Source organism: Dermacentor albipictus, chromosome 1 (genome assembly GCF_038994185.2).
Source record: "Dermacentor albipictus isolate Rhodes 1998 colony chromosome 1, USDA_Dalb.pri_finalv2, whole genome shotgun sequence".
In the NCBI taxonomy this organism is placed as follows: Eukaryota; Metazoa; Arthropoda; class Arachnida; order Ixodida; family Ixodidae; genus Dermacentor; species Dermacentor albipictus.
In genome coordinates this window covers 350,224,944-350,297,032 of record NC_091821.1, presented here as the reverse complement: position 1 = coordinate 350,297,032, position 72,089 = coordinate 350,224,944, and the positions used below count along the sequence as shown (strand labels likewise).

General features: G+C 46.1%; 1 protein-coding gene across 1 annotated transcript; it reads left to right on the top strand.

The window, feature by feature from the left end:
* Window positions 1-13,285: 13,285 nt before the first annotated feature.
* Window positions 13,286-36,256, top strand: LOC135909648 (perilipin-3-like). The gene is made up of 4 exons (XM_065441677.2): window positions 13,286-13,797; window positions 32,485-32,799; window positions 34,525-34,770; window positions 35,916-36,256. The coding sequence occupies exons 1-4, from the start codon at window positions 13,294-13,296 to the stop codon at window positions 36,003-36,005; spliced, it is 1,155 nt and encodes a 384-aa protein (XP_065297749.2). The 5' UTR covers window positions 13,286-13,293; the 3' UTR covers window positions 36,006-36,256.
* Window positions 36,257-72,089: the final 35,833 nt, after the last annotated feature.

Below are 72,089 nucleotides of genomic sequence, written 5' to 3'. Positions count from 1 at the left end.
TATGGGCTGCTCTTCAAGAAGCCTTCACAGTTAAAGAAAATTTTGGCATTTTGCCGCTGGTGGATGGGAGAGCTTTCGTTTTCATAGTTCTTTTCGCGGGGCGAGACCATTGTTTTGGTGGCCGGTTTTCAGACGAGCACACTCACGTTCCGTGTCGCACAGAGACAAATTTTATAAAGGTATTGCAGAATCGACTTGGAAAATTCGTTATCTATAATAAATGGCTCATAGCTGTACATATAGAGGAGTGCGGAGTACGCGCGGGTGGAGGGGAAGGGAGGAGAGGAATAGGAAGCGCGCTCAAAGCATATGCTACACACCCATTGCAGTGCATGCAGCAGAACACTTCGGACGTCGCACATGGTGTCAGATAACGGACCTTAGGTAAAACAGGACAAGAGACAATGGACGGCGGATGGTTGGGGCGTTGCCGCGCGATTTCGAAGTCATCTCTGCGCGCGCCTCTTCTTTCTTTTGCACTTCTTTCTGCAGAAAGGAATTTACGTTGGAGGCGTGATTTGAACCTCGTGAATCATTGAGCACGCGAAAATAAATATGATACCGGCAAACGGAGGCTTCAGGAGAGCGTCTTAGATAGCCTCCTCTGCCAGGTTGCGAGGGAAGTGAGAAATTGCGCAAGTACTATGCGTAAACAACGCGTCTATATTTAGTATACTTTAGCGGCGACTGCAGGACACCAAAGGGGCAACAAGACAGCAAATTGGAACTCGGATCAACCTGCGAGTTGGAGGCTCGCCGAGGCCTCCGCCTGCCAGAGGTGTATAAGATCGCCTGTTGTTCTATGCGACCCCACCCCATAAATGTCGTAGCTGTCGTAGCTGTCGTAGCTGTATGTACAGTCGACCAAAAAAGTTTACGGACCATGGGGTCTCAGAAAATGCTAAATATACGAGCTGCCTTTAAAAGTAGCCAGTAAAACCGCACATCACAATGTTGTTCGTATATACCAGTAAAGGCTGGAAATGGGAATATCAGGCTGCATTGGGAGGCTGCGGAGATATTCCGCTTTTTGTCAGGTCTCTTGGTCCGTAAACTTTTTTGGTCGACTGTACATACGTAAGTTGTCATAGCGGTATATTACTGCTACGGGTACGCTGTTACACGGTATAGCTCCGTTGTGTAGCAACGGTCAGGAATACTGTAACGGTGCGAATAGCGTGAAATAGAACTGCGACCAGTGTTTTCTATATAAGCCAGATGCGGCGTTTCCAATTTACCGCAGTCTCTTCAGTATCACCACCGAAGCGAATGCATCACGACGACGCGACAACTAATGTGTCAGTGTCAGCCGCGGTGCAAGACAGCGAGCACCGAGGCCACGTCAGCGGCATCGTGAATTGTGCACGTAGTCTGGGATGCACGAGACCATCGCGCACGTTCGCCGTCGCCTCCTTTTCTTTATCTTTGCGCCAAGGACGACGTGGAGGCAGAGGACGACACGAAGCCTCAAAACATTCCAAAAGTTATTCCTAGACCGAGATAAGAGCGATGGCCGGACGGCTTTATCGCCTCGTTCGCCTCCGAGGCAACTTATCGCTATCTCTCTCGCACTCCATGCCAGACGAAAAAGCTAAAAACGAAGAGAGCGAAGAGAAACATAAATATAAAAAGAAAGATGCCGTTTTGTTTCTTTAATACTGTGCAGCACTGCTGAAGCATCGCGGTGGGTAGAGTATACGTTGCTTGTACTATTGCTTGCGCGATGCAGAAGTTAGTGGAGTGTTTAGATGGCAGCACTGCGCTTTACATAATGCGTGAACGAAGCAAGTAGCATTACGCGTTTCCACATGTGGAGAAGCGACTTTTTTAAAATTTCTTTTTTATAACCTCAAATAAGCGGATTGTGCATAACGTGGCCTCCCGACGCTTGTTTTCGCGAGCAGAGGACGCGGACGCAAATACTTACAATCCATCCCTAATCACACAGGATTTTGCGCAATGGACTTCAAAAGTTGTTTCGTAAACGCTGCTGTGTATTAGTGGGGCACCGCGTACACACAAGACGCAGCAAACCGAGGGCAGACTTTCGCTGATTCGAGCCGCCGCTACGGGACTCTCGGTGGAGAGGCGACGCCGGAGTTCTCCGATAGCAGACCCAGTGCAAACCCAGTGCCGCCCCCTTTCCCTGTGTTCATCATCCCGGCACTCGCAGAGAGGGCATCTCGTGCCTCCCGGCGTGGGCGGCGCTTAGAGCTTGGATTTATACAAGTCTCGCGCCGGTCCGATAAGGGCGCACTAGTTGTTCCCGCGTCTCCGCGTCTGGGAGCTGCTTCTGTTTGTTGGATCAAGCTACGATTTCTGCAGTAAGTGCATTGCTTTAGACATTTGCATAGCGATGAACCATCGCGAACCATCCCCTTCTCACTGGAGTGTGTCCTGGATAAAAAGACGGAGGGAAAATTGAGCAATATGCACTAGTATCTCAGCTATGGTTTTGCCGGCCGACCCTAAATACAGCGCTCAAGAGTAATTGTCAAAATTTATTAATATTATTAATATTTTAATTATTATTACTAATTTATAATTTTGTTTGATCTAAACTGCCGTGATAAACTTGGCGTATCTTTCCTTAAAATGTTTTGAACATCTAAAAGAGGCCCGTATGAGCCTGGTTTCTGCCGTGATATCACCTCTTGGCGGAATAACGCTAAAATGTTCTCTTGAGTTCGGTACGTTTTTTGTGCGTACAGTTAGTTCCGAGAATAGTTGATAGCAGAAATAATTAAGCTCTATTGTCACCTGAAACAAAGAGGCCGCGAATTCATCTTTCAGTGGTTGCCTGGCCGACCAGAGTTGTTGAGTGGGAACTCCGGAGTTGGAATGATTCCGTAATGATTCCACGTTATCAGTCACTTGGAACAGAATGGGAATAAAATGATAGCACTAGTATGGTAGATGGAATGAGAATAGAAGTGGCACATAATCTCGGAGCGCTAAATGTTGATTTTAAGGGAGACTAGCAAGAAAGTCGGAAATTGCGGATTAGATGAAATTATATTTAGCCAATTCATGACATTTCTTGATTTATTGATGAATTCAGTATCTAGCGTTTAGGTTGAAATGCATATAAAGGCGGCTACTTTAAGTTAGGGATAACTCCTTCACTTTTAGTAAAGAAGTTCAGTAGGGTAACTCATTATCTTTACTTAGCTAATTCATTATCATTATTGCAAGGCATTCAGTTGTCAAGAATTACTTATTTAGCAAAAGCATGCTCGACCTACGACAAAGGGAGCGTGCCAAAGATGGCCACAGCTCAAAAGGTTGCACCCTGCGATAGTCTATACGGTGATTTGGAACGCGCGCCATATTTTTTTCACACGCTGCCGACTATCCAGAAGGCGAGGTAACAGGCTGTCAGAAGGATGTGCTGGAATGTGATGCCCGTTAATAATAATGTAAAACAAAACACAACAAATTTACCACGAGAGGAAGACGACGAAGTGCCTCTTCTGTGGAACACAACCTGCCCGTCTCTCTGCTTTTCTGGATTTTTCACTGTTGACTGTTGATGTGGGGCGTGATGGACATGCAACGTCCCGAGGCCCCGTCCGGCTCCGTTTCACCAGCGGGAATCGCCTCGAGGAAGCGAGGAAATACATCTAGCGACAGCGAGGACACCGAACTTTACTCCGAACCAGCTGATGAGTCGTAGCAAGAGGGTTTTGAAGCTGTCTTGCACCGCAAAGACAAGCGAAGGATTGTTAATGCATCCTCGGTGTCAAGTTCGTTCATCGTAAAAAATCGGCCGTCTTGCTAAGACACGTTGTGCAAAATTAACATTCAAGGGTGACTGCCTTCCCTCCTACGTGAAAGTTGGCCACTTCCGCCAGCTGGTTTGACTGTTTGTTCCAAAACCGATGCCATGTTATGACTGCCAGAGGATCTGCCACGTGAAGGGTGTGTGCACAAATTATGCCATGTGTCCCAGATGCGCCGAGCCCCACCCAGAACAATACTGTAGTGCGACTGTTTTGAAGTGATCTACCTGTCAAGGTGCTCACAGTGTTTCTTCCAAAGACTGCCAGAAGATTAGGAAGAAAGTTTCTGTGCTAAAACAAATGGTTAGAGACAATTCAACTCACAAGAAGGCCGCTAAAACACTGCGACATAGACGACGTCGCCGTAGACGGTCCTCACGTAAGAGTGCGACTGCTTCGAAAAATGCCTTACCTATTCAAGCGACGACGTCACCTGCAGTTCCCAGCGCTGCAAACGCTGACGCTGGACGGCGAAAAATTCCGAGACGTCTCTCTTTCAATGAACAGCCATCGCTTCTAAGTAGACAGCCTATAGAAGAGCAACAGCAGGTGCCGCATCCAGTACAGCAAGTTGCGATATCGGATGAGGTAAGACATGCAAATCAGCAAGTGGTATCGCTATCAATGAATGCCATTCGCATGTTGCTGAACAACATGCACACAACGTCAGCCAGAAGTCCACTGCAAGTACTTGACACTCTAAGTCCGGTGCTGGCAGCCCTTGAATAAACCATGCCTCAGCAACTATCTTTTCGGGAGGAGGTCCGAAAAGCACCAATTTTTCAGTGGAATGCCCGGGTACTCCAATCGCGCATCGCCGATTTCTGACGATTCGTGTACGCCAAGTTTCCCATCATCATCTGCAAGCCGAACTTATCGAACTCAATCAGGCTATCCGGTCACGAATAATTTATGTCGCCAACTATTGGTGAAAACAGCAAGGTTATGTTGTTTATTCGCCGTGATCTCACTTACATGCTTCACCATGTACCACCTCATGACGATAACCAATACGTATGCTTGACAGTGAAGAAGAAAAGACTTACCGTGATTGTTGTGGGTCCCTACGTATCGCCATCAAGTAGACTTTATTACAAAAGATTACGAGACATCCTGTCAACATCTCCTGCTCCATGGATTATCATCGGGGACTTCAACGCTCATCATACACACTGGAGAAGTACGAAAATCAACACAAAAGGCAGAGACTTGTCATCTTTCACCTGCGACAGCGAACTCTGGTTTTTAAATGACAGCAGTCGTACATTTCTATGCGGCTCCACATACAGCAGCTGTCTTGACTTGGCCTTCGTCTTACGAAGTCTTGTGAGGCGTGCTGGATGGTTCACGGACCATGCAATGCATGGGAGTGACTATATTCCCACGTATGTCAAGATGAGAGGACTTTCCTCTTCCAAGTCAAATGATACAATCCAAAGAGTGGACTGGTCCAAATTAAAGTCTGTCATGGAAGATCTCTGTCAGGGTAATTTACTACATAATTTGGAAGACACAATCAATAGCACAGTCAAAGACAATACGTGTAATCTAATGGACTTTTCGAAATTCACTGAACTTTATATAGGATTAGAGCGACTTCGAGCAATCAGGCGACGTGCCGAACCTAGATACCGACGCACGAAGTCAGTGGACGATCTACGGGCTGCTAGACGCCTACAAAAGAAGATCCAGCGCCGGTTATCCAACTCTACTTTATCTATAGATAAACTGGAGTCACAACCTGGACTGCTTTCTGTGAATCACTAGACTCTCCTAAGCCACTACTGCATTTATGGAGGACGGTGCGAGGGCTCAGAACACCACCCGTACAGTGGTCTCCATTCAAGGCATTGGCCCTCTTCCAAGAGCGACCAGATATTGATGCCACAGAAGATTTCTGTGCCAGATTATCCGGGCAACCCACAGCTTCAAACAACTTACCACATTCCATCAGCTTCACGTCACCACGTCACCCCCGAATGGATTTACCACTTTACATCCATGAACTCAAGGCGGCGCTAGCTTTGTGCAGACGTACGCCTTCACCAAGACCTGGCGGAATTTCCCACAGAGCTCTTTGTCATCTGGGAAAGCGGGCGAGGAATGTTCTGCTTGAAATAAATAATGAACCCTGGCTAAGTGGCACACTTTCCCCAAGCTGGAAGGCAAGTCGCGTAGTTCCGCTACTGAAGCCTGGCAAGTCTCCGATGGAGCTTTCATCGTATCGCCCTATTGCATTGGCGAGCTGTGTGGGCAAACTGATAGAGAGGATGATCCTCGGACACCTGGAGTGGTACTTAGAATACCACAACGTCTCTCCAGATGCCATGGCAGGCTTCCGACGTGGTCGCTCATTGAATGATAACGTCATTGACCTAGTTACCTACGTTCAGCACCAAAAAGGATGTAAACATTTCTGCGCTTCTTTGTTCCTCGACATCCAAGAGGCGTACGACAACGTTACACATGAAGCCATCCTGGCCGCTATCGAAGAGGTAGGCCTCGGTGGTCGGATGTTTAGATGGATATCTAGCTATCTCTTTATGCGATCTTTCTTTGCGAGCACCGAGGACGATATATACTGTGGCGTTCACCAGGGCGGCGTGCTGAGCCCCACGTTGTTTAACCGCACTCTGACTGGTCTGCTTGATCACCTTCCAAACGCAGTTAAATTATCAATGTACGCGGACGACATATGCGTTTGGGATTCCGGAGTGGCACGTTTACAGCTGCGCGCAAGGCTCCAAGAAGCTGCCACTCAGACTACACTCCGCCTCCGCAGTCAAGGCCTGGGGATTTCATCGGATAGATATGCACCTGTGGCATTTACGCGTAAGCCGGTGACGCACTACAGTGTATAAATCAATGGGCAGGTGATACAATTTGTATGGTCTTACAAATTCTTGGGTGTCATAATTGACGGAGATATCTCATGGAGCCCCCATGTATTGTACATGAAGAAACGGTTGACAGGCATCTGCCACCTTCTCAGTTTCTGTGCTAGAAAGACCTGGGGAATGTCCACAAGCGTTATGTTGCAACTGCATAGGGTACTTTTTCTCGGCTATTTGCGGTATACAGCTTGCCAGCATTAACTAACGCAAGTAAAACAAGCCTACGTGCTATTCAAAGCGTTCAGACTGAGGCGCTTAGGATTTGTCTAGGTCTTCCTCGAAGTGCCTCAATGGAAGCAACTATTGCAATTGCCAGAGACCCCCTCATCAAGACCCAAATCACAGTTGAAGCACTAAGAGTGCACCTAAGGCACCTTGCCCGCACTCCTTGCCACCATCTAGCCTCTCTACCTGCGGACAGACCACGTGCCTCGTTCTGCCGAACAGTATCCGCACATCGTGAGCTTATACCAGCTTGCTCCACACCTGGCGCGAGACCTTCGACTCCTCCTTGGTGTTTCGTTCAACAAAATATCAACCTGACAATACCTGGCGTCCGGAAAAAAGCAGATACGTCATCGCCTGCTCTCAAACAGCTAACCTTTCTCCAATTAAATGAGAAGTACCGGTATTACACCCACATACACACTGACGACTCCATCCTGCGGAAGAGCTCTACCGCCGCTGTCGCCATTCCAGCAAAAACCACCCCTATCAAGTTGAAAACATCTGACTTGACAACGTCAACGGCTGTAGAACTCGCAGCGCTTTGAGTCACACTACACTTAATAATGACGAACCAACACAAAAATGGTCAACTTTCTGCGACTAGAAGATGACACTACAGTGTTTATTTTCACCCTTACGCTGCGGTCCGCATGAACAGTTGGTACTTGAAATCACAGAAGACATGCACCTCTTGACTGAAAAAGGGCATGAAATAATTTTTCAGTGGCTACGAAGTCACTGTGGAATCATCGGGAATGAACGTGCCGATCAGGCTGCTCGTTCAGCTCATGCAGAAGATAACCGCCTACCGATCCCGCGGTCTAGGACAGATGCTGCAAGGATGCCCCGCCTACTTGCACGCCAATGCACTACATCAGAGTGGAACGAACCACATTTTATGCATGACCGTTTATACACCCCGGATCCAACCTTAAGCTTCCGAATTCCACCAAGACATCCCCGAAGGGACGCGACCCTTTTGTGTATGCTATGGTTGGGCGTCGCGTTTACCAATGCCTACGCGTTCCGCATAGGGATGGCCAACACCGCAGCGTCTGCCGATTGCGGCGACGCGGAGACGTTCGTCATGTTCTATTGCAGTGTCCTCAGCACACTGTGCAGAGACAACAGCTTTCCCTCGTGCTTAACCAGTTGCACGACCAGCTTCTGTCGGAAGAAAGTGTTTTACTTCGACGCGACTTAACACAGCATCAGAAGACCATGCAAGCGCTATACTGCGCTTCTTGAGATCGACCGGCCTGTGTTGGAACACATTTTATGTTACCTGTTCTCTTTTTTTCTCCTTGTTTTTACTGTTTTATTTTTTCTTGTTTTTTCTTTTTCTCTTCTCGCTTTTTGTCGTTTTAGAACCCCTACATCCCTGACCTTGGTGCAGGGTAGCTAACCGGAAACTGACCTCTGGTTAACCTCCCTGCCTTCTCTCTCTCTCTCTCTCTCCAGTGATAGTAGCATTCTCCTACAGTGAAGACCAGCATCTTAATTTTGCTTGTTTGCTTTTTCTTCGAATAATGGCGGACGGGGTGTAAGATTACTTCGTACTTTGATTTGCTCAAATGGTATTAGAGAGATACTGGCAGCCGCACCATCATGAGATAAGACGTGAAAAAGTAGTGCGTAAAATTTATAGTAATACCGGAAGTATATTACGTAACATGCTTTATTACGTTGTTAAGACTTCAAAAATATATTTTTTTTACATAAGCAGTTTTTGTTACATAGGCATTGTTTAATTTACTGGAATCGGCGATATGGATGCAACAGCTCAGCCACTCTCCGGAATAACGCGGCAATGGAATCTCAAACTCAAAATCTCAAAATCTCAAACTCCGCAAATCTGATACCCACTGGGGTGTACGTGGCAATGATCGAACGGATCAGGCCACACGGACATCCTACGAAGAGAGTCGCTCTACCTACATCAAAATTTCAAAGAGGGACGCTGATAAGCTAGTGCGTTGGCTTGCTCATTTGTTAATATTGGAAGAGTATAAGTACAACAAGCACCAGACAGGGCACGCTCTGAACCCTTCGCTACACCGCCGACCTATAAATAACCGGACTCTCTCGAGGCGAGGCACACCTCCTATGTTGCTCTGGCAGGCTGCGTTTACGAATGGCTGTACTCCGCCCTTACTTGAATGTCTGACAGCTGCTGAGTGTGCTGCCTGCGGTTACGCCGAGGCCATCGATCACTTATTGTGTGACTGTCCTCAGCTTCACACACAGAGCCAATCGCTCTAAATCACTTTAGCACTTTTCAACGACCGGCATTTTTCTGAGCACAAGATACTAGAAATTCACCGTTCGTCGTTCATCGGCACGCAAGGCTGGGAAGGCGCTGTTGCGATATTGGGGATCGACCGGGCCATATGATCGTTTTCAACTATACGACTTTTCCTTGTGTGCGCAGGTGTACAGGCAGCGATATATTTATTGTTTGTATCTTTCACATTTATATTCCATACTCCTTTTTCCTCTCAGTAGTGTTGCCAACCGGAGACGTCTCTGATTAATCTTCTTATCTTACTACCGTCATATCGTATCTGTGTCGTTTCATAAAGAAAGCGCTATAGATGAAGTCGGAACAGATACAGAAAAAACACTAGTGTGTGCCGCTACCAAATATTAGCAGGGAAGTTGCAGAAAACCACATGCACCCACTATCTATTACATTGTTAAAGTAAGGGCACCAAGGTAATTGCAACGTAAACACGTTCGAGACGCATACATAAAACGAGATTAAAAGCAAAGTTATTCTATCTTACCCACCGCCTCGGAGCTCAAAAAAACAGAAGAATAATACAGTGAACGCTGTTTTTTCTAGAGACCGCGTGAAAGTAGCCCATTTCGAACTCATTATCCGTAAGCAGCACCCGTTTTACAAGCAAAAAATACGCCAGGTGCGTTTTCAGTTGCCCTAATTTAGCGTGAATTAGTCCTGCTTCTTACACTATTGCATTGTTTTCTCATTATTGCATAGTGTCTGGGATAACCGACATAACAGAGGCTACAGCTTCGTATGAACTCTCCGATGGGCACAAAGAAGGACAAGTTTTTAATGTTTTAAGGCGTAAGTTTTTAGTGGCTCATTAGTGTCCGTGCGCAGTCAGTGGTGGACGCAGGAAAGCGGTGATCAATCACAGCCGGTGACAGCTGTCACAGCGCTTGATGGATGACCCTACAAGCAACAGAGGCAGTCATAGATAGGCTTTCGCCCTTAGGAAAGTGCCCAGATTTTTGGAAATTAAAAATAAAGAAATTTAAGTTCTGGTATTTTACGTGTCAAAACAATGATCTCATTATGAGGCACGCTAGAGTAGGAGAGACTGGATTAATTTTGACCACCTGTGCATCTGTAACGTGCACCTAGGCTGACTGACTGTGATTCTGTGTAATACCAGGGTCCTTCAATACTGTTGTTAAGAAGAATACCTGTAATACCGAAAGGCTGAACTATAGAAATAACGGAAAAGGCCATCTTATAAGCGCCTTAAGTCAATCGGGAAAAAAAAACGCGCTTCTAAACATTTCACCAGTCTCTTTTCAGAGGTCCTCACCTCCAGGCGACCTCCTGCTGTGAAGCGATACAAAACTGTTACTTTGTCGGGAACAGGGCTCAAGGGAGTTCCTTTATCAGTGATTCTCGTCCAGGCGTCATCGTCGAGAACGAAATTACGTTTGGAGCTTCCAGAAATCTCATTCGTCTTCCGCTCGTTTACCAAACTGCAGTGTGCTGCTACATCGGATTTGGAGAAATCTAAACGTTGTTCCGTAGTGGAGACGCCTCGATGTATACGTTAAACAAACGTGACAGCGCTTCTACAAACTCGTCCCGAGATCCTTTAAGAAGGACACGCCATCGCTGTACACGATAGTGAAAACTGTACTTGTGTGAGCGGCCTTGTCCTCAGTGATTAAAAGAAAAAAAGTGCAAGGTAAACAACCTCGTCAGTGGTTTCCGAGCAAACGTAAACTTTTTTTTGTTCGTTTCTTCCCATATTGGAGGTGCCAGCCTTCCAACGTACCTCTCCGCATCCTCCTCTCAATCTAGCCATTTTTTCACTTTTGTTCGAAATAAGTCCTCGACCAACCTGCACGTTAGGTTGTCGGGACTCGCAGCTTCATTCTTTAATGCATCGCAGCGGCACTTTCGGGCCGTTAGAGTGTTAGAGCGCCAACTCCATTGACTCCACAAGAAGTAGACAACGGATGAGGGGTTGCCCCAGGTATGAGAGAGCACGTTGTATCTAAAGCAAGATAAAAAAAAAGGTTCCTGTGAGCTTGTCAGGAGATCCTAAAGAACAGAGGCATCATTACCGCTCACGAAGCTATAAATGACCCTTTTCGGCAAGAAGCTAACGAAGCTGCAGTGATGGACACCGTCGAAACTTGAGCGTACACCATAGGAATGAACATTTTGTTTTTGTTATTTTTGTCCTATGTAGGAGATACTGAGCTCTGTAGTTTTTTTTATTTTCAATTCTATATGAAACGCTTAAATATCTTCTTGCGTTGTGCATTAGGTGTCCAGCTGTAGGTCAGCGCAGTGGAAAACGCAAAGGAAATTTCCAGTTTTTGGAGCAAGAGCGTGGTGATACTGCGAGAACTGGAGGACAATCGCAGGACTTGTTCTTCAGTGAAAAACAGGGGGAAGAAAGTAAGAAATATACGAGTAAAAAAAAAAGAAAGCACTGTAAACGTTGTCTCGGCGTTCCGGTATCGTCAAGTGGGCCTTGCTGAGGTGCCTCTTGAAAGGCTATTCCAGCTTTACGGGAAATGTTGCTGTGGCCCAGCGGCGATACGCGTTATCGATGGGAGCGCCGATGGGAGTAACGCCTTTTAGCTTGAGCAGTGTGCCTCCGAGCCACACTGCTCCGGCTTTTATATTTGAGCGAGCAGTTCTTTTTACAGTGCGTCTTTATTGAGTCAATAGAGTCAGCACGACAGTGTCCGCCCTGATATCGTACCACATGCACTCACGTTTTCGCCCAAGGACACCGCGTTTTATGTCGCGCCCCATGTTCCAATGAGCTTTGCGCACGCTTACATAGCTAGTCGCCTTTCACAGCAGAGAGAGGTGAAAACGCAACGATTTGTTCAAGTCGAGGAAGCATCTATACGAGTCAAAGAACAGTTCGTTATCGGCTGCCATAGACTGCTAACGAACCGTTTATAGCTTGCTACAGCTGCTTTGTGAATACGGACTGTGGTTCATACAAAGGGGTTTTGACAAATCATGCTAGCGGACATTATTAGCGAAGGCGGTAATCTTGCGGATAAAACTTTTAGTTTTTTTAATTCTAATCCACTTTGTTATTCGGGACACGGTTTTACGGAATTTTTAAAAATCTCTTGTGGCAGATAGCGTAATTCTCGCTCTTGAGCTGAATTATTCGAGCAGGCGGACATTACTAGCACGATAAATCGAAACACATATTGAACTAATTAACAAAAAATAACTAATTAACTTCTTTACTGATCACTTTACGGCACATATTAAATTTTACGCATCGTAGCCAGTGAGCTTGCAAGACGAATCTACTTGAAATAAAATTTCAGGATGACACCAGTTTCGAGATATTACTTCCCAAAATGTGAAGCGAAATACATGGGCGTTCCAGTTGCCTTTGTGCCTCAACGGAAAAGAAGAGTGTATTACTTAAAAAAAAAAAAATGAGCGGCACAACAGTGCACTGTTGGGTCAAGTTTGATGGCGCATATCTCCAGACTGGCGTCATTCTGGAAATTCATTTTAAATGGATGTGCCTTGCGCAATCAGCGGCTACAATTCTTGAATTGCAAAATGTACCGTAATCAATTTAGAATATAATAAGTGATTTTTGTTAATTAGTTGAATATGTGTTTATATTTCTCTTGCGAGTAGTGTCCGCCTCTCTGAACAATCCTGCTCAAGGACTAGAATTGTGTTATCTGCAACAGGTTATAAAAAAAAATCCATAAGACCTAAAAATGATCATCTGGTATACTCCTTCAGTACGCCGTTTTGGCACTGTACGCGCATTGTACACAAAAGCAATGCATCCGCACAGAATGTTCTCGGACAAACACATTTTTAACTTCTGGCTTCCGTGTGTCTTAGCGCAGTAACCCCCACATTACAAGATGACATTTTGAACATTCCCCTTCACGGCCGTACATGTTCTAAAAAACATGCGTCTAAGCGACCGTCTCACATAGAAAACCGCAAAGTTATCTTACGCAACGTTGGTCACGGTCAACCTGTCTTCATGCGCCCAACATCACCTGTATAGCGCGGCGAGAGTCCAGACGGCGCCACATGTATTGTTCCATACTAATAATACCCCCCCCCCCCCCCCATTCTCCCTCGCTCTTCCGTGACTGCAGCCATGCCCGAGACAACGAGCCAGCCGATGATCCGCAGCCACTTCGTGAGCCGAGTGACCAGCCTGCCGGTCGTGTCGACCGCTCTGGACACGGCCAAGCAGTCCTACAACCACGTCAAAGACAGCAGCGGCCTGCTGGGCTACACGCTCAGCACCGCCGAGAAGTCGGCCGCGTACGCCGTGGGCCACTCGCTGCCCCTGCTGGAGAAGTTCGCCCGCCCCATCAACTACGTGGACAGCCTGGCCTGCAAGGGCCTCGACCGCATCGAGCAGAGCTACCCGGCCGTGAAGCAGAACTCGCCGCAGGCCATCATCAAGGACGCGGCCACGTTCGGCCTCCAGAAGTACGCGGACGCCCGCGACTACGGCGTCAGCCTCGCCTCGCACGCCATGCGCGCCGTGGTCCACCCGCGCGAGGCGGTGGCCAGCGCGTACCAGGCCTGGAGCGAGCAGGCCCGCAGGCAGACCGTCGTCGCGCTGGCGGCGGCCGAGGATTCGTTGGACAAGGTATGCGCGGCACGTGAGGGTCACCACGTATCTTTACCAAAGCCGACGCTTCTCTTCAAAGTGCCTGTAACGTCACGCTGTTACGTCATGCTCCTATAGTGCGCACTTTAAAACCGGTGTGGGCAGGCTAACAGAGATACGGAGATAGGATTTGACATAAAATGGAAAATACTGGAGACAAGGTTTGACGAAATATATGTTAGTGAGGTAATCAGTGTAGTCATAATTATGGACGCCGAAAAGAAAAAAGATAATGTGGAGGACGCTTGAGCTTCGCCTGTAAGAGTGGAACACGATAGCATTCAAAGAGCCCTGAATGGTTTTCATGCTTCCCGGCAACTGCAGCTTATGATACCGTAAAGTTTAACGGGAAGCGCTGGCGGTGAACGCTGTGGACGAAGGCAAGCTTTCTGGTGGAAACGCGGCCTCTGACGTGGGTCGATCTCCTGGTTATTGTTTAGCACTTTTAATATTACACTCTGAGAAGAGCTAACATAAAAGACATGCGCCGTCGGTGTAATTTTTTCCATTGCGTTTGTTTATGGGTTGCCGGTCTCGGAATTTTGACGAGGAACAACTTTGTAAGGAATGAAATACAAGGTATCAGCAACTTTGGTGGTAGAAGAGTGGCTGCGTATGGGTGGTTCGGAATTGCGCTTGAAATTCTTTCTGTCAGAGCGGCGTCCAACGCCGGACGTGGGACGCCGACGTAAAATTTTTGCGACACGGGGCCTGTAACGCCATCACGTAAAAAAAAAGCAAGATAAAGAAAGTGGTGCTGACCATGGTGGGGCGGAAGCTCTAAGAAAAAAGGCCGCATGACTTTTTGAGCAGAATGTACTATTGGCCAAAAAAGTAAACGGACCACGGCTCAAGTGGCCGGAGCGGCTGCGGGGCCACACCGGGGCGTTGCTATCGCGCTCCGCGCGCTGACGGCGAGAGTGCCCCGAGTGACGCCAGACTTCGCTCTCACTCTCACGCGGGGTCTCGTCACGCTTGATGAATTTCTAGTGCACCATTCGGTTGCTCTGCTGCTGGCGGTCGCGACGAAGGGGACCGTGCGTCGCCGGTAGTCCAGCACATGGCGCTGTAGCGCAGTAGCGGGCGGCCACAGCGCATCGAAGCGCGTCACTCAGAAGGAATGAAGACCCGGTCTGATTATTGTTTTGCTTATGTTCACCGTGTGTTTCATATTAGTGTATGTCGCCGGCGTCCACCACTGCTCCATTTTAGGCTGCATAACACAAGTAGCAGCAACGGTGGTGATAGTGATGCGCGTTTTTTCACACCAGCCCGATAAGTTACCGGCGCAAAGCTTTACTGAGGGCACGGCTTTTCTGTCAAAGGTACTTTTCGGGAGTGTCTCCAGCAGTGGGTTTACTATTTACATGAGTGACGCTTCTGAAAACTGCTTTAGTTAGCTACTACAATGCGTAGGCCGTTATGAAACATTACAAAAGTACGGCCAGGAAAAGATAATTGGGAAGGCGAATCAGTGAAACTAGTTAGCCGTGAAAGTTTATTCACAGAACCATTGCATGGCTTGAAGGGGCCCTCAGTGCGATGAAAAGTTGCCGTCGACCGCGATGACTTGGCTTACTCGCCTTGGCATCGAGTCGTAGAGCGCCGCCACTATAGCTTCGGACGTCTGCGCAGCGCTTCCCGCTATCTAACTTATTGCGCGGACGTAAAAGAGCGCGCGTCACCGTAGCCGCCGTTGCGGCTACGTGCGTTATGCTGCCCAAAATCGAGAAGCGGTGGAGGCCGGCGACATGCACTAATATGAAACGCAAGGTGAATATAAGCAAAACAACCACCACAACGGGTCTTCGTTCCTTCTAAGCGCCGCGCTTTGATGCGCTGCGGCCGCCCGCCACTGCACGACAGCGCCATGTGCTGGACTACCGGCGATGCACTGTCCCCTTCGTTGCGACCGTCAGCAGCAGAGCAACCGAACGGTGCACTAGAAATTCATCAAGCGTGACGAGACCCCGCGTGAGAGTGAGAGCGAAGTCTGGCGTCACTCGGGGCACTCTCGCTTTCAGCGCGCGGAGCGCGATAGCAACGCCCCGGTGTGGCCCCGCAGCCGCTCCGGCCACTTGAGCCGTGGTCCGTTTACTTTTTTGGCCGATAGTACGTGGTGCTTGCCATGAATGCGCCTTTTACTTTAGTAGAAGTAACTCTCATAGTAACTTTTCCAGTAACCCTAATAGGCTAGGATTTAGTTCAATATATAATAGTAGCTCCCTGAAAGAGTTGATGGAAGAGCAGGCGTCTTTTTCCCTGCACAACTTTTGCTGCCTTCTGCGCTCAACTCCCTTGGCACCCATTCAGTCCTTTGCGATAGCTGCAGATTGGCTTGTTCTGGAACGCATTTATGTTGATTTGTCGCTACTATAGCGACAAATTAAATACTAAGCGCTTCACGTAGTTTCTGTAAGCGATATTGAAAGAGAAAAATGAAATAAAGGAAGGGGAAAAATATAGTGGCCCGCCTTGCCGGCGCGAGCTTCGTCGCACCCACTTGCCTGTCACACAAACCTTCAATTGGGAACCGCCCCTTGAAAGCGCGTGCTTCGCTGTGTCGCTGCATGCCATTCTCAGTCGTAATGAAACTGAACACCTGTTTGGATTACGCTTTGAGCATAGCAAAAAATGATGTAACCTAGAGCGAATTCCCTTCATGAGGGCTTGGAATCAACCGCTCGCGGCGTGTGATACTTATCTTTACGTGATAACGTCCACTATCTTTGTCCTTGCACCGAACGCCATAAATATTCGCCTACATATCGGCGCGTCGCAAAAAGCATTTTCGAGTGTTGCTATATCGGTTGCGATAACGAGATGTCGAATTGCCAGTTATGATATCTGCGCTTTGTCGTTCGACATGCATACCTATAACGCCCCGCGTTGTGGCGCCGTTCTGCAAAATCACGTCTCCAAACATACGTCAGACATCACCTTCTTCGTTCACCCTTTCTCTCGCCCCTCTCTCTCTCTTGTTAGATGAAGTGCTGACAGTGCAATGGACTGTAACTTTCAAGTCAAAGAATTTCGGATTCGCAGAAAGGTCACCTTTAATATATCTTTCTAGCTGGGCAGCATGGACAGCAGTCAATTCACGTACGATTGAGCTACAGCTATAGTTTGACATAACAGTTCTGCGAAAACCCGCAAGCTGGAAAAAAGTGATGAATAAAGGCAGTCAGGGGTTCGAGCCTCGGACCAGGACGAATTTTGTTTCAACTGCGAGGGTTTTCCTTGTATACTGCAGGGCAAAGGCCTCTCCCATACTTCTCCAACTACTCCGGTCTTGTGCTAATTGTGGCCGTGTTGTCCCTGCAAACTTCTTAATCTCATCCGCCCACCTAACTTTCTGCCACTCCCTGCTACGCTTCCCTTCTCTTACAATCCAGTCCGTAACCCTTAATGACCATCGATTATCTTCCGTCCTCATTACATGCCCTTCCCATGCCCATTCCTTTTTCTTGATTTCAAATAAGTTGTCATTAACTCGCGTTTGTTCCCTCACCCAATCTGCTCTTTTCTTATCCCTTAACGTTACGCCCATCATTCTTCTTTCCATAGCTCATTGCGTCGTCCTCAATTTAAGTAGAACCCTTTTCGTAAGCCTCCAGGTTTCTGCCCCGTACGTGAGTACTGGTAAGACAGCTGTTATACATTTTTCTCTGGAGGGCTAATGGCAACCTACTGTTCATGATTTGAGAATGCCTGCCAAACGCACCCCAGCCCATTCTTATTCTTCGGATTATATCAGTCAGTCTCATGATACGGATACGCGGTCACTACCTGCCTTAAGTAGATGTATTCCCTTGCCACTTCCTCGCTACCTATCGTAAACTGCTGTTCTCTTCCGAGTGTGTTAAACATTACTTTAGTTTTCTACAGATTAATTTTTAGACCCACTCTTCTGCTTTGCCTCTCCAGGTCAGTGAGCATGTGTGAATATGGTCTATTGTTGAGTACCCTTTACGGAATCCTGCCTGCTCCTTTGGTTGACAGAAGTCTAAGGTGTTGCTGATTCTATTTGCGATTACTTTAGTAAATACTTTGTAGGCAACGGACAGTAAGCTGATCGGTCTATATTTTTCAAGTCTTTGGGGTCTCTTTTCTTATGGATTAAGATTACGTTGGGGTTCTTCGAAGATTGCGGTCCGCTCGAGATCATGAGGCATTGTGTATATAGGGTGGCCAGTTTTTCTAGAACAATGTGCCCACCATCCTTCAACAAATCTGCTGTTACCTGATCCTCCCCAGCTGCCTTCCCCCTTTGCATAGCTCCTAAGGCTTTCTATACTTCTTCTGGCGTTACCTGTGGGATTTCGAATTCCTCTAGGCTATTCTCTCTTCCACTATCGTCGTGGGTGCCACTGGTACTGTATAAATCTCTATAGAACTCTTCAGCCACTTGAACTATCTTATCCATATTAGTAATGACACTGCGGGCTTTGTCTCTTAATGCATACATCATATTCTTGCCTATTCCTAGTTTCTTCTTCAATGCTTTTAGGCTTCCTGCGTTTATGAGAGCATGTTCAATTCCATCCATATTATATTTCCTTATGTCAGCTATCTTACGCTTGTTGATTTACTTGGAAAGTTGTGCCAGTTGTATTCTAGCTGTAGGGTTAGAGGCTTGCATACATTGGCGTTCCTTAATCATATCTTTCGTCTCCGGCGATAGCTTACCGGTATCCTGTCCAACGAAGTTACCACCGACTTCTATTGCACTCTCCTTAATGATACCCATAAGATTGTTGTTCATTGCTTCAACACTGAGGTCCTCTTCCTGAGTTAAAGGCGAATACCTGTTTTGTAGCTTGATCCAGAATTCCTCTATTTTCGCTCTTACCGCTAACTCATTGATCGGCTTATTATGTACCAGTTTCTTCCCTTCCCCCCACAAGTCTAAGCTAATTCGACATCGTACCATCCTATGGTAACTGCAGCGCACCTTGCCGAGCACGTCTACATCTTGTATAATGCCAGGGTTCGCGCAGAATATGAAGTCTATTTCATGTCTAGTCTCGCCATTCCGGCGCCTCCACGTCCACTTTCGATCCCGCTTGCGGAAGAAAGTATTCATTATCCGCAAATTATTCCGTTCTGCAAACTCTACTAATAACTCTCCCCTGCTACTTCTAGAAGCTGCGCCATATTCCCCCACTGACTTTGCCTCCAGCCTGCTTCTTGCCTACCCTGGCATTGAAGTCGCCCGTCAGAATATAGTGTATTTTGTTTTGACTTTACCCACCGCCGATTCCACGCCTTCATATAAGCTTTCGACCTCCTGGTCACCATGACTGGATGTAGGGGCGTAGACCTGTACGACCTTCAATGTGTACCTCTGATCAACTTTCACAACAAGACCTGCCACTCTCTCGTTAGTGCTATAGAACTCCTGTATGTTACCAGCTATATCCTTATTAATCAGGAATCCGTATCCTAGTTCTCGTCTCTCCCCTACCGCACGCACGCACGCACGCACGCGCACACACGCGCACACACGCGCACACACGCGCACGCGCGCGCACACACGCGCACGCGCGCGCACACGCACACACACGCGCGCGCACACGCACACACACGCGCGCGCACACGCACACGCACACGCACACGCACACGCACACGCGCACACGCACACGCGCACACACACGCGCACACGCACACGCGCACACACACGCGCGCACACGCACACACGCACACTCTCTCTCTCTCTCTCACACACACACACAATATATATATATATATATATATATATATATATATATATATATATATATATATATATATATATATATATATATATATATATATATATATATATAGCGCCCGGAAAAAAACCGGGCGCTCCTCATTTATCGCAAAATTCAACGCGCGCAGCAGCGGTGGCGGCGGTGGCACTCTCGAGAGTTAATCGCTCTGCGCGAAGGGAAAGTGGACGCAGGGTTTTACGATGTCTTAAGCGCCTCGCCTTTCGCCGAGGAACCATCAATTACGCTGCTCCCACGGGATCAAGGAGTCAGTTAAGGCTGAGCCACCACTTCTCCTTATAGTGCGTAGCACAGCTTTGTCCCGCTGAGTCCCGTCCGTCTCAGCCGCCGCCAGCTCTGTTCCTTCGGTAATACTGCCGTGGGTAATACCATGCAGCAATCTGGAAGCTCTCGCGAAAATGAAGCTTAGACAGACTGTGTGTTGTCTACAGATTTCGAACAGTTTGATTTGTTGTCTAGTAAGGCTTAATTCTAACACCGTAACATGTATATATATATATATGCTGCGTAAAGTCTGAATCCGAGCTAGTTGTGAAGCCAGCATCTTTGAAGGGAACTGTGCTAAGGGCGGCTCGAATACATGGCAAATGCGCTCGCAGAACACCACGCGTGTGTGTGTGTGTGTGTGTGTGTGTGTGTGTGTGTGTGTGTGTGTGTGTGTGTGTGTGTGTGTGTGTGTGTGTGTGTGTGTGTGTGTGTGTGTGTGTGTGTGTGTGTGTGTGTGTGTGTGTGTGTGTGTGTGTGTGTGTGTGTGTGTGTGTGTGTGTGTGTGTGTGTGTGTGTGTGTGTGTGTGTGTGTGTGTGTGTGTGTGTGTGTGTGTGCCACTTGCTTGTCCCTTCTTTATCACTGTCCCCTTAAATAAGAGAATGAGAGAGATAGAGAGAGAAGGGAGAAAAAAAGGGCAAGGAAATCAACCAGACATGCTCCCGGTTTGCTACACTACACAGGGTTAAGGGGGTTAAGGGACGAAAAGAAAGAAAGCACATAGAGGGTTGTTCATCCGGAGGTGCGCATACTATACCCAGCACCTCCACCAGATATCACGTAGTAGCGAGAGTAAAGAACACAGCAGCAATACTGTGAATTACGAAACTAACTTTTATCGAGGGAACCTGTGCCCACAGCAACAGGCGACGCTTTAAGCAAAACGATAGCGATGAACACAGCCGGCGATTGTCGAAATCTGATCAGCAGGTCAAGCGCGTCGGCTTTTATACATTTGTCATCCAAGGTTCCAGAGGAATAGCTGGTGCCCGCGTGTCTTTCAGAAAGTTGCTTATGGAATCCTCAACTCGGCTCCCGATTAGCTGATGCTAAATCGCTAGCTTTCGCAGCGCTGCGCGTAACAAGTAAGACATGGTGTGGAGCCCGGTTGCTGGAGGGCAGCGGCGAGGCCGATCTGCTTATACAGACTGGCATTTTCCTTCGAGTTTTATTAACGAAAAAAAAATAATTTTGCGTTAACTGAGTTGGCTTTAGACTCATGTCCTCACCACTTAGCATCCACACACTATCTCGAGCGAGCTCCCTCTTCACGAAGCCGGAAGTTCCTGCCAGTCGAAGCTTGATTAATGCGTCGCTTTTGACGTAATGGAAAGTAGTATTCACACGCAAATTATGCGAGTAAGGAAGGTCATACTGGCTATACTAAGTGATATTTTTAGTCGTGCGCTTTCTGCATCGTATAGGCCACACTCATTAATGACCCCGTGCACACGAGCTGTGGGTGATTCACTGGGCCTGCAACGCGCAGTGCTTTGCAACACGTTCTACCATTCCAGCTGCCCAGGCGGCGAGTATTTGTGGAGGCAGAGTGCATGGAATGATCGCGTGTGTCACGGGAGTCCATTACGCGCTTTTCAACGACGTGTGGTAGTCATTAATGGGGAAACTTTCGTTGTAGACGATGTATGTTTCATTGCGCGCCGGGTTTCCGAGGGAGCATGGAAATTAACGTTACTTCCTTTTTTTTTTCTTTTCATTTTCCTTGCTTTGCAATGCGCATACCAATATTTTGCAACAACAGTCACGCTTGCGAAAGGTGCATAGCCAATTCGGGAACCGAGAATTCGAGAACCACAGAGTGGAACATGGAGTTGTAGAAATTTCGCGACGCGCTCGTGTGTACGCGGTTTATAATGTCCTGGGTGCTCTTGCAAAAAGCCGGTAACGCTGCCAGAAGGCGCGATTTGCGAGAGTGGGGGTGGCGAGGCAAGCTGACTTGACGGGCAACTCGCAGTGATTTATATTGCGCTTGCCCTCGGGCATAATGCCACGTGTTATAACGCATCTGCGACGTATATCATTCCATACGCAGCCGCGCTGTTTTGGCCGCGTCTGAACGCGTATCGCTTAACCCTTCCCCTAAACAAGTGGAAGCATGCAAACACAGCCAGTGGCGGAATAAGATTGGAGAGCTGCACAATTGGTAACGTTACCACCATGCGCTCTGTGTGGCGGCGTGCATATATATATACTGGGACCGTGCGTGCAAGCCAATTAAGCTAGCGCGGCCGCTCCTCCATTAACCTTACCCACCGAGACAGCGAAGAACGCTGCTTTCGTCATAACGAAAACAAATCGAGGCGATAACTTTAACGAAGACTTGTATACCGGCGAACCTAACGGCAGCTCGCAGTGTAATGAATATTTCATATGGAACCTTTATTAGACTTGTAAAGCTGTGCTTTGCGATTCCCCGGAGAAATACAAGAATGCGACCGAGCTTGAAGCAGTTACAGCGCTAGAATTTTCTGATAATCGAGAGAATTTCTCAGTTTCTTGAACGTGGCGAGCCCATAGGTGTTTCGCGATTGACTTGAAAAGAAAAAAAAAGAATAAAGAAAGAAGGAAAAGAAGACTAATAAGGCACACGGGAGGAACAACCTCGTAATCAGCTGCCGCGAAAAGACAAAGAAATTGTATCGGTCGCTTTGCGCGGAACGAGTCTGCCCTATGATTAGCGTCCTCGTCTCTTCAGGAACGGATGTAGCGCGGGAGTGGCGGCGACACAAAGGACGTCTCAGAGGTACTGGCTCTCTGTGAGATAGGCGCTGTTGCGAGACAAAAGAGAACCGTAATTGGACGGCGTTGTTCATTGTCGGGGTTGAAATTAGCTGGCAGCTGCGTGATATCCTGTGAGCCTCCGTCCTTGTGCAGTGGGAATTCGTTGACCAGATTAATCGAGACCGCAGCTATGCTTAGTCGATTGTAGCGCGATACAGTACAGCACCATGCAATCCCGGTGCATCGCGATACGGTAGACAATGCGACTGTAATAATTCATGATGTAGTACATCGAGGACGGTATTATAGGGAGCGTGTAATTTACATTTGAGGATATAATGGTCGCCATTCGCTTGGGAAAAACGCTGGTCCGCTGCGCACGCTCCGCTGGTGAGAGGATATGAGAGAGCGAGAGACGCGCCCCGTAAGAACGCTGGCCGCTCCAGCATACCGCACATCCGCAGTGGCGTCTACGCTGGCCCGGGGCCATGGAGGAAAAAAAAAAGACATAGGAGAGAGCTTTACGTCACGCGGTCAGCCTTGGCAAGCGAATGCTCCGTGAAGCCACAGTGGTGGCCCGACATGTGACCTCTCGCGTCGAGATCACAGAGCAAGAATCGAGATTTGCTGAGACGTTTGATTCCTAGTAGCTACGCCAGTAGCTTTCGTTCGGTGCACACTTGTTCAGCTGCCCTGCCATGGCTCTGCCTGCAGAGCGGGAGCACTAAAACCAACCGCGCACTTAGGCGTGGGATCGCGTGTTGGACCACCAAGTTTGACTTCAATCGCGTTGCTGTATGCTCGCTCCTATCTTCTTCCTTCCTGCATGCCCGGGGTTCTATCATGAAAAAAAGACGAGGAGGCTAACGAAGTGTTCGCTTGCCAAGGCTGCCTGTGTGGCGTAATCCTCCCTCCTATATTAGCGCGATAGCGTTAGAGGGCCCCATGTCGCAGAAAATCCGGTGTCAGCGTCGGCGTCCGTCGTACAGCATCGGGCGTCGTTCCAGCAAAAATAGTTTCGAACCACGCGTACCCAACCACGCAAGCCCTCCATGTGGCGCAAGGAAGTTATTTGAATTAATTGAATTTCTCAAGGTAATATACATAGAAAAGCAAAGCACGATTTACACACAACGTACAGTCATGATAGCGTTGGATTGTAATTTCTGTACACGAGAAAACATAATTATGTTACAGGAAAACTAAAAAGAAAGCCACAAACCCCTTTTCCAGCGTTCCTACCATTCATAGAGCGGCCATGGCTTCCCAGATTTGCGCGCGCGAATCTCAAAGGCCATAAGGCGCGCCCGGTTCCTTGCAACAGCTCTAGATGGCGCTCGCCTCCACCGCATCGTGGCCCACGCAAGAGGCCGCGTTTCTAGCAGAAAGCTCGCCTTCGTGCATAGCATTCGCCGCCAGTGTTTCCCGGTAAACATTACGGTTACATAAGCTGCAGTTGCTGGGAAGTATGGGAAGCAGTCAGGGATCTTTGAATGCTATCGCGTCCCACTCTCACAGGTAAAGCTTAAGCGTCCTCCAAAACTTTTTTTCGTCCATGGACTTTATTGCAGACATTCCACCATATTCTTGGAGGCGTGACGCAGGCGTGACGCGTACAGAATGGCGCTTATGGCCCCCCGTTTTGCTTTCGTAACGTGACGAAAGCTTGACGTTTTGATTAAGTAAATGAAATGAAGGCACTGGCAGCGGTGGTCTAGCCAGTTTAGGATATGGAGCAGTTTTTGGAGCAGAAAAAATTTCATTCTGGAGCAGGTTAGGAAGAGCCGCACCAGCATTTTGGAGCAGTTTCGGAGAAGAAAATTGGTAGTAGTACAGCAGTAATATGTCGCCATTTCACGAAGCCTGTTATTACTGTGCAGTCAGTAAGTGCTGCTCAACAGTGAGGGAAGACACAAAGACAATAGCAACCAATCAAATTTGTCTTCCCACGGGCGGTATAACATGCGCACTATATGTTGCAAACCTTATAAGTGTAGACAAGGAACTTGATTTTGTAAACAATAAAATAAAATTTTATAGGCTAACGAGAACAAAGATAGGTACATAAATCTCTAAATAGTTCTAAAGGCCCGCCGGTACACTTATTAAGCGCATATGCTCGTACTGTGATAGGAGATGGCGGGTGCACGCGTGTATAATTAAGGGGAACATACCCTGTCTCGTCACAATTTCCCGTTCCGACACCGCAATACTTTTTGTATGCTTCATTGCGTGAAAGTAGTGTATTGAAACAAAGCTGACTTCTGAGGACCGGTATTTTGCAACACGCCGTACTTGGTACATTGAAGCAATTGGCGAGGATTGCAAAGGCGGCGTCGGTGCCATTGCCAATAGCGGCCAATTGTTTCAATGAAAAAAAAAAAATTACCGACGATTACGTTACTTCCTAATGCGAAATTTGAGCGCAGCAAATAAGCTGTTTCACCTTTTCGATAGATTGAGGCGAAGAAATCGAGCAACACATGTATGCGCTATCACAGAATTTTTTTTTTATTTTTCACACGTATTCCTTTAACAAAGACTGCACTAACAGTTCTTGACAGTCATGAAGGAAGCTTTGTGGTCGGAGAAATAGACTGATATATGTTCGACTTGGTACACCAATGCTTGATTCTCAAAGACGAGATCTATACAAGTGCCTCGCGAGGTTGTCACAGCCGTGGGACGCGTTACGAGCGAGAGGAACGGGATGTTCTCCCGCATAAGTGTTAGGAAATTGCTGTTTGTCTTTATGTCAACATTAAAGTCCCCCACTACTAACATCGGTGTGGATCGATGGACGGCTAATGCGAGTTGCAGGAAGTGCACGACGTCTTTCGTGAGTGCGGTAGCGGACTCACGAAAGCGGTATCAGTCGGTCGCTGCTAGCGCTGGGGGGATGAAAGGGGGGCGGAGCTGGTTACGAGGCCGACGACAACGCCGACGACGACGCGAAACCCAGGAACGGACGCCAAAGAGCCATTTGTGTAGCCAGCCCTCCTCCACAGTCTCTCCTCCTCCCTTCCATCATCCTCCCTCGCCCGGAGAGCCGACAGCGCGCATGCGCGGCGGCGGAGCAGATTCGTCGGCGAGCTGGTTACGAGGCCGACGACGACGCGAAACCCAGGAACGGACGCCAAAGAGCCATTTGTGTAGCCAGCCCTCCTCCACAGTCTCTCCTCCTCCCTTCCATCATCCTCCCTCGCCCGGAGAGCCGACAGCGCGCATGCGCGGCGGCGGCGGAGCAGATTCGTCGGCGAGCTGGTTACGAGGCCGACGACGACGACGACAACGCCGACGACGACGACAACGCCGACGACGACGCGAAACCCAGGAACGGACGCCAAAGAGCTGCGCTCTAAAATACGGCACCGAACAGCAAGCTTGGTAGCGAACGTCGAAGTAGCTAGGCCTAGCGTTGCCGCGGTGATGGCTACGGCTGCCAGCGATCTGCCGGCGAGATAATATGGCCGTGGTGGCGGCTTCGATTAATGCAGCTTCGGACCTGCGCTCATGGCAACAATTCCGAAAAATCAGACGGCGAAGGTTTTCTGCGTCCGAAATTTCCGACGTTCTTATACATTGACTCTATATGGGGTACGTGGCGGTGCCGCGAATGCGTTCGAATTTTCTGACTTCTCTGAAAAATCGGGCGTCCAGAAAATCAGTCGTTGGCTGCATTTGAATGGTCACAAATGGATTCGTACAGTGGAGTAGCTGAATAACCGTACTGCAAACACAGTATTGCCGTGAAAACGCGAAAATACCGCACTTCTGCGCAGCAGGCAAGTCGAATTGTAGCAAAATGGCGCAAATGGCGCAGTTGGACCACCACTGCACTGAACCTAACGTTCTTGATAAATCAAAACAGTTTTTCTCCTCACTAAAAATAAGGCAGCTAGCTCCAAGCGTACCATTATTCCGTCGAAAACGCTTCTCGCTTCCGTCTTCTGCTGCGTACAAGCCGTCGTCAGCTTCATTAGCTATGCGTGTCTCCGGGGAACGGAAGGACTCATCATATATTGGCGCCAACGCACTTGTTTTCCACCTTGAGACAACATATACGCGACCAGACAGCAGTGATAAGCGCACGTTCTGGGCCGCGTCATCGCTATCTCGTGAAATGCAAGTGACTCAGCCCGGCTCGGGTGGCTGAGAAACGGCCTAATATCGTCGATAGCGTTGCGCGCGCCAGAGGTATCCGCTTGCGCGAGGCAAGCGCCGGCGCTGGCATCTCTTGTTCAGTTCGCTGCTTACCCGCACCGCGTGAGGGAACTTCAAGGCGCCGCCTTGCGTACATTTCTTTTTTTTATATATTAAAGAAACCACCGTTGTCATAACCTCTGATGATGTGAAAAGTCATTAATCTTGATTACGATACAAACACAGCAGTGAAAAGTTCAAAAAGTCGCCGAAGGTTTGTGATGTTCAACCAGTATCATTACAAATAAACGTATGTTCTAAAAAAAAAAAGATGTCCCAAAACACGAGTGCCAACACCACCCGAGAGCGATGCAAATACTATGAGCACGTGTTAGGAACAAAATATTTTCACGGCCCCAAACGACGGGGAAAATGCGGCGATATGCATGCGTCTCGAGCGCCATTGCATATGGCCGCTCATTAGCATAATTCGCGCGTCTCGCAGCACCACCAGTTATGGCGGAAGATACCTGCAATGGCGACCCAGTGCGACGTCACGCAGCGTCAAATTGCCGTTTACCAAACGGCACTTTCTGTTGCACTGTTCACGGGATATAGTCCATCAACCAATCAGCAAGCTGACAGACCACCACCACAAATTCGCGAAAGTGCAGATGCATTGCACGGGTTTCTGCACGCTACCGCTCACTGTCTTTTTAAAGCGCTAAACTCGCAATATAGCTGCCAAGAACCGAAAACCCGCCGCGGTTGCTCAGTGGCTATGATGTTAGGCTGCTGAGCACGAGGTCGCGGGATCGAATCCCGGCCACGGCGGCCGCATTTCAATGGGGGCGAAATGCGAAAACACCCATGTGCTTAGATTTAGGTGCACGTTAAAGAACCCCAGGTGGTCGAAATTTCCGGAGACCTCCACTACGGCGTGCCTCATAATCAGAAAGTGGTTTTGGCACGTAAACCGAAAAAGTAGTCGATAAAATTTGCAGCTCCACGTCACATTTCGTCATCTCGATGAAAACGCATAATTGCATTTTGCAAAACTTCCGCTTCCCGGCACAAATTTCAATACACGTGAGCTCTCGACAGCCAATCAGAAAGTCAACATGGCGGATAATGGCGGCCGTGCAGCCGCCATGCGTGTCCAGAATGGAGCTCCCGCTGGATTCGCTGGCCCGCTGCGCTATAACTCTCTATTATCGCGCACGCATTGTTGAGCGTCCTCGTGGAACAAGCATGGGTCGGAATTACATCGCGGCAACTTTGCTAGGTGGAAATTTAGTAGCACGCCGATGCCGGGCGGCGCCATGGGTTCTTAAAGTACGCTTAAAGTATGCCTGAAATAAGTGCCACGCGGTTGTCGCTATAGGTCGACACCACTGTGCTTAATACGCGGTATATGTAGTACGGTGATTCTTCGGGCTAGAGCGTTCCAGCGAGGCTTACGTCATGCGTCTCTACCCACGTCACGCTTACGTCAACGGGAAAAAGAAACAACGAAACGTAACTTCGTCTAAAAAAAATGAGCTTCAACAATAAATAAATAGTGTGCGGACTGTCGCAGCACACAAAAGATACAGTGAGCGTGCGGTAGAATGATCTTTCCAACTCGTGGCTCCGGCGTATGCCGTTCCATGACGTTCAAAGCCTCGCAATCTCCGTTCGGCATTTCTAACTTTTTTTTTCTTGCAGAGGCATGCCGTGGGAGTCTTCGTGAGCTATCCTTTTATTGCGCTTCTCTGATCGTCCTGCTTTCATTCCTCCTATCGGGTTCGTGATCGGTTCCTTTGAAGCGCTCGCTCGTATATAGGTCCAATCAGCTGCTTTCTTTCGATGGCAGTGGTTGGGAGTAATTTCCTTTCTTTTCCAAGGGAATCAGACGGTCTTGGCCTCTAATACGAAAGGTTCTGCTTTTGCGAACGCCTCGTCGTCCCCGAAATGGAGACGTTCTAAAGTTAATCGAATCTTATTACGAAGCCAATTAAAACCTCCTGCGCCTCTATTTGTGCATGTCGCGTGAAAGAAAATAAAACGTGAGAGAAGAAAGAAAGAAACCTGGCACGTGTTTGCACATTTGGTACAACGAAGGAAAATATATAGAATTTCAATCTTGTTCGAGCTTAAGAAATAATGATTTGACTTGCTTCTGACTCGGTTCATCACAGGGGTTCCGATAATTTTGCTCCGATAGCGTATAATGCTATCCGATTACAATTTACTTCAGTTATTTAGTTCGGTTTATTAGAAGCTGATCACCAACACAACTAGCCATTCTACTGTTATTATTAGCGCGCTTTCTCAAGTTCTAGTGCACCTTAAGGTCTCGCTTGAGCAGGATTGTGCGAATTCTTTGAAAGCAGTTGTCTCTCTCTTTTTTAGAAAGATCCCTTTCGCTTTAGGGCAAGGAATTGAAAGCTAGCAATCAGTGGTACACACATTGTTAATGAGAATGCACATATGCGCGCCACCCAATTGCCGCTAACATTGTACAAAGCGCCTTAACGCGTCTCCATACGTTAGTCGTGGATTCTACTGCGTCAAAGCTAACTTATCTCGTGTTTTTCTTTCTTTTTTCGATAAATGTTCCTCCTCCTCCTCCTCCTCCTCCTCCTCCTCCTCCTCCTCCATTTTCTCCTAAACGCTCGTCGTCCCGGCGAACGAACGGGAGCCTGTTGTGGAATTGGAGCGTGCTACTGATTAGGTGTGTGGGGTCCGGAACCACTGTCAGGCATTCGTATCTTCAGTCTCAGTCTCTCCTCGCTCGGACGAGAAAGTAGATGTGATTATGATTATGATTATGTGGCTTCTGCTTCCTGTATGCCTTCGTCTTCACTGTCCACGGCTGTGCTAGGCTGGCCTCTCTTACCTTCCCTCCATTCAAATATAGACGAGCAAAGTTTAAAGAATAAGCAGTAACAGCATTCTTTTTATTTATTATTGACAGGATGCAGTGGGAGAGGTTGGTGCCCGTATAGGTGGCACCGGCTGCTCCTTGTCGCTTAGCAAAGAAAAAAAAAGAAGAAATATATTGTCACAAAATTTGCACCAAACTGCGGCGACGAAAGTATCACGAAATATTACGGCAGAACCCATACCTCACGATGGATGTGGACGTTGGTACGATTAGCATTAAGCCACTAGGCGGCGCGCATCACACTACCACCGCTGAAACGAGTCACGCATTGGACGTGCACGACGCCTGGCTCCTCGTTCGCGCTTCTGTGATGATGATGATGATTTAATGGCCTCTCCTCAGAAGCGGGGCGGTGACAAATAGTCACCTAGCCTGCTTGGTTTATTCGGGTATACTACACGTGTTTTTTATCTAGCATTTTTCTGTACATCTCCTTAATCTTTCTTCCCCCTTCAATGTCTACCGTGTACCGCTAGCTATGACTGGAAGAAATCCGGTCGTACCATAGTCTTCCCTGCTTTCTTTCCACTAATAGTTTACACGTCTCTTTCTCATCTCGACTGCTGACCGGTTCACGCTTCCGTCCACATTAAACCCAAGCGCTTCTGAAAGCTGTACGTTACCCACGGTTCTCACTGGGTGTGTATCCCTTCGAGTTCCTGTAGGATGTTCTGAGTGGTCTCCGCATTTTTGCTGCAGCCATACACATGCCTCACCTAGTTCCGAATGTTTGCTCCGGTATGTTTTTGTCCTTAGGCAACCGGCTCGAGCCTCCAATAGCAAGGCACTGCCCTTTGTGTCATCGCACAGATTTGCCCTTCTGATTTCTCCTCATTGTTGTAAATTTCCTTGGTCCTTTTTGTTTCCATGTTATTGCATCCAATCAACTGTTTCTTTCTTTCTCGTTTTCTTTCTGATGACTTCTGGTTGTCTATTTACAGTTTCAATCACCCTGTACTAGGTTGCCAACTTTCTTGACCTCTTCCTCCATTCTGTGTCCACGCTTTTGAAGTACAGACACTTGTACCCCTACCTTTAGCTACCCATTTATTTTCATCCATGTTCCTGAGTCTTTATTCAAAAATAATTTTGCTCTGTGCATCTGACTTCAAAAAAGGCCCAACCCTTGTCACCCTGCGCTGCCTCATTTCTGGTTTTATCGTGGGCTCCCAAAGCCAACGGCCTAACGATCTTTCATTAACAGATTTTTAAGATATTCGATTTTTAGCGTAGAATGGCATTTGCAAACGTTAGCGCTGGCACCGTAATTCCTTGCCAGATTTCACGCACCACCTCGTACTTACTCTCTGGACATGCTACGCCAGCTGGTGGCACCACCACGAAGCCTGCATGTGGTGCGCGTGGGAATGTATATCCAGAGAAGATTGTCGAATATATATGGCGCAGGTTCGATTCCACCCAACAGCCAAGAAACCTTCTCTTAATCTTTCCCTCCCTTTTTTTCCTTCTCCAGCGCAGGGTAGCCAACAGTGCTCAGACCTGGTTAACCTCCCTGCCTTTCATTTATCCTTTCTTTTTCCTCTATCTCTCTTTCTCTCATACGCTTCTGTTTGTGCATGTCGCGTTGAAAAATAAAATAACAAACCTCTCGAATGGCCAAGTAAATAAGAAAGAAAAACTTTGCTCGTGTTAGCATATTTGCTACAAGGAAAATATATAGAATTAAAAGACTAATGATTTGCGTTACTTCTGACTCAGTCCTTTACAGAAGTCGGGTAGTTTTGCTCCGAGAGCGTATATAAGGTTATTCGATTACAATTTATTCTAGTTATAAAGTACGGTGAAGCAAAAAGATATTTCACTCGTTAACGACTGACTACGAACACAACAGAACGTAGCCATTCTATTGTTATTATCGACGTGCTTTCTAAGGTCCCCCAATTGCGCCTCAAATTCTCGCTTTACCAGGAGGGCACGGATGCTTCAATATAATATTTTTAAAAAAGGAAGGTCACTTTCGCTTTATGGCTGTGACTTAAAATCTAGGAATTCAGCGGCACACATACGCCGTTAATTAGAATGCACATACGCGCCCCCGCCTACTACTGTTGACATTGCACCAAGCTTCTTAACGCCACTATACATTAGTTGTGAATTAGAACGCGTCGAGGCTAAACGCTCGTCGTCTCGGTGGTAAGGATGACGAAGAATGACACTTTTTTGGTGTCATTGTAGAGCGGCACGCACCCAGCGTCGCACACCGAGTGACCCAAGTTAAGAAGAGAGGGGTTCATTCAGTTAGGCACGTACCCAGTTGCACATTGTTGCCAGTTACCAGGCTGGCATCAAGGGTGTTCATTGAACAAGGACACATACCCAGTGCCACGTAGCCAGTTTTACATGTTCAATGACCCAAGTTGCTTTGACGGTTGGCTTCAAATCTTGTTCCCTCAGCACAGCAGCACGATGAGCTACCCATTATTTGTTAATTAGCTATTTGGTTAGTTAATTAGACAGACAGACAGATATACAGATAGATATACAGATAGATATACAGATAGATAGATAGATAGATAGATAGATAGATAGATAGATAGATAGATAGATAGATAGATAGATAGATAGATAGATAGATAGATAGATAGATAGATAGATAGATAGATAGATAGATAGATAGCCCCTGCAAACTGCATGAGGTACCGTAAGAATAGTAATCTCATTAAATACAGTCAGTCCGCATAGACACAAGGTTCTGTACATGTGTCCAGCAACCCAAAGAAGCGAAACGTGTACGCAGTCGCATATGTCGCGACAGGAAATCTGCATTCTTTGTACCCTCTTGCCTATCGCAGGAACTGGCGTCCTTGGGCGTCTCCGTTCAGCAGAGCCGCTACGAAAAGGACGGTGAGGTGGCGCGTCGCGTGGCCAGCGTGGTGCAAAAGTCTCGCCAGTACGTGTCGCTCAAGGGCCAGCAGCAGTTCGAGCTGTTCCAGCAGCGTGCCTCGCAGATAGCCGCCCAGCTGCAGCAGGCGCTCGGCCTTCTGTCAAAGATAAAGGACGGCCTCCTAGACGGAAACAAAAGCTTCAAGGACATCCTCGACGAACTCCACTCGGACGCCGGTTGGCTCAAGGCATTACTCAACGACCCACATCCGGAGACAATCAAGGTACTCTATGTGAACACAATTTTGATTCAATCATTTCACAAGGACCGGCATCTGCCAGTCATGCGAGTGAGAATATAATGTTAGCCAAGAAAGACGGCGAAGGACAGTTGTTACGAAGAGATAGTTACGTTGTTACGTAACATCTCAGATAGACAGTTGTTACGTGTCTGTTACGAAGAGAACCTTGGGAAACTCCGCCCTTGATCCCGTGATTACAGAAAAGCTCACATGGTGGAGCAGACTACGAACAGGCTTTCGCGATTCATGAAAGTGAATAATATTGTAGCGAAGACAACCTGTCCTTATGAACGAAACGCTTTAGGAGCAACGCTGACAAAGCTTTTCATTCGAAAGATCTTTGTGTCATTGGTGGGCCATTCTTAGTGGTTACTCACCGTCATCATTGTTCGGTTCATGCTTTTACGAATAGTTAGAGAGTATACAAACAGCATTGCGAGTACAGGCCGTATACCTTTGGGCCCGCAATGAAAAAGAAAATGTTCTTACGTTAGAACGTATAAAGCTACATACCAACCAATCGTCATGTCGGCCAACAGAACTTGCGAACGAAAATTGTAAATTCATGAGTTTGGGAAGTTACCGCAAAGAGCATACGAGGCTTGAAGAAAGACAACACGAAGCGGTTGTCGTGTTGTCTCTTTCTTCAAGTCTCGTCTGTTCCTCGCGGTAACTTCCCAAAATCATGAATCACCAACTGGTGTACACCCACACTCCGTGAATTCTGTCGTTATTCCACGAGGGAGATCTCTGGATGAATTATAGCGAAGTGTTTCGGTCATACGAACAACTTATGATTAGTTGACCGCCCTCACTAATATGTCAGCCAGTAAAAAAATCATCAGTTCTACCCGAAGGCGAAGCATTGAAAGTGATAGCATGATTTAGAGTTGCACTGAAGGCGTCTCAAGAGGCTGGCGGGATGAGTATGTCAGCAGCGTTGCAAGTGTCGCCGCTCGATGCCGCACGAGATGGGATTAACGGAAAACACGCAGACGCTGCTCGACGCCGTCGGCGCTTTGAGCGTCCCAGCTTGGCTTGGCTTAGCTTGAAGATCAAATTTACGGAACCAGACGTTTTCTAAGTTTGTACCTGGAGTAGGAAGGTTATCACTCTAATAGACTGGCCTTCAGTAATCTTACTGTACTCGCGGACAACTTTCTGTGGATACGAAGGGAAAGCTGTGGAGGCAAAGCACGCGCAAGCTTCTGAAAAGAGCAGCATGTGTTAGTCCACGTTACTTTAGGCTGGGTAAGACAAAACATAAACACCTTATTAGCAACAGTTAAATAATATAGAACACACCACTTATTGCAAAGGTTTACTTACTACGTCTTGGCTCACACTTCTACTTCTTCAATCCGGTTTGTTTGATATTGGAGTATTTTGCGCATTTGCCCTTCCGCGTCTGCAGCAACGTGAAACCGTTGCACGTGGAAGCTGCGTCGACTCAGCGTCTGTTCCGAGCAACCAAAAGCACCGTCAAACGCTGACGGACTAATTGGTGCGGTAACAGACGTGCAGCAGTGACGTTCCCGTAGCTTTCCCTTCATATATAGCTACAGAAAGTTGTCCGCGAGTACAACCGGGATATCGTACGATATGCTTTATGAATAGGGTCACTTATACACATGACCAACCGCGACGCTGAACTTGCTTCGTGTTGACTCGAACGCCGCCGCGTCTTCTCCCTTTCTTCCATTGCAGACCTTGCCCGGCAAAGTCCTGCTAGTGTCCCGAAACGCCGTGCATCAAGCCGTCACCTCTGTCACCGAGCACTCAAAGTTGGCCCGCGGTGTCCAGGAAACGTACGCCAAGATCTCACCCGAACTGAACAAACGACTCGCCCCCATCGGCCACCTCGCCACCGAATCTGTCGCCAAGGTGTACACTCAACTTTCCCGCATTACGGACAGCTTGCGCCAGACCATCCAAGCCCTGCTCGGCCACCTTGTAAGTGAACGCAGGGAAAAATCAGCGGGTGTTGTGATATGGAGGCCGTAAGCAAAACCTTTGGAAGTTGTATCACGATTTCTTACGTTGTGACGTATCTATATAGTCACAGTGTCACTTTGTGAGGCAAGCCACATCAAAGGAAGGAGAGAAACGAAAGAAAGAAGAAAGGTAGGGAGCCTAACCAGAACTGAAAATCCGCTTCGCTACCCACACTGGTGATGGTGATGGAGCAATGTTGTTTTCATCATACAGCATTGACCCCCTGCTTCGCTCCTCTGTAAACCTAACCAGAACTGAAAATCCGCTTCGCTACCCACACTGGTGATGGTGATGGAGCAATGTTGTTTTCATCATACAGCATTGACACCCTGCTTCGCTCCTCTGTAAACCTTAAGATCAACCGTCAACAAGACCCGCTCCAATAGCACGCTTACGCCTGCATGCTCTAACCACGTGTAAAGAAAGAAGAAAAAAAATAAAATAAAGGGCATCATTTAAGTGCCCGCACTCTAGCATAGCGGGACCTTATGTTAAGCATTGCCTTACTGAGTGTCCCGCAACATGACCAGAGGCGAGAGACATTTCGCAGCCGTCTGAACACTTAGGTCGATGCACACTCAACGTGCAAGAAGTTCTTGGACCCTAGCTAAATTTTCTACGTTTAGAAAGCATTCAGTCTTAAATTTTGATTATTAATTTCTGAAACAGCTACGCCTTGGATGTTGTCTATTCTGTGACGTCACGGGTAGCTATCTAGTGCGGCCACTTCAACGTGGGGACGTCAGCCTACTCTAGACCTTATACGTCATTTCCGCATACGACATCTCCGCTTTCGTCAAAACGTCTCCTATTTGTTATTATAACGCGTAATCGACAAAATTGGTTGATATCATATAATGCTCGTTAGAGCTTTTTTATCGCATGACAATGAACAAGCACTGGGAAAGTCACGCTACTTAACGCCCATATACTGACGTTGTTGAGCGGTGAGCCATGAGGTATAAAAGCGTAAACGAAAATTTAATGTGGCAAAACTTTTTTGACCACCCGTAATAATGTAAAAAAATACTTTTCATTGAGAACTCGCGCGAAGTTAACCATTATATTTGTTCTTGTTTTACTTCTTTCCTTTTTTTTTTCAGCCTGCCCTACCTTTTGTCGAAAAGCCTGCTCAAGAAGATAAGAACACGGAAGGGGATGATGACGACAGCTCGACGGATTCGGAGGATTAGTGGATCTAGCCTTGCTTTTTTGTATGAATGCTTGTATGAAAGCAAACAAGAATGTCCGTGTGCATGTCACTCTTGAACTTTGCTGATATTTCTGCCGGATCTGTAAGCCCGGATGGAGATATACCAGCAACAATTTAATGCCACTGGTAGTGATGTTTGTATTGCGCACTAAAAGAAAAGACACCTTATCTTAGCGCAGATGCAATGGTAAAAACGAGTAAATGAATAATAAAACGACTGTGCTAGAGAAATCTAACGTTTTGTTAGTGTTTGTGTTTCTATCGATGTGTTACTGTACTTTTATTTTTATTTTTTTGCGGCACCCCGACCTGTGTTTCATGAAGTCACACTGTCTTCTGTAAATAGGTTATAAGTATGTGGATTTATTAGCTAGGGAGATTTAACTTCAGAGAGCGACACCATGGGCATACGAGAGTCACGTTTAAAGAAGACAGAATTCGAATTAATTTCGACCATCCAAGATTCTTTACCGTGCACGCAAAGCCACAGTGTACGGGCGTTTTCGTACTCCGCACCCTTCGGAACGCGAAAGCTGCGTGGAAACTTGAGCCCATGATCTCGTTCTCCGCGTTAGAAAGCTATATCCACTGAGTCACCGCATAAATGTGTCCTCGAATGTTTGCCGCAGTACCGCATGACACACTGTACTCGTAGTGTCAGAAGCTAAACAAAAGCATAAAACTCATTACGGGGACAAATCCGCAGGCATGCATGGCACATAGCTCCTCAAGGCGAACACTGCAAAATGCTTCGGACAAGTACCTTTAAACAATTTCATCGGGGGAGGGTCTCTTAAGAGAAAGGGCCAGAAGGTAACTATACATGAGTTCGACCAATCAGCCTTGTATGCTCCCGAGCTTCACGAACACTAAGAAAGCACGTAACTGAAGTGCAAACAGCGTAAACAGCGTAAACATTTGATCCTTTCACGGGTTGCGCACACCTTATTTTGAAAGACTGCAGTAAGCGCGTCCCTTAGCCCATAGATGCATCATGGAGAGCAGTCACATATGACGAGTTCCCTAGTTCCTTGTCGGATTGCGTCCATATTTCGGAGCCTCGTAAAGCAACAGGCGTGCTGGTGTTAAAGAAGAAACTAAGCCCGTCATTGTGCTGAACCGGTATCGGATGTAAATTGAATACATTTTGGGGTTGTAAAGTGGCAAAACCACGATATAATTGTGAGTGGGAGACTGCAGGAATAAGTTTGACTACTTGGGGTTCTTTAACGTGCACCCACTGGCCGCGTTTTCATTTCGCCGGCATCGAAATGCTGCCGTCACAGCCGGGATTTGATCCCGCGCCCTCGTACTTAGCTGCGCGACTCCATAGCCACTAAGCCACCATGGCGAGTAGGTATCAAATCCCGAACCTTTTGATGCCGAGCTCCTTCCCGACACTCCCCGGTGGAGGCCGGTCCAACTCCAAATCCGGTCCAGGTCCCGGGAAAGGACCGAATCGAGGTCGAGAGGACCCCACTACACGGAACCTCGGAGGGCTCTGGCGGGGACGACCGCAACTAAACGCGGGTTAGCTGGGCCGACGCGGTCTCCGGGGCTGCTTCTCCGTCTAAAATAACACCTAAAATAAACGGGAACGTCCTGGAGCCGGAAATGATACGAATGAGAAAATTACTAGCACAAATTACTCGCGGAAACGTTAAGCAGAGGGAGGAAATTCAACAATTAAGAGAAGAAAACGCTAGGCTTTAGCAGATAAGAATCTGGTATGACTAATGCAGGCTTTTGTCATTAGCCGTATAGCATATGTAACGCCCTACCTAAATCTCTAAGCAGCAGGAAAGACAAAAATCGAAGGTATCATTACACGAACAAACAGACAAGCTTGTCGACAAACAAACAAACAAACAAACAAACAAACAAACAAACAAACAAACAAGATTGCCGACAAACACGTCGAATGACAGGCTCCTAGCCTTAGGTCTCCACAACACGCTCGACGTACTCATACAAGCCCATACAACAGGGCATCCAACTCAAAGAAGCCCATAGTGGCAGACACATACTTAACAAGCTTAGAATAACATACCCATTACAGTATGGCACTAAAGTAGATGTTCCTCAGGACATAAGGAAACAGCTTATTTTAATAACGCCACCAAAAATATGCATCCCGAACTCTACAGGGAAATTCGGGAGGAAATGGCAAGGGCTGTAATGAGGAGATTCCAACGCTCTCAGGACGGGATGTACGTCGACGCGGCAGAGTACACAACTAACTAGAATATGTCCATCGTTGCAGTTAAATTGGAGGAGGATCTTACGGTCAACGGATCTACTAAAACCAACAGAGCCGAGGTGACTCAGGAATCGGCCATTTCTCCCGCAATGGCTTCCACACTGGCCACAATAATGGTCAGTGATTCTAAAATCGCAATTCTAAATGTGAACGCAAACCCGACCATCCGTCTCATGTAAGCATAAACGACGTGACATCTGCAATGTCATTTAATAATCGACCTGTAGCTAAAGAACCATTTTCTCTGCGCATTAGAAAGCTTGCTGAGGAAATGCAAGTTTCAATTCTTCAGCAAAACCTGATGGTCCCAGCTAAGTCATTGCCGCCATGGCAGTGGAAGCCCATATAATGCGATACGTCATTCGTAGAAGTCACGAAACACGCCCCGGAGGCACATATTCGAATGCATTTCTTAGAACTTTAATCGAAGTACATGTGCATACAGTTTTACAATGACCCTTCTAAGTCACATGCCGGCGTGGTTTATGCTGCAATCGGACAATCCTTCTCCGAATTCGATGTACTGCATCCGGAAACAAGCATATTCACCGCAGAAGCTTATGCAATACTATCTATGGAACTCACGAACAGCTCACGTGCGAAATCGTGGAACTTGTCCATCACTTAAGAGAAAAAGGCCATGATATCTCTTTCTAGTGGATGCCAGGTCATTGCGGTATTATAGGAAATGATGAGGCAGACAAGGTAGCTCATACGTCAAACCAAGAAGATCGCTGCGTCGCCATTACTCTCTCAGGGAACGACGCCGCGAGACAGCTTCGCATTCTAGCACGCACGAACTCCTTAGCAGAGTGGAATACCGCACATACAAGGCGCACAAGACCCCACAGACTAAACCCGTCACTTCAACTCAGACCTCCGGCCGGTCTGCACCGACGCGAAGCGTCTCTTCTGTGTCGGTTGTGGCTTGGAGTTGCCTTCACGAATGCCTACTCAGCACTAATTGGAATGGCTGATAGTCCTGCATGTGATGTTTGCGGATGCGAGGAGAACATTGAACCCTTATTGTGCCATTGTCCTCAATTTCAAGCACAAAGATAATCTTTGTCCAACACATTGAGGAAATTCGATGACCGTCCCCTGAGTGAAAAGACAGTAATAGAGCGCCGTCCCCACCAATCATCGGCTCAGAAGGCAGTGAAGGCACTTTTGTGCTTTCTCAGAACGTCTGGTTTGCGCGAGCGGCTTTAACTCAAGTACTGTCCATACACGTATCTACACCTTCTCTCTCTTCCTTCTCTCTCTTCCCCTTCTCCCTTCCCCCAGCGTAGGGTAGCCAGCCCGACTCTTGACTGGTTAACATCCCCGCCTTCCTATATTCCCCCCCTCTCTCTCTCTATCTGTTGTTAAACAAATAAAGCTGCACAAAGAGATTATATACACGGACTCTCTAAGCGTCGTAAAAGCCCTAATGTTCCTCCGCAGTCATCGAAACCGTGTGCTTACCGAGCTCTATTCCGTTATTTTCACATCGTACATGTCTCAGCAGCAAGTCATTATATGCTTGGTACCTGGACATAGGGGCATTCAGTGTAATATGCTGGCTGACCAAATGGCCACATCAATTGCATCACAAGATATCCATCCTACCACTGCTGTACCTGCCTTAGATCTAAAGCCTTTCATCCGAAAAAAAAAAACTCAGAAGCCACTGGCAGCGCTTATGGGATGCTGAAGAAAATAATAAGCTTCACTTGATTAAGCCGAAATTGGGTTATTGGCCATCCGCAACGAAAACATGACGAACAGATGTCCTATTCTGTCGTCTCGGAATAGGACACACATATGCCACACACAGTTTTCTGCTAACTGGAAATGAACCACCAACGTGCGGTAGGTGCGGGGAAAGGCTCATCGTCGTCCACGCCCTTCTGGAGTGTCGGGAAGCTGAAACAGAGAGAAAGAAACACTTTCCGCTAGCATAGCGGCAGCACATCCCATTTCATCCTGTAATGTTTCTTGGTACAGAACCGTTGTTTGACACCAGAGCAGTTCTAAGTTTTTTTAACGATGTTGCCTTGCATATTAGCCCTACGAAGTTGTAGCACATCCTCTCTCCAGAGGATGCCACTGCGATAATATTTTTGAACAGCACATGCCTTCAGGCCCTTCCGTTTCACGGGTTCTCTTAAGGCAGTAGTGCGTCTTGGAAACGTTTGGCCTCATGTATTTTAATATATAATCATTCTACCACAATGTATCTTTTGTGTTCTTAGTACGCCTCATTAGTCATTGCCATAATTTTATTATATATAGCTTTTACGCATTTTACATAGATCGCTTTTAGGCCGCTTTGCAGCTACGTCACACCAACTTCTCAGAATTCATCTACCCACTGCAAACTCATCAACACTGACCTGGCGCTCTTTGGTCATAATTGGCCCTTGCGCCAGAAAACAACAAATTCATTCATTCAAAACCGCAATTCCAAATCACGCAAAGGGGCGAATTCTGGCAAACTTCCGAGTTCAGCGGGTTGTCCATGCCATCTAGGCGCCTGCGCACTCCTCCCTCCCCGGCAACGAGGCGGCCGACACCGTGGCTCGAGGGCTCACAACCCGAGCCACCAGGGCGCCTCGGCTGCGCATGACAGGGGACCGGATGGTTGGCTACAGGGAGATAACTAAGCATTACAGATTGCGGAAGGTGCATTTTCCCCCCGCACACCCATCGCTCAATGAGCAGCAGGTGATGCCACGGCGCCTGCTTCAAACCAATACGCATCCAAATCCGTGACTTATAATCACTATCATCCAGGACAATATTCGGCCAAATGTGAATTTTGTCAAGAAAGGGCGGACTTGGACCACGTTATCTGGGCCTGCCTTCGGGCGCCCCGACAGGGCCGAAAAATTAAGGATGGGAAGCAGTGGGAGACACAGCTAGGCTTCCGAAGACCAACTTTTGACCTTCCAGCAAGCCGAGGATGTCGCCAGAGCCCAAGGACTTCTGGCTGCCATCTAGACGGGGTTGGCCCCTCTACCAATCTGCCGGCTACATAAACAAAAGTTATTTCTCTCTCTCTCTCTGTCGAAACTGGTGTGGTCCAGAGAAGGCGTTCCAAGTGCATAGACCTTGCGAGTTGACAATTCGTAGAATAAAATATATGCCGTAAAATAATTCATTAAACAGTTGATTATCGTAATTTTGTTAATGATTCAATTAAACATTTTCATTTCTCGTAGAAGTAACGGACGCCTCATAAAGTAATTTAGATCAAGATTTAAAACTGTGCGGCCTTCCACAGGAAATCCTTATAAAATTTGATGCAGTTAAAGAGAGAGAGGGAGAGGGGGAGAGAGAAAATAGACACCCTGTATATCCTCGCGTCGCCGAAGTGCATCGTGGATTTTGCCGCCACGTGTAAAGAAAAACAACGGTTGCTGTTTTCGCTTGCGATCTGGAGAAACAAAAGCATAAAAAAAAAGACGAGCGTTCTAAAGCTGCGCGCTTGAACAAGAGAAGAAGCAAGAGATGTGATCGCGTGACCCAGGACGATGAAGAGATAAGAAACTGCAGCCCATCACTATGACAGGTAGATGCGCATTGTGATGTTTATAAACGTGACTAAACACGAAAGCGCAGAATGCACGTATGTTTTTTTTTCTTTCAGGTGTATGATCAGGGAGATACGAGTAATTCGTTTACGCGAGCTAAGTGCAGGGAGAGTGCGGATAGAAATTATCGCTGAACCTTCCGCGGATGGGAAAACGAAACAACAGATAATAGGAGAGACCAGGATATATATATATATATATATATATATATATAATGATCATGTCCAGAAGTTAGACATACTGTGGGCAGAACGCATTTGTTTTCATCGGTTCGATCAGACGGAACCTTTTACCCGCTGTGGTGACCGACTGCGGCGTTCTGCTGCTGAATATGGAAGGTGCCGGGTTCGATTCATTGCAGCCTGTTACGTCACCGCGACTAAAATCCGTGCTAGCCGTTATTGTTCTCTGCATTTGTCGTGGTGAGCTTAATACATTTAATGCACCTGATGAGCGGCGCTCGGGCAGAGAAAGTGCCAGGAGCTATAGCAACGTTCCTGCTCCTACTCCGGCCACGTCAGCCGCATTTCGATAGAGGAGAAATACAAGAACGCTCGTGCGCTTAGATTTAGGTGAATGTTTAAATAATCCCACGTGGCCAAAATTATTCCGGATACCTCCTCTATACGGCGTCCCCTGTAGACCCAGTGCTGCTTTGGACCGTTGAAGCGGCACCAAAGAACTACGCGGAGCCGGTCGTCTGCTTTATTCCAAAGCATTTTTAGCCCTCCAGGAATAACAGCTAGCTCTAGAGGGCAGCTTGCCGTTGATGCCACCGAAGAGTACCCGTGAAGTAAATTCAGCTGCATCAATGCGTCGACGCTTGCTTTAAAGCGCACTTATCAATAAACAGCCAAACTGTCAGCAACATGGTGGGAAGTTCAAAGCGAAGTGAATATTCACAGAGTCGAAGAGTAACGACGAGAAGGTGAACTCAGAACAAAACGTAGTACATGCTCCGGTTACGCTCTAGTAGTGCTGACTTCAGGAAGCATAACTACCGCTTGCACAATGGGGCGAGGGGGGGAAGAAGAAAAAAAAAGTCAGGGTAGGTGGTGTTTTTGCTTTTCAATCTAGTGTACGGGTTCTTGGGTGCCTCGTCGTGTAATGTTTCGAGTCAATATAGCGCGGAAGCCGAACAAAAGAAAATGAAGAAAGCTAAGTCACGGAAACAACGTAGTCTCGAAGCACCGAAAACGCGGTAAGGAGGGTGCGTGCAGCGTAAAAGGGCCTTTCATCGCCTTCTTACCAGAGTGAGTGCATAGAAGACTGCTGAACAGACATCAAATCTGCAGACGCCGGAGGCCGCGCAAACCTCTTTTTTTATTTTTGCTTCCTAACGGTTCAGCGCAGAGCACGTAGTCTGAACACGCACAATATCTTTTTCGCATGAATGGGCAGGCGTTTAAGGCAGCGTCAAACGAATGAAACAAGAGGAGTAAGCAAGCATTATGATTCCCTTTATGTCGCAACTATCGCGTTTCCCTTGGTTCACGCAAGAAATCAATATTTCATTTTCTTTCTCTTTTTTGTTCTTTTTCGTCCTGTGAGCCGCAAACTACGCTCAGTGCATGCTCCGTGGGAGATGCTGCCGCGTATGTGTAAGCAGTTGTGCCAACGATTATGCTTGAACGAAATATACGCAAATCACTGCCACAGAAAAAAGAACAATGGCCATTTCGCACTAAGCTTACAGCGTCGCAGAAGCGTTAATGCGCACACTATTAATTATGCACCAGCTTTTAGCGTAGTTTATTCGCTTTCGCGGCTGGACAAACGAAGGAACTTCAGGTGCCGAAGCGTTGCCAGTACTGCTTGGTAACACAGCGTCAAATGACTCGGTGGAGTGTCATCGCATTACTATGGGTGTCATCACGAAGAAATTTCGTGAGTAAATGAATTTGCGAAAGTGTTCGTGAAAAGCAAGTGGTTGTAAGCGTTGCTTCCTGTGCCTGTGCGCTGTGGTCTTACGCTTTGCATTGCATTTCATGTACTAAATAGCAATACACTAAGTCATAAAGTTTGCCAGAAAAAAATACTAGAGGCAGTTCTAGCGCTAAAGTATGCGAATGTGAAAGCAGGGTGGTTCTGCCAGCATGAGAATGATAGCTAGTACAAAGGTTCACCTAAACATCGTCATTCTCGTTTCAAGCGGTCGTCATCGTCAACAAAACACTGCGTTATAAGCAGTATCAGTTCGCAACAATTACTCGTGTGCGTAGAGTGGCATTGCCTTTCTGGGCTTAAAGGACCATGAGTGCTTGAAATTTCGGTAATGTAAAGCGTAATAAATGTCACAAGAATGTTTGGCGCCACAAATATACGAATATTAGACAAATTCATGCATTAACTATGATTCATACATGGTGGCTGAGCGATTAAGGAGCCAGAGTTTCCTCTGGTGGTTTTTTCTAGGAAACTGCATTCTCTGAGTACAGACCGACTAGAAGTCATCGATCGCCGTGGCTCAGCGGCTACGTCATTGTGCCACGAGGTTACCAATTTCATTTGCAGCGGCGGCAGGCGGGATATTTCGATGGGTGCAGGATGCTAGCTAAACAACCACAAGGGGTCAAAATTAATCCGGTTGTTGAATCTGTGTCCTAACAGCTACATCACGGCAAGTTTGGCTATTGAAGTGCTTCTTAACCCAATATCGTAGCTAAAAACAAACAAACAAACAAACAAACAAACAAACAAACAAACAAGCAAGCAAGCAAGCAAGCAAGCAAGCAAGCAAGCAAGCAAGCAAGCAAGCAAGCAAACAAACAAACAAACAAACAAACAAGAAAATATAGAAAATAAATAATAATAAAAATAAAAATAAAAATAATAAAATGTATTACATAATAATAGCTTCCCATAAAGTTGCAACATTTCACGTGAAATGTAGAGTCAGCGCATATCTTTTATTAGAGGACGGTAATGCTGAAACGTAAAAACACATGAAATATCGTTGTAACTGACACCAGAATGTGAATGTGAAAGAGAGAGAATAAACTTTATTAAATAATTTAAGCCAGCTCTTCATCGTCCAATGAAAAAAAAAATATGCGGTCACACAAGTTATACCACCACTATTCACAAGTAACTAATAACGTCACTGTACTCAGGAAAATCGTGCGACCCTTTCACAATTATCTTTGTTTACAGAGACAAGGCCAGGATTGAAGCAATATTTTTGTCGATAATGGACGCCTATCATGAAATGCCACGAAATGAGAAGAAAACCCAGGAAATGCCTACCGATCATAGTCACACTGTGGGCGTTTCGTGAGGATTGTTCTCTAGAAGCGTTTGAGAGGCCGATCCAGAGCCCTCTCATGGAACGTTTCTTACAGATCAATCAATCAATCAATCAATCAATCAATCAATCAATCAATCAATCAATCAATCAATCAATCAATCAATCAATCAATCAATCAATCAATCAATCAATCAATTAATCAATCAATCAATCAATCAATCAATCAATCAATCAATCAATCTCAGCAGCAGAACCCTATTTATGTCCACTGCAGGACGAAAGCCTCGCCCATCGATCTCGAATTACCCCTCTATTGGCCAGCTAATTCCCTCTTATGCATGCAAATTTAAAAATTTCATCACTCCCACCTAATTGTCTGCAGTCCTCGACTGCGCTTTCCTTCCATTGGCACCCATTCTTTAAATCTGACAGATCACCGGTTATCTGACCTGCAAATTCTATAGCGTGCCCAGCTCCATTACTTCCTCTTAATGTCAACTGCAATGTCAGCCATCCTCGTTTGCTCTCTGATCCACACCGCTGTCTTCCTGTCTCTTAAAATTACGCCTAACATTCTTCGTTCCATCGCTCTTTGTGCGGTCCTTAAATTGTTTTCGAGCTTCTTTTTCAACCTTTAACTTTCTGCCCCATATGTTAGCATTGGTAGAATGCAGTGATTGTACACTTTTCTTTTCAAATATAGTGGAAAACTTCTTGTCAGGAACTTAAAAAGTCGGCCGTATGCACTCCTACCCTTTTCTATTCTTCTGTGAGTTTCCTTTTCATGACTTCTCGATTGACCTAAGTAAACGTATTCCATCACAGACTGTAGAGGTTGACTGGCGATCCTGAACTCTCGTACCCTTGCCAGGCTATTGATAATTATAATAATAATAATAAAGTTTATTTCTGCCTCAAAGATACATGGACAGAGGAGCTGCAGAAAAAGCTGTAAAAAAATACAGCTTGACAAAGCCGCAGCCCCCATTTTACAGGCAACAGCAGAAGACAAACAACGACTCAACTTCAGGTGTCGTATAAACGAAACAAAAGAACAAAAATGTAATGCTATACATCGCAAGAGCACTTCAAGCTTACTGAGTAAATACAGGGATAAAAAGATTGTTATTACACATCACACCCTCATACATGAAATATGAGATACAGAAGCAAAGACTTATTTTGGCACAATTGAGGATGAAAATTGTTCGGAGCTACCTTCTATATACATCCTACGCAATACCTTATGAGTACAGGTGAATAAGTCAAAATGTGCAGATGTATAGGCGTTCAGAAGGGAAGGGAGTGTGAATTGCAAACGTTCTTGCCCGGAGTTTAGGCGTGCTGTTGGCACCATCCATTGTTCGGGTTGTCTGAAAGGGTAATTAGTGGTTTTCTCTTGCAAGTTTGCCAATCGTCGAATATGGTTTGTACCATTTTTTATTTCTGTTTTGTAAGAAATGCTCAACCGGTATCGATATAATTCATAGATTTGGACCACACCGGCTGTAAGAAAGAGACCTTTGCTGGGTGACCCATAGCTAACATTGAAGGCGTAGCGAAGGACCCTTTTCTGCAGCATGTGTATTTTGCGAAGACAAGAATGTGTTGCAGTTCCCCATACAAGATGACAATAATTTACGTGAGAATAAAAAAGTGCGTTATAAAGAGTTAGTTTGAGTGACGTCAGAAGAATGTGCCGTGTGCAACCAATCATGCCCACTACTCTAGCCAGTTGTTTGACAACGTGAGTTACATGGTGTTCCCATGACATGGTTGAAGAAAATATAACTCCAAGGCATTTAAAATGATTAACTATTTCTATAGGTCGAGAATTATATAGAATATGACTGTGAATATAAACCGGCTTATTTTTCGGGCGAAATATTACGGCTTTTGTCTTCTTTTCATTCACGCGCATATCATTAGATTTCGACCATTTTTCCAGCGTGACCATTGTTGTATTGCAAGACACTATTAGATCCTGAATGTTCTTCCCAGCAAAAAAAAAATACTCGTGTCGTCAGCGTATATGATGAATTTGGCATTTTTGTTAATGTTAACAATGTCATTCAGGAATATATTGAAAAGAAGTGGGCCTAACACGCTGCCTTGAGGGACGCCAGAAAATATAGGTTTTACCTCAGATAGTACATTATGTAAGCTAACTGCTTCTTTTCTTTGCGGAAGATATGATTAATTATCTAATTTAAAATTTAATAATTCATAATTAAATTAGATAATTGTAAAAAGATAAAAGATAATTTATAATTATCTAATTATAATTTAATTATTTAATTTATCTAATTATAATTTTTATTATTAAATTATCTTTGTCTTCTGCATATCAACCCCACTCTTACACTTTCTCTGTTAAGGCCCTCAATAATTTGTTGAAAGTCGTCCCCAGTGTTGCTGAACAGGACAATGTCATCTGCAAACCGAACGTTGTTGAGATATTCGCCGTTGATCGTCACTCCTAAGCCTTTCCAGCTTGAATACTTCTTCCAAGCATGTAGTGATTAGCATTGGGGAGATTGTGTTCCCTTGACTGACCCCTTTCTTTATAGGTATCGTTATACTTTGCTTGTGGAGAATCAAGGTAGCTGGGTAACCTTTGTATGTATTTTCGAAGATATTGAAGCAAGCCTCCTGTATTCCTTGATTACGTAATGCCTCTATGTCTGCTGGTATCTCTACTGAATGAAATGCCTTTTCATAATCTATGAATACCCACACGCGTATACTATGGAGATTGTCGGTTCGCCCCCACCGGCAACAAATCGGTTTCCTCTTTTCTTTTTCTTACATAGCGTAATCTGTTGTGGGCTCATTCCACCAGCTGGTTCGGGTGGCGATGGTGTCCGGTGTCCGTAGCAGCTATCGCCGGGAAGGAGAAAAAGAAAAAAAAGGAGGCAATTACAGTCGGGCTCGAAACCGGGCCCACTGCGGGGGTGGGGAGTCAGCTACTCTACCGCTGAAACACGCCCGCACATCTTAGCATGTAGCGGGAAAATGTCCCATAAACGCGCCCTAGCGTGCGACGGGACACACGATGTGACATGTGCACTCCGTGTCGTCGATACTTGCCCCATTTTGCATTGCACTTGCATAATATTGCACCAGGTAGAATCATCATGTAGCAGAAGTACAGGTAGTGGTACAAGGCAGTTAAAAAAGGTTTGGAAATGAAAAAGAAGCGTAGGAATGCTAGAAAATTGTACATTGTGTACCTGATTAAATCAAGCTGGCTAGGTGATTACGTCGCCACCGCCTTTCAAAGGGGGTGTCAATAAATCATCATCGTCATTAGCATCGGATCGTGCCACTTGCACTGCAAGTTGAGATTCGGGCCGCGGTGCATCTATACGTGCGCCTTTTGCATTGCAGTCTATTAGAACAGTTGGCACGCCATTTAGCAGGTGCATAGGTAGCGATGCAAGGTAGGTAGAGAAATCTTGAGGAAGGAAAAGTAGATAATGGAGATGTATAAATATTGATGAAATGAAAAACATGTATGACATACGTGATTAATTCAAGCAGGCTACAGGTGACTGTTTTTCACCATCCTGTTTCATATTAATAACAATGAATTTTCAGAGGCAATGCCGATAAATCAGCATCATCAACATTACCATTGCAATGCCATTTGACATGCGCGCCGGGTAGCGTCGATACGTACAAACTTTGCATTGCAGTTCCGTTATGTTTCACAAGGTGTCCCGACATGTGGCAGTTACATGTATTTGAAAAACTCAATAAATGTTTTATTCTCTCTCCGTAGCAGTTGCACGCACCACGTAACTGACCCTGGATGTAGCAGGCTAGCTGACTATTTGTCACCATCCCGGTTCGAACCGGGTGCCATCATTATCATCACCGTCATCAACAGCAACGTGCCGGGGCACCGGTCAAGGGATGTGACATGTGCACCGTGTAGTCTGTATAGCTGTGTTTATGCACTTCAGTGCGCGGTGTGGCGCGTCTTCGCAAGGGACGCACCCGAAGAAGCGATTCGTAGAGCTACGGGCGCGGCTGCAACCAAGCAACGTCGCGCTCAGCAGACCGCTGTGCAGAGAGCGGGACAAGCCGCAGCTCGTCGTCGACGCCGGGCGGACAGTTCAGATCGTTCTCGCGAAAACGACGAGAAAAGACTTCGCCGCGAAGACCCTGGAGTGTGTGGTGCCGAAAATGGAGCTCCTGTGGAGCCGCTTCTCCAGCTTACTGTGCTGCGTGTGCCGCGCAAGCCTGTGACTTCTTTTTTTTTCATTTTCGTTTATCTTTACCTTATCATTCCTACATTTCAACTAAAACGACCAATACTTTTCCATTTGCTTTCCTAGATCTTATTATTTGTTGGCTTTATATCGGTGTGACCAACAGACATCGTGCCCCTTGGTTTCTCACCTTCTTCAACGTTCATATCGTCGTTTGTTGGAATAAGCTTTTCTAAACACACCAACCGATATGTGAGGTTAGGTTCAATGCAGCGATATTTTTATTTGTTCTTTAATGAATACCCCGAAGAGCCCTCAGATGAGGATATTAGATAAAGAAGGGGGGGGGGAGAGGAATACGCCTTATCACTGAGGTACACAATTATAGAATATTAGCATTATATTACCTACAAAGCTTGAACAGAACAACCCGCCGTGGTTGCTCAGTGGCTATGGTGTTAGACTGCTGTGCACGAGGTCGCGGGATCGAATCCCGGCCACGGCGGCCGCATTTCGATGGGGGCGAAATGCGAAAACGCCCCTGTACTTAGATTTAGGTGCACGTTAAAGAACCCCAGGTGGTCGAAATTTCCGGACTCCTCCACTACGGCTTGCCTCATAATCAGAAAGTGGTTTTGGCACGTAAAACCCCATAATTTAATTCTTTTAAAGCTTGAACAGAACACTTACATGAAAGGAATTACATAGTGTGACGTACAATTCGCAATTAAAAAAGAAGCACTATAATTACACTTCGAGATAGATTGGCGCACTATCGAAAAAAACGTACTGGAATGGAAAGATTGATTGTCAAATAATATGACATGGAAAAGTATAACAAAACATGACGTATAAGCGAATAAATGTAACGCATCAATAAATAATACACGTAAGTGCTGAGCGACGGTGAATTAATGTCTCAAAGACATCAGCAGTGGCAAAAATTAAATTGTGCACGCACTCGTCTTTTCACTTTATTTTACGACGGCAGTTAGAGAGATAGAGAGAGAGAAACATTTAGTTCGCAGTAACTATCAATAAAGCGCCCTGCTGGCGTCCACTTTTATGCGTCGTTACTTATTTTTTGCAGCACCACTTCATGTTATAGCCGTAATGTTTATGCAAACATTTTTCTTTTTCTGAAAGATCGAAAGTCCCCCCTCGTGTTATAATTATGGTAGCGCATTCACATGCAAATATGGTAATGCTCCCGATAACGTTACAGCGTGCTCCTGGGTCGCTTCGGTTTGCACCTATTGGGGCGAGGACTTACGGAGTCGCCATCTGTCGGAAACGCCTCCGAAGCAGCCGACGCGGCCGCTGTGTCAACGTGATCCCTCATGCCACGTCACGCCGATGGTGGCGCCAGCTTTCCCAGTGGTGGAGCTCGCCCCCAATAGGCGGCCTCGAGAAGCTCTTGCAGTAAGCATGCATCGGTGCGCCTAAATCAACGCCTTCGCATTGAAAGGTACGGGTAGCACATGGCGATGGATCACCATGGATGTTATCACATTGATTGATTGATCGATTGACAACTCTTCAGCAGACTTTTCACAACAATAATTTGTTTGAATGAAAGAAAGGGAGAGGTCTAGTTCGATGAAGCCATTACAGCAATAAAGCAATTCTCTGGCACGCAAGGCACAGTTAGTATAAAAAACGAGAAAAGAGACAATGAGGTGAGGATTTGGCACATTTCGTTGCAGTCACCTCATTGGCCACGGAAGAACGAAAAGAAGGTAGCAAAACAAAATTTCTATCGCTGCAACTTTATTGTGTCGTTCCTTCACTTTACATTCTCCAATATGCGCCAAAAGTATCTCTCCCCATTTTCTCAGGTGGTTTCCCGCTCAGACTGAGGGCTCTCCCTCTAACCCTAACGAAGGCGCGCATGAGGTCATGCGAGGACTCACTGACCGCGCTGCCTCCACCACCTTCTGCCTCGCGGCGAACCCTCCCTCACGTTCAATGAGATCACCACGCACTACTATCTGTCAAAACGGGTATTCTTCCTCCCGCACCCTGCGTTATGCCGAGCGGGGATGGTGACCCTTCGACTTTTACAAGCCCGTGCGTATCCTAACCTTGCAGTTCTTCATGCAATATACCCCGAAAAGTATCCCAATATGGACTGCCCTGCCTGTGGACTAACAGCAACATTGGATGATGTGTTGTGGGAGTGTGAAGCCATCGGCTCCTCCTTCAGCGAGGATAGGTGGGCTGCGCTCTTGGGCAGCTCTTAACTCAACTACGAAAATCTGCCCGTGCAGAGTTCCCACGATCGGGCTGTCAAGCTCGGTTTGGCGGTCTCTACGTGGGACGTACTAGCCGGCTGTCGCAGAGTCTCCTGCTTCATCTCTTGACCGAATAAAGCTCGCTCGCTCGCTCGCTCGCTCGCTCGCTCACTCGCTCACTCACTCACTCACTCACTCACTCACTCACTCACTCACTCACTCACTCACTCACTCACTCACTCACTCACTCACTCACTCACTCACTCACTCACTCACTCACTCACTCACTCACTCACTCACTCACTCACTCACTCACTCACTCACTCACTCACTCACTCACTCACTCACTCACTCACTCACTCACTCACTCACTCACTCACTCACTCACTCACTCACTCACTCACTCACTCACTCACTCACTCACTCACTCACTCACTCACTCACTCACTCACTCACTCACTCACTCACTCACTCACTCACCCACCCACCCACCCACTCACTCACTCACTCACTCACTCACTCACTCACTCACTCACTCACTCACTCACTCACTCACTCACTCACTCACTCACTCACTCACTCACTCACTCACTCTATTCAACTTTTCCTTTCTCCTTTTTTTGCTATTTACCAGTTAAGTTCGACGGTGCACGGTTCATTGACTCGGGCGTAGAAACGTCACGTGCAGCTGTCACGAATTGTCCTTGATTGGTTTGTGTCGTGCCTGGAGGATTCCACATCAATCGATCTTGGTTCTATAAGGGCCTTGGTAGAGAAAGAAAAGTATACTGGCGAATTCAAGTGGATGACACTCTGACCTTTACAAATGCCTTTGAAACACACAGAAACGCGTTGAAGGGCTTGCTATGAGTTCTACTTGCAGACATGTCAGTTTCGTCAGCAACCGTATCGACTTCGACGTTGTAGTGGGAACTATGTTCTAAAGGTGGCAAGGCAGAGCCAGCTTCTTCAGCGCGGTGTCAATACGGCGCCCTGAAATAGACATCGTATTAGCGAAGGCTTCGATTGAACACGAGCACGGCTTTTCCGAGGTAATGTCGCAGTATAGAAATTGAGCGATTCTGCGGGTGAAAGGAAGGATTTGTAGTCGTTCTGGGGAAGCCGCTTCATTTGCATGCGACTACTCTATATCATATCTAGTGCCATCAGCGACCTCGATGAAGAACGCTTGTTTCGCCTACAATCTTGAATGGTCACGTTACATACACATGTGTCCCTGCCCTCGGGATAATTGGTTTGAGGGAAGACCCATAGTGGTTCGTAAGTTCTGAAAAAAAAAAAAAACGTACTTGCCCACATAACGACCGCACTCGGTATATTTGCCACGTATAAGATGTTACGCTTAAATGCGACGAGATGCGGCCGTGCAGGTTCACTCAATGACGTCCGCTCAACACTTGCCTGCAAAATATCCACGGATGTTCACTGGCGCAAACGCAGTGAAATTTATAGATGATGTTTGACTTGTCAAAGGCAGTGTGTGGACACAGCTATGAGACTGGGGTAATGTGGAGCGTTGTGGACGATTACCAAAACTACACTCTGTGTATTTTGACGGAACTTGCAGGTATCACCACAGCGGCAGCTGAACTTGCAGGCGTGACTGAGCCATCGGTGTAAACATGTACGCGGCCACTGTACACCACATATAAAAGGTCTAATGTGTCCTGCTTCAGGGCAAACGACGGCATGTTAGCTTTCTTCGTGATTCCTGAGATAGTGAGGCGTATTTCAAATTTGTGCAGGCACCATAAGGTCGAGGATGGTCTTGCTGCAGGCATGTAGTTTGATGGCAACGAGGTACGATTGGCAGCAATTATACAACTGAAAGTTGCGTGTGGCCTTTCTGTAGGTAAAGAAGCAAGATGATGAGAAGGCAGTCGGTCAACCTGCCGTATATGCACCCTGATAGCGTCGGTTACCAAGTACGTTGATATTGGGCGATCTCGAGCTATGACAATCGTTGCCGCTGTAGACGCACACTTCGGAAGACCGAGACACGTCCTTAGGGCTTGAGCTCGTAGTCAGTGGAGTACACGCAGGTTCGTAAATGCACTGTGGGCACGCCTTCGTCGTCATACGATCGACGTCATTCCAGTTTCATCATCCCATCGTCGTCATACAGTCGTTATTCATGCATCGTTATATGCCGTTGCCGTCATAGCATCGTCATCTTCCCAGCACCATCATTCTGCTATTGCCACGCCGTCTTGTTACACCCCCGTCGTCATCCTTTTGTCGACATATAGCCGTCATTCCATCGTCGAGAAGCCATCGTCGTCACTGCGTTGTTGTCACACGGTCGTTGCCATACTGCCGGCGTCATGCCGTCGAGGTGATTCCATCGCCGTCATTATGTTGTAGTGATTCTAGTGAAGTCATCCTGCTGTCCTCAGGTCATCGCCATCATACCAATGTCGTCACTGACCCGTCATCAGTGCGCCGTAGTCACGGCGTCCTGGCCGTTCAATCACTTCTTAAACGTCATTCAGGGGATGCACATGATCGAGCACCACAACTTTAGGTTAGGCGAGGCGGTTGCCCTGGGAAAACATGGGGTGATTATTTTAAAGTATTCCGGAATTAAAAAAGAAAGATCGCCTGTGGCAGATAGCCCAATTCTTGTCGTTGAGCTAGATTATTCGAAAAGGTGGACATTACTAGCACGATAAATCGAAACACATATTGAATTAGTTGATTAAAACTCACTAATTCATTTCTTAATTATTTATTGTAGCCGGTTTGTTTGCGAGAAGTATACACTTGAAATGAAGCTCCAGGATGACACCAGTTTCGAGATAATATTTCCCAAAGCGTGGAACGAAATGCATTATCGTTCCAGTTACTTTTGTGCTTCAATGCACAAGAGACCGTTTTGTTAAAAATTGAAGTGGCCTAATAGGGAATCCTTACGGCGAATTTCATGGCGCATATCTCCAAACTGCAGTCATTCTGGAAATGCATTCCAAGTGGATACGCCCTGCCAACTCATCGGCTACAATTCGTAAATTGCAATAGGTACCGTAAAGTACCTATTTAAGAAGTCAATTATTGAACTTTTTAAAATTAGTTGAATATATGTTTCCATTTCTCGTGCAAGTAACGTCCGCCTCTCTGATTAATCCAGTCCAAAAACTGCTAGAACTATGTTATCTGCAACAGGCGATTTTTTTTTTAAATTCCGGGAAACATAAAAAAAGAAGATCACCCGGTATACATGCAAATTGGCCACCAAACAAGAACAGCGTTCTTCGCAAACCACAGTGAAAGCTTCGGTTAAGCCGATTACCTCGGCACGTGAGATCCATATATATTTTTCTGTCGCCGTGACAAAGGAATCCGCACTGACAAAGAAATGTAGCTGCAAGCGTCCCGTCAGGAATAAGCTCTCTAGTTGTAGCTGAATGTGAGCTTCTATGAAACCGCGAGCTCATCCAGGTGACCAATACCAGGAGAAAATGAGTGCCACGGACGCAGAAATTTCCATGCTATGCAAACCAATAGATGTTTGAATCCGCCTCGCTGCTAAGCCAGCAGCGGAAGCAGCAGTAAAAGCACAGAAGGGGAAAGTTCTGAAGAAGACTGGCATGGAAGGTGCGGGCAAAAAAAAAAGAAACCAAAAACGCATGCGGGTTTTTTTCAGCGAGCACGGATTGACGTCAGCGGCCGCTATTCGTGCTCGGCTCAGCGCTTCTCAGCACAATACTACACGGCTCGGGCATGAGGCGCGAAAGTATAGCTCATAAGTTGAGTTCAGCGTTTTTGAATTTCAATAATAATAATAATAATAATAATAATAATAATAATAATAATAATAATAATAATAATAATAATAATAATAATAATAATAATAATAATAATAATAATAATAATAATAATAATAATAATAATGTTTATTCCCACAAAATATACAAAACAACACAAGCAGACCGGTCTAAGCCTCAGTTGGCTTGTAAGACCATGCCAATGAATATGATAGACAAAACAAAAAAATATACATAAATTGATGAGGCATGAAGAAAAAAAGATTAAAAACTAAAACGAAAGGCAAAAAATTGAAAAGAACAAGCTAACATTTGGTTATCTACATATAACAAAAGTTGAAGAGTTAAATATTGTGATGCAAAAAGAAATGTTCAAGAGGTTAATTTTACTGTAGCTGCTTTAAGAAGTATTTGAGCGTGCATTCTGATGTCATGTTAAAAATTTTTTTCTGGTAATTTGTGAAATATGTCAGGCCCATAAGCACAGCGTCTGGCCGCGCCATACCTCGTGGCTGAACGAGGAACTACATAACGGCCATGTTTTCTAAGCTCTCTTGCGGCGGCCCTTTTTTGTTTGAAAGCGGAATTCCGGAAATGTTTAACGACAACTGTTTCGACAAGTAATGATCTGAAATTCGGCGGTATAAGTTCACGGAATATATTTGTATCTGTTACTATTGGGAAATTGTAGGCAATATTTTTAAGAATATTTTTTATAATCCTGTCTACCCTGCTTCTGCAACGATCCAAACAGAAGCCGAAAATTGTAATGCCGTATCTCAATGCAATATAAACCAATGCATGTACAATAATTTTTTTTATAGACCAGGTTGCAAAAACTTTTGATATTAAACAACAGCCAAGTGACTGACCATAGTTGTGAAAAATTATGTGAAAGTGATGTTTCCAGGATAACGTACTACCGAAAGACATTCCAAAATATATAACACAGTCCACGTATGGAATAAGTACACATTTTCAAGAAATACAGTTCGACCTATCTAAGTAAACAGGCATGTTAATTACGGTAGTCTTTAGTAGAGAGCGAAAACAAACAAGTTGTGTTTGTTGGGCATTGACAACAATTCGATAGTCAGTGGACCAAAGCATTGCATTCTACACGTCATTTTGCAACATTTCAGTGGATATTTTCTAAAAAAGATGTTTTGCCGGTAACACAGAGTCGACAGTATACGGGAACACTGAACATTTGGCAATTGCCAAAGGAGGGTCATTAACGATGATGTTAAACAACGCGGCGATAAAATTGACTCCTAGCTGAGGAAGTCCAGCATTCAGGCGACAGCTTAGAACTAAAAGCGCCTTTATCATCGGTAGCGACCACTTGAAATCGGTTGCTCAAGTAATCTTCAATAATGTTGTAAAAAGGCCCATTACATACCCAGAAAATGCAGCTTACTTAACAAGATGTTATGATTCGGAGTATCAAACGCTTTCACTACATCTAAGGACAGACAACACGCGAAAATATTGCGATCGAATGCGGAGAACACTTCATTTCAAAATTCCCCAAGCAGTGCCACAGTACAATGCCCCAAAACAAAGCCAAACTGTCGGTCAGTCAGGATAGAACATTTTTAAGAAAAGAAGATATAGTGTGGAAAATATTTTTTTTCTATGTTGACCTGGGCAATAACTGGCAATATAGAAATTGGCCGATAGTTTTCAATATTATCTTTCTTCCCTCACTTGTGTAGCGGTAAAAGAACCGCAGTTTTTAGGCATTCCGGTATTTGGTCACCTTCCAAGAGACCGCAAATCATATTGACCGCAAAAAAGACGGGGACATAGGAAGAGAACACATAAACAGCACAGGCGGTAACTTTCAACTGTTTTATTCATAGCAGCCAGTAGGCATTTATAGGCAAAAGGAACATGCGCAGATCGCGGCAAACAAGAATGCACATGCCTGTCGATGCCTGTCGCTGTGCACCTCTTTTTGAGGAGATAAAGATTCTGGGCAGAAGCCATGACCAGACTGCACGTGAACTGATGGAGGCTTACCATATAAATAAGAAAGGCGAAGATTGTGTTAGCGATACCTCCATTAGGTTGTTTCAAGCGGAAATAGATTTTTTTGATAATTGGTTGCCACGCTAAGCTGATGTGCATTCTTGTTTGCCGCGATCTGCGCATGTTCCTTTTGCCTATATATGCCCACTGGCTGCTATGAATAAAACAGTTGAAAGTTACCGCCTGTGCTGTTTATGTGTTTTCTTCCTATGTCCCCGTCTTTTTTGCGGTCAATATGATTTGCAGTAAATACCAACTAGGACAAACTGAAGTTCTTCTGTTCCAAAAGACCATTCACTACATGCAGGATAATATCTGACACAGCATTTAAATTCATTCTGATGGTGTGCGATGATATTCCATCATATGCAGGGGGCTTGTTAGGACGGAAATTGAAAAAAATTCCTTTCAAATCACACCTAGAAATCCTCGGAAGAAAAGCTCACGCGGATATGGATCGCCTTAACGACTGAGTAGTCGTGGATAGAGATAGAGAGCTTTTGGGGCGCTCTTACAAACCGCCTGTTGAAGGCATCAGACACTGCTGTGGAAGGTTGCTGAAAAGAACTGAAAACAGACCACTTATTGGAACTCACCCCTCGGAGATGATTTACCAAAAACCAAGTTTTGTTTACATTATTTGAAGATTGTTGAAATTTATATTGAAAAAAATATTTTTTTCGGCGTTTGGCACCACGTAGAGGAGAAGAATCGCAGTGCTTGATTTCTTGGATTTCTTTTGCAGCGTTTCCACAAGGTATCTAGATATGAAATAGCAGCATGGACTTCCGTGTTCATCCAGCAGTGACCCTTTCTTATTGGATTAGCTACCAGCCATGTGCAATGTAAGTCAATTTTTTTCAGTTGCGTACAGAACCTTTCATACACTTTGCCATACAAAACTTATTTAATTTAGGATGCCCAGTCAAACGAAACGATGATTATCAAGCCAGGATTGATTAACTATAGGGACAAGGCATTCGTGCTGCCCAGATGCTGTTTCAACCGAAGGCGTTCTAGACGAATATGGGAATACAAGACGGCATGCTACAAAGTGGCGGTCAGCCAACCTTTGTAAAATAGTACATGACCTAAATGAACACTTGGAGGCTCTGACCGCTATGGAATCTGAACAGGATTGCACTTGGCTATTATTAACTAATTCTTCCCTAGTAGGAGCTCCAAATGTACATTCCAGACCACAGGTGGTCAACGTAGATCGATACTCACGAACAGATATTTTTCAGGGCATAAAATGTTGATATTAAAGTCTCCGATCAAACAGAATCGGTCCACTGAGCTTCAGTGCCCCAGAGTTTCATCAAGCTCTACAAGAAGTCATGAGAGGCTGCATGTGGGTGCTTGATATATCGATAATATATGCATAGATAATGACATGTTGCAAACTTTGACCATCATAGATTCAGCATGTACAAAAGAAACATCAGCAGAAGAAACTTCGCAGTTGTCGTTTACAAGAAGACCACTACTTCGGCCACGACGCCCACTTTGTGCAATAAAATGTGCTAGAAAGCCATGCAAGGTGAATGTATGATGGCAAACCTGAGAAAAATTGAGTTCTGTTATCACAAAAACGTCTACAAAGCCAGCTGCAGACTCAGCCAGAAACTTAAATTTGTCCCACTATTTACGCAGACTTCGAATATTAACGCTTACAGCCGTAAAATCTTTATCAAAATTGCACCGACATTCTGTTTTAAATGAGGCCCGGTAGGTCGCTTAAAGAAAAAGGAATGCTGGCTAAGCAATATTTTCCACGGTCTGCTTGTTTACCGATTCCAAAAAGAGACGCTGTTTCAGTCTTTTTCACGAAGGTATTGCTTCCTTTTGCCCAACAAAACCGATAACCCTCCTCATTTGCCTTCGTTCTGTCGGTTAACGTTAGTCAAGTTGTCATTGAAGAAGATGTTTGGAAATTATACCCCTCCACGTAGTTGCTTCAGCTTTCCCCGCGCTTCAAATCATTTTTCCTTTGAAATTACAGATGTAAAGCGCACCCGAACCACAGCTGTACCGCCGATTTTGACTTTCAAGCGGCGTATACGGCCCGCAATATCGTCAGATGAAAACCCAGACAGTTCCAGTTTTGCTGCCATTTGCATGACTATTTGTGTTAAGCTTTCGTTCAATTCTTTGGCAAACCGTGAACTCAAGATACTTCCGTCTGTTGTACTGCTCACATTAATTTTGTTTTTCTTCTAGTTTTTGTATTACTGCTGTCTGAGTTACCGCAGTTGTCAGGGCTTTCAGTTCAGCAGCACAAGACGTTTGACGTTCATGAACAACCTTTTGCTGTTTCAAAACAGAATCGTACATGACGCCAATCCTTCAAACTCACTAATTGATAATAAAAATAATAATAATAATAATAATAATAATAATAATAATAATAGTAATAATAATAATAATAATAATAATAATAATAATAATAATAATAATAATAATAATAATAATAATAATAATAATAATAATAATAATAATAATAATAATAATAATAATAATAATAGTAACAAAAGTAGATATTTGACGCCTCACTGTTCTTCCATGTGCTTTTACGCCGGCGAGAAGGACGGCGTCCAATAAAGTGTAAGACAAATAACCACACTAACAACAGACCTTGAAATTGTATTTCATTTCTCGCGCATGCGGTGTGTGTGTATTTAGCACGCAAATGCTTTATGTGAACATGGAAAGCGCGGAAAAAAGAAACATCCGGATCCCACGCGCTGCGGGCCAATCGGTCTAAGTCAAGCTTTCATTGGTGTTTGCAAAGAACGCTGTTCTTGTTTAATCGCCATTTGCAAGTATATAACACAGGACCAAGTTGGACATATTTTTTTTTATCGGGACACGGCTGGCTCCACGTGAACATGTGGAGCACTATCACGTGCACCCCATGCGTGACGATATGTACAACCCGCGCCAAAACCGCGATATGATTTCGAGGCACGCAGTTGTTGCAGACTCCCGAATAATTTTTACCATGTGGGGTTCTTTCACGTCCACTTAAATCTAAGTACATGAGCGCTTTGCATTTCAAGAGCACCGAAATCCGGAAGTTGCGGTCGGAATCGAACCCACGAACTCAACGGCGCCACGCCAGAGTCACTGTAGGCTATCACGGCAGGTGGCATTACGACAGCGGGATGACAATACTGGAGCGATGACGATGTTATGGCGACGGCGGCCCGAAGATTGCGGGTTGACGACACTCAAAAATAAAAGAATGACGACGACGCAGTGATGACGATGGCACGAATACTATAGACTGACGAGGATGAAATGATGACGACGGCGACGACGACGACGATGATGATTTATTGGCATGCCCTTCAAAAGCAGGCGGTGACAGGTATAGTCACCTACCTTGCTTCTGCAAATCAAGTAATCACGGCGGCATGAAAACAACGAAACTACAAGGCAGGCGAAGACAGAATGAAGATGACGGAAGTAAGACGACAGTATGACAACGATAGAACGATCACAACGGAATGAAGACGATGAAATGACGACAGAATGACAAGGCCGAGATGAAGACGACGACGTGTTCGTGTTGGAGATCCCGTCCCCTCTTACGTGCATCGCCTGCGGCCCACGCCGCCTCGGTTAGCAATATATGTGTCCGGTACCGGTGAATCGTGCGAGACAGTATCCAGTAGCGAGCTTTGGAAAAGTGTGGAGAAGAGGCAAAGAAAGCTTCGCTCTAAAGAAAAGGCTGAATGTTTCGTCCGATTATAACGTAGTTCGTATACGTTCAAAATAAGAATTACGTCAAAATAAAGGTTTCTTGCGGGCTAGGCTGAGTATGGGATTCAGTTCTCGTCAAACTGATATTATGCGTAACATCGCTTCTACCACGCCAAAATGAAAAAAAAAAGAAAGAAGAAATCTAAATGCATATGAATATGGGCGCCATAAAATTAGTCTAGGATGTCGATCGGCCTCCTCGCTAATGCATGACAGATTGACATACCTTAAAGTCCCAGAGCAGAACTTGGGCCTACGAGAGGCACCTTAATGTTAGGCTGATAGATTCGCGGGGTTTAGTATTTTAAAGCAACAATGGGGCTATGAGGGGTGCCGTGTAGTGGTGGGCTCTGGATTAATTTTAGACCACCTAGGGTTCTTTAACGTGCACAAAATTAAGGCACACGAGCATTTTCTGCGATTTGTTGCGGTCGAAAAGTGCGACATGGTGTCAGCAGCTGAACTAGACAATGAACTGAGTCAGGTTACGTAAATAAACTGCCGCAACAAACAAACAAACAAACAAACAAACAAACAAACAAACAAACAAACAAACAAACAAACAAACAAACAAACAAACAAACAAACAAACAAACAAACAAACAAACAAACAAACAAACAAACAAACAAACAAACAAACAAACAATCAAACAAACAAACAAACAAACAAACAAACAAACAAACAAACAAACAAACAAGCAAGCAAACAGAACGATTCTCCTTTTAATACGAATAAATGTACTAAATGTACTTAGAGGCCAAATTCTGTAAAGCATGCAGCTAGCGTAAGCACTGAACCCAGGTTACATAACAATAAACAGAAGCAAGCCGACACTCCACGACGAGCGATATGTCGGAGCAGCGCAGGTAGGTATAACACCGCTGCTTTCCCTACACAGAGAAGCGCAAGGTGCCCAGTTATCCTTTTCTACCCTCCCCCTTCCCTCAGGCACCCTCCCGGGTCCCCGCTGCAAAGCAAGGCGCGCGCAATCGATTCCCCTCTCCACCCATGAAGCGTCCCGCAATCGCGTCCGCGGCACCCTCCTCCGCCTCGTCGCAAACCGCGCGCGCCCCAGGTTCATCCCGGCGCGCTTAGAAACCACCACCAGTCTCGTCTCAAGCCCGGCGCCGAGCGCTCAGCTGTGCGCGGCGCGCTCTTCGACTTTGCGTCCCTGGGACTGCGCCCGGCGTTTCCGGCTGCGCATCTCACTATGGATTACGACGACGCCAACGACATGTGCTGTGTCACCGCGCCACGAGCTCGCAAGAACCGCACCATGAGCGTCGACTCGGCCAGTCCCTGTTGGGGAATCGCTTTCAGGAATACAGGAGCGTCTCTGGGAAAGTTGTGCCGTAGCTCGAGTTAGGGGGTGGGCAGCAAACTTACCTTCACGCGGCACGCTCACTGGAGGTGCAACTTCTTTTTAGTAGATTGTCGAATGGGCTTCACGGAAGGTTGAGACTTCAAGTTGCATGAGGTTATCATCCGGATGGCCAGGTGATAAATAAAATAAAGTTAACGCCAGAAACGGAAGAGCCCGAGTTTCGCAGGATCCAAGAAAGGATAGCAGCAATGCTACCTTCAGTGCAAGCTTAGAATGTACCATTGAGCAGTGACTTCCAGTTCCAGGCAGATTCGGTGGAAATGTTCGTGGCAAAATTCGTTGAGGCTACGAGAAATGAGTGATCGTGAACATCGGGTGGTGATTACCTCGTCGACGTCATCTCGTCTCAAAAGCGTCATCCCGTATTGCCATCGCAACCCGAGGAGCGGTGCTGTGCGATCGCCATGAATCTCCAGGTGCCACAGGTCGGAGGTGTGACCAGGAGTGTGCGATACAGCATCGCTGGAGCCATGGGAGGAGAAGGAAGGCAGAGTGTGTGCCTCATACCATTCGCCGCTGACAGAAAAGTGAGTATGCGTTTTTTTTTTTTTGCTGTCGAAGGCCACTATGGGGGCTCGCTTAAGTGACTATTAAGAACTGCTGAGTGGCGTCAATGGCGGTTCTTATTGTAACCGCCATTGATTACGCCAAAGATTAACTTCTCGGCAAGTTAGTTATAGGCTGCTTAGAAGTGAAACACGATTCATATGCGACACCCTTGGTACATGCATACCGCGAAGAAAGCTTTAGAAGCGCCGGAGACTTGCAGAAATAACATTGTTTCACGGTTTATACTCACGGCACACCATCTCCATGTGACGGTTGCGGAGCAATTGCGGGTTGCTCCTTTCAATTCCAAGACGGGTATTATGACTGCGGGAAAATAGCAGTAAAGTTATTTCGGGTTCTACCTGGAACTTAAGAATTTCCGTGGCATAGAAGCCTTAATCAGCGATTCCTTGCTTGCACGCGCGCATCTGAGACCAAATTTCGGGCGCAAAAAGCTACATAACAGCCTTTGGTATCTCGTAGCGGACAAAGTAGATTAAAATTAGTACGTCAACGGTCGAACTTTCCGTAAAAGATGCGGGTGCTTTTCGCTTCCCATGATTCTCAGTGAAGTATTTGTTCGAAAACGGCTGAAGGTCCTTTGACTACAGCAAAGTTGATGAAAGTTGGGTGCTTGCTGCTCGACGAAGGAGGATGTATAGCAATTTTCCACTAAGTTTCTCATCTCCGAATGCATCACTAATAATAATTTAGTGGAATTTGTGAGTTATTGCGCCGAATATTGGGTCAGGCCAGCCCCGGAGCGTATGCGATGTGTTGCGAAAATCCTCAGAGGTGTGCACTTTGCGTCCGTGATTGGTAGGTAGGCATTGAGTCGGGACTAGAAAAAATTTATTTCAACAAAATACAATACGAACAGGGAGTCACAATGACGGCACAATTCCACCGAGACGATAACATATACAAAGTACGAAGCACTGCATACATGACACACTATAGCGTTAAGTGCCCCGTGTCGCAAAAAATCCGATGCCGGCGTCGTACGTCGCTTGGCGAACAATCATTCCGAGCCACAACCACGCAGGCCCTCCGCGTGGCGCAGATGCTTTACTGAGCTAATTGAGGTCCTCAAAGCAAAATACGACAGAAAAATCGTAAGGTACGACCTAAACACAACTTGTAGATATGAAAGCGTCGGAGTTTAATTTGAATATACGAGAAAACATAATTATGTTACGCGGGAACTCAAACGCAAATCTCTTTTCCGTTCGGCGAGGCCCGCTCGTTTCCTTGCAACAACACCATCGCGCTCGGCTCCGTGCATCCCCGATAGATAGATAGATAGATAGATAGATAGATAGATAGATAGATAGATAGATAGATAGATAGATAGATAGATAGATAGATAAACTTTATTAAAATAATAATAATAAAAAAAGAACAGCTAATGGTCGGGGCCCTTAGTCCAGGGCTCCGCTGGCTCTTGCCATCTTCTCAGCTCTCTTTATCAGCTTGAGCTGGTCGTCGAGGGCCGACTGGACAGCAGTGCCTCCCATTGCTCCCTCGTGGTGTTCGTGTCTGGGTGTTCTATGTTCCCGGGAATGCTGCGGTTGCCGGGAAGCGAGACAAGCAGCCAGGGATCTTTGAAATCTATCGCGTTCCACTCTTAAAGGCGTAGCTGAAGGGTCCTCCAGTTTTTCCTGCCGTTTGTGGATGTGCTGGGATTGTAATGTGTTGCTCGTGCCAAACTTCAAGCCGCGTTGCCACTTTAGTTTTTGTGTGGGTTATATTTTGACACGAATGTGACAAGATGACACAGTCAAGCACATTGTTCACTTAGAATACCAACCTATATACTCGGAGCAATGTTGAGCGTGCGTAGATTTTTACTGCCATTTGCATTAACGGCTCATTCGGTGAAATAGAGTAATGGCGAAAGTCAAGTCCACGAATGCGTCTGTCTGTTTAGAAACCCTCTATATGTTGACCGGGGTAGTTGGAGAAGTATGGGAGAGGCCTTCGCCCTGCAGTGGGCGTAACTAGGCTGATGATGATGATGATGATGATGATGATGATGATGATATGTTGTCAGAAAGAAAGAGTAAAGAGGCCGTCCTTTCGAGGGTATCCTGTTTACTAAGACTTCCTCTTTGTCCCTTGCGATGCTCATCTTCTGCCCTGCCTCTGCACTTGATCCTTACGATATATATACGTCAGTAAACTTACGCCAGTGGCCTATACTATAAACGATAACTGCTTAAGCAGAAACATTTAATAAAACAACATGTCAACTATGGGGATACATATATTACTTTTACGCTAATGGTGGTAAGGATACATGGGGCAGAAGGTAAACTATACTTCATTACGGGCTCGCCAAAACGAAAGAATAGTGTGAGATATGTAACCTTTGGCTTTAATTGCTTTGAATGCGCGTTAGAATTTGTCCATGAGTGAAACAGTGAGATCCACTTACTTAAACTGAACTCCACTCACACCACCACTTATTTAGCATTGACCTAAGCTGTTTTAAAGCATTAGCTTTTCTTTGCTCGTTCCTTGCTGTGCTTAGAGAACCGGAGAGCACTTGAACATCGAAGAGGGGCGCGGTAGTTTAAATCGCAATGCTACAAAACATCCTTTACACTGAAATGTCATGGAGGAAGCAGGACCTTCGGACACCCAAGCGAATGGGCGAGCTAGAGATCGGGAGCGAAAAGGCCCCGGGGGGGGGGGGGGGAGGGCGAGGCTTATCGCAGCTAACGCACGAACAGTCGCGTTACACACTCGCAGACTTCGCGTGATTTTGGTTGTTCCATTTCAGAATCCCGTTTCTTTTGCACTTTTATTTTATAAATATCATCAAGTAAATCATAAATGAAACCATAATGAGCATTTGATTACGCTGCTAAATACCAGGGTCCGTATAATTGCTGTCGCAGTAAATAGTTTATTTCTATGGTGCTTTTCTTGGCTTCATGTGGTCGTTGGTAAATATGGATACCATCGGTTTCCCCTCAGTCCTATTGCTCATGGCCTATGTTATAAAGAAAGCAGTAGTAGTGGAGGAGCTTCTCAAACGTGAACATATTTGAAGAATGGGTTACTGTGATGGCTGCACTGTGCTTTAACTATTCCAAGAGATGAAATGACGACGTTCGAAAGCTGTCAGCCGTATGATGCGCAGTCAATTACATCCACTGCCAGATTATATACCCGGATAAGTAATTTATTTCCTGGAGGGAACAGACACTTAATGGGTTTATGCGTCTAATTACGTTCTTTTGTCCGGTATCGTCTGGAAACTTCTATGCTGCAGAAATATTTTGCACATGATACTCGGCTCGCCTCTTATGCATGTTTAAAAAATATGTACATACATTTCAGCGTACAAATATTGTTTATTTCTCTGTGTTCGCAACACAGCACTTCTAGGGTTCAATACGCTGCGCTAGGGGACCCTGCGTAGCTCGATTACATCGCGTCTCCTCATTGAGACGTCGCCTCAAGCCGCTGGCATACGTCCTCGACCCCTTCTCTTTCAGCAACCATGCACGAGATCTTAAAAAACAAGTGCAGGCGTCGCATTTATTTGATTTTGCACTTACTCGTCTAATGATGTAGGCTAGCGCAAGGTATTGCATTTAGAAGCCTCAGTACCAGCTCTCATTGCCATCACACTTTCATTTTTTGTTTGCGACGTTTTATGGCGTGTTCAAAATATCGAATCTCCCAGAGGGAGCTCCGTCATAGTGTCTCTGAGAACTTTATCACTGCAGAATTGTAAATAAAGAGAGTGAGGGAGAGAGAGGGGGGAGAGAGAGAGAGATCAAAGACAGAGTGGTTAACCATACTAATAATCATATGACTACTCTGTATACCGACGAAAAGTGGAAAGGGCAGCAAAAAGGGTAAAAAAAGGATATTGTCACGGGGAATAGTCAAGCGAAAGTGTATTTAGAGGTATACGAATTGCAGCAACGCTGGATACACAAGATGGCTGCCCGAAACGGCCGTCGTTCGCTTCGCCAAATCGTCGTCTTTGTTGTAGTCACACTATACCCCACTGCTCCGCAACAATACAAAGATAATCTCTGCACGCAAGCACGAGGAAGGCGACTGGCAACGACTGTAGTACTGCATTCAGTTACGATGCTTAAAAAAAAGGAAATAAAGAGAAAAAAGGAAAGAAAAGAAGGAAAGACGAATAATAAAAAAAAGCACGCTCTAGCGCTCTTAGAGCAACTCGGGCTTAAAAGTATTATCCAGAACGGCCGCGTGGCCGGCGATATTTTCAGGCAATTCCCCTTTACGCTCACTGGAATTGTTAGATTATTATATGTGAAATCCCGAGCAAGCGTCCCGTCCTTACTCGAACGAGCGAGGTGGAAGGGAAGGATCAGAGAGGCAGAATACAATGGGGCATTCTAAATCTTGGTCTGGCTGACAAATACTCACAGTTCTTCAGTGAGAGCCATTCAGGAGTTCCAGTCTAGCAGTTCTAGTTGGGCCTCTGCCCATGTTTTGGATAATATTGCGTGCAGAGTTAACCGACTGACGCGCCACCAGTTTGTGATGTTAGGATTGGGGGGCTCAACCGCGTCGCTCGTAATCAGTTGGCAGGATTGGAGTCGGGCATGAATTAAAAGGTAGCTGGCCCATGCCGTCGTCCAACTTATCCACGCTGAGGACGTTGTGGAAGGGAAGGACTGCTTCTCATCGAGAACGAGGAATGTGGGTTTATTTACAGTATCTACGTGCAGTTTATCAGTCTAGCATGGCTGCGAGAGAAAGTGCTGAGCAGCCGCACAACAGCGGTTTATAAACACTCGGTCCTCCCTCGATCCCAAGGTGAGGGAAACGTTCGTCCAGCCATCGTAAACAAGCCACTTGTCTGCGGGACGGCTTACACACACACACTTCCGCACAGGTTCATGGTCCGGAGCCGACGTCAGACGGACTTTGTAGAACTCGGGGCTTACTACAGGAAAGGCGCCTTTTATTCCCCGAGCTGACCCCCAGAGCGCGCCGCCAGGTGCCCATTGTCTTGCCTCTTGAACGGCGCGTGGGAAGGAGCCTCGAACTACGTTCCCTCGGGGACTTCCTCGTTCACAGCAGACCAGGTTGGCGGTGGCGGGTTCAGGCACAAAGCCTGCTTCGTCGCACTCATCTTGGCTCCAGCGATGGAGAGTCGAGGACGCGCGTATTGTTCTTCACACACAGTCGACTTAGTGACGCCGTGGCTAGAGGTTTGCGGTGGCGTTCCAGGAAAGTTGACGCTGCTGTCGCAACTGGCTGGCAAAACTTGCACCTCAGCTGGGGCGTTCTTAACAGTGATCAACTGAAGCTCGTCGTCACCTGTCAACTGCTACAAATTGCCCAAAATGGCTGATGCGGCGGAAAAAAGAAAATACTGATTGAGTACTTTTCTTTAGTCATGCGGTTATTTACAACCACATGAAGCCAAGAGACTGATGAGCCATGGAAAACATAAGGAAGGTTTAACTATTTGTTTTAAATTAAAATGCAGAAATCGTAAAAGAGAGAGGGATGAAAGTGGTCGAAAAAGACAAGTCGCAGTGTATGGGAGCCGAACCCACGCCTTCCGCATTACGCGTATACAATGCTCTACCATTGAGCTATCGCGGCGGCCATTCATGTTTACATTGAAAAGGATAAGTTATCTTTCCATAAGCTTTTCCTGTCTTCCTTGTCTGTTGGCTTCATGTAGACCGTATTCTTATATTTAACAATGGGAAGTAGCGTTTCGTAGTTCTGTTGTTCATAGCTTGCGCGACCATCAGCAGCCTTCTGCATTGTTTGCCAGTAGCTGTATTTCAGCTTTCAAAATGTTGTGGCAGTGGTATGAATAAATAGTTTTGCGGCTGCTGAACTTTGACGTCATTGAACTTCCATTTCGACTAGCGCGGCCCACGCTAGCAGCGCGGGCCGCGGAGAAAAGGGAAAGGACACGGGGGCGCTTGCTCGGATTCTACAGTGTAGCTGTGAGAACGACATAGTCGAGCTCTCGGAGCGTTCTGTGTAACATTTGGGGGCATAAATGTGTGTCTGCAGTCGATAGAAAGCGATAAAGCCAACTTATAAATCAAAGTGCTTTACAGTGAAGCTGCTTATGTGGACCTTGTGCCGTCCTTGTCGAAGGTCGCTTAGACTATCATCATCATCAGCAATGGCTCGAACGTCGTCGTCTTCTTCCACAGCTGGCTCGTCGGTGCCATAGAGTTTCCTACAAGAATTTTCGCAGGAAACTCTATGGTCGGCGCCCCTCGGCGCTACCGAGCGAATGGGCTCGTGCTACTGCTCCCGGGTTCGTCATCGTCGTCTTCCTCCCTACCTGGCTCCTTTGCCGCGTTTACGGGTATATGAACCATAACTTAAGGGGGTATGAGCCATTGATTGTCTTACGTGACGGGCAGATTTGATTTTGAAGAATCGCAAGCGGCAATGACAGGCGGATGCTGCTAACCACGCCCCCAAGCAAACTCGAGTCATCGAACGCAAGCGACAACGGAGGATTGCGGGCATACCGTCATTGACGTCGTTCTCTCCGTGGCAGCCGAACGTGTGTGTAACCTCATTAAGAAACGCAGAGACGTCAATCGTCAAACCAATCCAAGCAATCCCAAAAACGACTGCAGTGCCCCCATCTCCAGTGGTGGGCCTTGCGCCCGATACACGGACCTTTGTATTAATGGTTCTGCACATTCCATCCCAGCTACAACTATGGGAAGCCCACGGGAAGGAGCAAATTGCAGGCGAAAAAAAAAAAGCACAGCAAAACAGACACAAATCTCACGCGAAAAAAAAAACCCCGAAAAAAAGAACACTGGAAGAACGGTAAGAAAAAACATTCCTAAAGCATGCTCACCATGCGAAGCACGCCAAAGCGAAAATGAGGTGAAAGAATGGCAAAACAAAATATTTACGATATAAACTGCTTGCGAAGTTTGACTTGCCTGGTGTAACACTCGGTGCAACTGACTAAGCTTCGCTGTTCGACCATCTTCACGGACTGGAAGGGGCAGTGATTTCTTTTTTTAATTATACTAACTCGTTTGTTTACATGCCTATGTTAGCGGGCCTGTTTGCTATGCAGTGTTTTCGTCTTGACTGATCGTTTGTTTGTTCGAGCTGGTCTATCTCTGCTATGTACCGTTCGCCTGACACAAGTACCGAGCATCACCAATAAGGCCAAGCTCTGCCCCCCCCCACACACATGATGATGATGGTAATAATAATAATAATAATAATAATAATAATAATAATAATAATAATAATAATAATAATAATAATAATAATAATAATAATAAAAGTGTTAGACATGTCGTGGTCTGATGGTAAAAATGGGATCAGCCGGGCACTGCTCGCCGGCGTCAACCTGCGCCGGAATCGGCTTCGTCGGACTGATATAGGACATGTTTGTGCACGCCGCGCGGTGTACCACTTTTTGAAAGTTCCAGTGCCCTCTACTTTCACTTAATTTCATTTCCAGTTTCCTTACATTGTTCTTAGTTTGGAAATTTACATAACGGGAAGCGAGATGCAGGATAGTATAGTAGACAGTGAACACAATGTGACAGAATTAGTACATATAAATCAGTAGAAAGAGTGCAGAGAGAGAGAGTAGAACACATTATAGAAATAGTGAAAAGCTAATAAGTCGAATACGAAACTACATTGCGCGCAAAAGAAATTAGCCGACACCTCATTTTTTTCCCTCCTGACATCGTATTCTTTTTAACAAACAAATCTTGGCATATTTCCTTGTTGACCTGTCTTGTGGCTTAGTGAATAATTTTCTGAACAAAGCTTACACGTGAAAATATAGTTCACTCTTTTATTCTTCTAGGAACGTCACTCCATTAGTTTCTTGCCTCCGTCCATAAAAATATCGGTGCGGCTTTTGCTGCACAACGTTAATTATTTCGGGTCAGTTCTGTACTTGCCCAAAACGAGTCCGGTAAACTTGGTCTACATGAAACCGTAGTCCCAACGGAACAAATGGCGACATGAGACGGAGATAGGAGGGAAGCGCATTCTGCGCAACAGCTGAGAAAATGGATGTGAATCGAAGGGGCACTGAATTTTCACTTCATTCTTGCGATGTCGCCTTGAGCATACTCAAAAGGAAGCGGTTGAACGGGGAATAGCTTTTCATTTATGATTTACTAAGTGGCTTGTGGCTTCATTATACTTTTCGCGAACTGGCATGGATAGCATTGCTGTTTCTTATTTGAGTTTCTGTTATCACAAGAAGAAAAGAAAGTAATGCCTTTTTCCCGCTTTCGCATCCAAAATATCCTTCCAAAATATCCTTCCTCGGATATTTTTCTTTATGCAAGCCCCTAAATACTGCGCATGCCTAAGGCAGCATATTCTTTCGTACTTAAAGCCTTCGCGCAGGCTGTCTTTCCTTTTCTTTCTTTTTTGCCAGTTGAAGGGTGATTTTCCCAAATACCTCGACCGACTTACCTCTAGCATGTTTAACAAACGCAGGCGCGCGCGCTTATCTTGTGTCTGCCTTCTTTTGTGACGCCTAAAGCGTGCGCTTGGTAAAAAAAAAAAAAAGAAAGAAATTCAAGTATAGCAAGTCAATTAAGACTTGCTATTGCCGACTGGCAGAAGGTGTTCACTCGTCCGTGGTATTAGTGAACACTTATCGCCCTAACGAGAAAATCCCGAAGCTCTCCTTAAACCAAAGCAGTCGCACTAGCAGAGTGCTTGTTAGCCGGTGGTGTGCACGCAGGCCTACTCTTAACGCTGAACATGTATATGCAATTTGGCCCAATGTGTAAGCTGAGTATTAGACGTGTAACTGTAGGAAAAGAAGCACACATGCTCCATCTTTTTCTTTTTTGCGAACCTGAATTTCAGAGCCAACTCCGAGGATTAGCTGAAGCGGATTTTTTTTTTCGGACAGCAGAGATTACACTACGACTGTGCTGGAAGAATATAATCGCATTACGCTGTGACAACAGGCTGGGCGTCATGAACTCCACGAAGGTGGTCCCGTATACAGCGCGCG

Excerpts from the sequence above, each read along its gene's own strand:
- LOC135909648 (XM_065441677.2), top strand. The coding sequence starts at position 13,294 with ATGCCCGAGACAACGAGCCAGCCGATGATCCGCAGCCACTTCGTGAGC. Across the intron at positions 13,798-32,484 it reads CCGAGGATTCGTTGGACAAG|GAACTGGCGTCCTTGGGCGT; the intron begins GTATGCGCGGCA and ends TGCCTATCGCAG. Across the intron at positions 32,800-34,524 it reads CACATCCGGAGACAATCAAG|ACCTTGCCCGGCAAAGTCCT; the intron begins GTACTCTATGTG and ends CTTCCATTGCAG.